The sequence below is a fragment of the Panthera pardus genome, unplaced genomic scaffold (genome assembly GCF_024362965.1).
Source record: "Panthera pardus isolate Hobbes unplaced genomic scaffold, ASM2436296v1 HiC_scaffold_11, whole genome shotgun sequence".
Classification (NCBI taxonomy): domain Eukaryota; kingdom Metazoa; phylum Chordata; class Mammalia; order Carnivora; family Felidae; genus Panthera; species Panthera pardus.
This window is the reverse complement of record NW_026526666.1, coordinates 92,056,182-92,126,198: the sequence shown is the minus strand read 5'-3', so window position 1 is coordinate 92,126,198 and position 70,017 is coordinate 92,056,182. Positions and strand designations below refer to the sequence as shown.

The following is a 70,017-nucleotide window of genomic DNA, read 5'->3' as shown; positions in this document are numbered from 1 at the left end:
ACCCAGTGTGGGGCTTGAACCCATAACCCTGAGATCAAGAGTCCCATGCTCCACCGACTGAGCCAGCCAGGCTCCCTGGCATATTGGTTATTTTAAATAAAAGTTACCTGTGCATGAAGGACAGTCGGACCCTCCTAGTTCCCCCACCCCCCTCAAAGCAGGAGATAAATCTCCCATGTGAAAGGTACCTTCAATGTCCTAGGAGGTAAAGAGACATCCTTACCACCAGAGGTGGGAAATTTAGAGCCCAGAGGGCTATATTAACAAACATTGTTACTTTTTACCCATTTACTACCATGGCCCAAATTCAGTTTAGAATTCTTTACTCATGGAAGCTCCCAAACTTAAGTTGTTTTTTTTTTTCTGCCAATTTCTCAGGTTTTTTGTCTTTTTGTCTAAAAAGTGTAAGAATTGCTTGCCCTTAGTCATTTCCTTAGGTCTCAATTTCATTACTGGGCTCCCATGACTGCATAATAAAACCTGTTTTTTTCCTCCTATTAACCTGTCTCATGTAAATTTAATTCTTAGTCCAGCTGGAAGACTGCGAAAAGGGTAGAGGAAGAATGCTCCCTTCCCAGTGAGAGCAAAAACTGAGACATTGTTGTTTCATCCCGGCCAGGCTTCTCGAACTTCCCGGAACTACCATCCAGGGGCCGGGCTGCCAGACGGGTCCAAGTGGACATTCCTGTCAAGCTTTCTAGCATCAGAAGCGGCAGAAACAACAGACTTTGGATCAAGACAGTGGTGGGTGAGAGTTCTCACTGTCCCTCACACACAGCTCTTGCACCAGTGTGTGTGTGTGTGTGTGTGTGTGTGTGTGTGCATGCACGATAGGGTAAATTTCCAGAAGCGGGGTTGCTGAGTCAAAGGGATAGAAGCACTTATAGTTGACCAGTTGCCGGTCAACTCTAGTTGATCAGTTACACCACAGTTACGCCTGTTACACCATAGTCCCCCCACCCCACCCCCCTGTCCCAGCACAATGTTATTGTTGGCTTGTACAAGACACCAGTTTTATGTTATTAATTTCATCCTCTTGCTCCCCGCTGATTTATTCTTCATATGTTCCTTTAGATATATGGTTCCTTGAAAAATATTTAGTCTCTGTGTGTGCTTTAGAATCATACACAAGGTATTAGGATATATATTTCCCTTTTTCTTCTGCCAAGATGGCAAATGGGCATGGGGGCTGGCTCCCTTAGCCAAAACCAGTCTGGCAAAGCCACAGATCTGAGAGAGAAGCTTGGATCTGAAGCACAAACAAAAGAACCTCTGTAGGGTCCTGCAGGGAAACGGGGAGCTGATCTCGACTGGACTGGCGGGGGTGGTTGTCAAAGACAGGGAGAAGGGGCTGGCCGTGCCCTGGAGTGGAAGACTGCCCCCTTTTGGCAATGACTGGATAGGTTGGCAGGAAGCTTCTTGAACTCTCTTCTTCCTCTCCCTTTGCTTCCTTCCCGGAAGCCAGAGCTGAGGGGCTTAAGTTCTGGTGGTAAATATTAGGACTGTCCAAAGGCCTGCTGGGGTGAGGAATTGTTGGAAACAATGCAGAATGCTCAGCTACCCTCAGGCCTTCATTCTTTCCTCTCCTTTTCCACCTAACTGGCAATCCCAGAGGTGGTCGATTTTAATCTCGGGATGTGCCTGCCAGCGCTGCTCCTCCCAGATGTTTAATGAGGAGATCCTGATCAGAATATCCTTTCAGGGGCGCCTGGGTGGCTCAGGCGGTTAAGCGTCCGACTTGGGCTCAGGTCAAGGTTCTGTAATGACAGCACAGAGCCTGGAGCCTGCTTTGGATTCTGTGTCTCCCTTGCTCTCTGCCCCTCTCGTGCTCTGTGTGTCTCTCTCTCTCAGAAATAAATAAATATTTAAAACAAAGAAGAAGAATATATCCTTTCAAATTGTTATTCAGTGTGAGGTTGTAGAAGCAACCTTCTCAGGAATGGAAGGCCTCCTAAAGTTTGCACACAAAGACTTACACTGAACATACTCTTGGAATACTCGGTTAAGGAATGCCAGGTCTTTACTGGAGGGAGAGGTGTAACAGAGCAAGTAGGTCCCTCCCTTCCTTTCCTCTAGAGGAAGGCACTGAGGAGAGAAAAGCCCTGGGAGAGCATTTAATTGTGGCTTTTTCCAAAGGGCAACTTTGGAGCTTCTCTTGAAACCGAAAAGCATTTATGGAGGAACGATGTGGTCCATCCTTCCTCCGGCAGGCAAAAATTTTACCTACGCGGTAGTCAGTCTCTTACCGTAAATCAAAGGACAGAAGCAGATTGCTAATTACGAAGTTGTAAAGGGCGTCTGTCTTTCCTCAATACAGGCTCAGCTAGCGGTTCCCAAAGTGGGGTCCAGCGACTAGTGTCGTTAGGTTCCCATCTGCCGTGAGGTACCTCGTACAGAGAGTGAGAGTAAGCGTTTAGAAATTTCAAAGCAATTTGACGGGGTGGTTTTGTGTCCACTGAATCAAATAATAAAACATTTGGCTTCGTATTTCATATGTCTTTTATTTTGCAAAAGTAGTGATCTGAGACGGATCAAAGACAAGAAGAACTGGTCCTTCACCAGGGATGGTTTGAGAAGCACTCCGTTAGACCAGAAAGGAGCGAACTTTTCCTGTAAGAGGCTAGACATTCTTTGTCACACTATTCAATTCTGCTATTGGAACATCGAAGCAGTCAGACACAAAACGTAACCCAAAAGTCAGGGTTGTGTTACAATAAAACTTTATTTATTGCCACTAAAATTTAAATTTTGGAGCATTAAAAAAATTGGGGGGAACATTTAAACATTTTTTTAAACATTTCTTCATTTTTGAGAGTGAGAGAGACAGAGCACGAGCTGGGGAGGGACAGAGAGAAAGGGAGACACAGAATCCGAAGCAGGCTTCAGGCTCTGAGGCATCAGCACAGAGCCCGATGCGGGGCTCAAACTCACAGACCATGAGATCATGACCTGAGCCGAAGTTGGACGCTCAACCGACTGAGCCACCCAGGCGCCCCTGGTGGGGGGGCATTTTAATGTGTCACAAGATATTGTTCTTCTTCTGACTTTTTCTCCAACCACTTAAAAATGTAAAAACCATTCTTAGCTTGCGGACAGCAGATAGATTTGGCTGGCAAGCTGCGGTTTGCCAATCCTTGGATTAGGCTATATCATCTCTGAGAATTAGCATCTGTTTTAGGGAGAGGAATGTTTGCATGTGTTTGGTGATGCTAATTTTCTTTTAAGTAGGAAATATATTCATGGGGCTAAACACTTTTTAATTAAAAAATGAGATATTGAGAAATCTCCCTTGCACCCCATCTGTCCCCATCCGTCTCCCTGCCAGCCCGGCTCCCTATATAGGTAATCATTTAAATTAGCTTCTTGTGTGTTAAGTGTTTCTGGCAATATTAGCAAATGTGCATTCACACTTGCACCCTTGCCTACGTAAGTGTAGCACACTGTTTACACTGCCTTCTACCTTATTCTTTTCACTTGCCACCCCATCCTGGGGGTTTTCCATACTGCAACAGAGGAAGCTTCTCTCATCGAGCAGATGTTGTCTATTGCAGGTTGAGGATGTATCATTGTTTATTTAACGAGTGCTCTCTACATGGACACGCGTGTTATTTGCAACCCAAGTCAAAACAATGTGGCAACGAAAAACTCGCTCATGAATCACCGGGCACGTGCTTGTGCGTGTGTGTGCACATTCATTGGGCAAATTTCCAGAAGCGGAGTCACTGAGCCAGAGGATAAATGCATTTATCGCTCTGATAGCTATTGCCAAGTGGCTCTCTGTGGGCATTTTGCTCTCCCACCGGCCACTGATGAGGGCTGGCTTCCCCGGGGAAGCCTTGCCAATGGAACAGGTGGTCACACTTCAGGATTTTTGTCCCTTCTGACAGATAAAAACGGTACCTCAGTGGAGCTCTAATTCGTAGTTCTCTTATTATGAGCGAGAGTGAACACAAGGGTTACTGCCTGCAAACGAAGTTTTTTTGTGCAGAATTAGACAAGGTCACCCCTTCTGGGCAGATGTGTTGCAGAAAGGCACCCCCTCTGGGTGAACGCAGTGCTGGCTGAGCTGTGTGTCGGTAAGGCTTCCACGGTGCCCCCTAAGTGGGGTGCCTTTGTGTAGGGGTCCACACCCAGCAGCCCTGAGGATTCAAGAAACAGGTGGGGCTGTAGCTGGTCCAGTTGGGAACAGCCCAGCAGAACCCCGAACCTTGGATGACTGGAAGGGAAGAAGCATCCAGGTGAGGGTAGGACCGGCTACCTAATTTGTGGGTCCCAGTGCAAAATAAAATGCGGGACCCCTTGTTATTAAGAATTTGGAGATGGCTGCGGCAGGGCATTAAACTAGGTGCGGTCCCCTTCCAGGCACTGGAGGTGGTGTGCCTATGCAGCTGACCCTGGGGGAGCGGGTAGTGCCCTGAGTGTCCACTGGTGGTCAGAATTACACCGACCCTCTTCACCAGGCTGGCCACACAGGAGAGGAATGTGCTACACAGAGGATGTGGGCTACAGCTCCCTGGAGCAGGACCGGTGCCCATTTCCTCCCGGCAGGCCACCAGGAGCTGCTCGCGCCAAGGGAAGGAGAGGCATTCTGCTGGGTCACGTGGGTGGTAACAATGACACCTGCTGACAAACCAGTCCCAGCGCTTTACGTCCGTTGTCTCTTCTAATGCTCCAGCAAGCCTGGGCGGTTGGTACCAACGTTGTCTCCGTTCGGATGAAGAAACTAAGGCTCAGGTTGGGGTACAGGGGGCATCTGACTCAGCCAGCGTGACTCCAGCCTGTGTTTCGAACCCCTTACTCTGTATCGCCTCGTACCGGTTTGTTCGCACGCTAACAGCACGCACACGCACACACACACCCCTACACCCACACAGTTGACCCATGAATCGCTCCATTCAGACGAGGCTTCCAGGAATGGGGCTGCTACTGCTAAGCAGGAAGTTGGGCTTGGAGACGGTAGAAATTGAGAAATCTACTGCCCAAGGAAGCCGGGGGAGAGGGGCCAAGGCACACATGGCCCAGGCTGTGGGCTTCTCACTCTGGACAGAAGACTTCTGTCTGAGGATAGAGGGCTCCTGGCTTGTCTCTAGAATGGAAGAAGGGTGTGTACCCTTCTTTGCCAGGGAGCTCAGTCAGGGTAGGGAGTGGGGCGCTAGAGAATGAAACTCAGTATTGGGTGGTGAGGCTTCCAGGGTGAGGGGGCTCTCAGCCCCCGGGGGGCCCTCCCTGGGCACCACAGAGTGTTACCACATTGGCGCTTTTGGGGGGAGGTGTTCTGGTTTGTGGCAAAACAGAGGCAGCTGTTTTATCACGGTGACCGCAGTTGACTCCTACAGTGGTCCTGTTAAGTTGAAAGGATAAGAAAGAAATACCAGATGGGGGTTTGTTTTAATATTCTACGATTTTGTTTTTGTGGGAACCCTGGGGGAGAAGAAGACACAGCCCCTGTCTTCCAGAAGCTTCTAATCTGAGACAAGTGCCTATGCTCCAGATGTTTCTGACTGATGGGGAGACAGAATTCCTGCCCTTGGGAAGCTAGCTCCGGTCTGATGGGGACGCACAGCAGCCAAGCATGGGGACGCTGTGCTGAAGGCCTTCCTAACAGCCGTTGCCTCTTTCTTCTTGCTAATAGATGTGTCCAGGTGCAAAGTCCCCCCGCCCCCCACCTCCTTTTTTTAGGCCACGATGCTTGGAGCTGTAGCATGAGTCCTGGCATCGTGAGTGTAGAGACGGCCACTATGGCCAGCTCTTGGACTGCCCTCTTTCCAAATTCTTGTCATGCGAGAGTCAGACTTGCCCGTTATCCAACCCTCTTTTTGCCGGGCACTTTGTCTTGCAACCAAAAGTCTGCTAAAGACACATACGTGACTCCATGAAGAGGTCACGATAGGGAGACAAAATTTCTGCTCTTAAGTAACTCAGGCTGTTGGGCAAGAGCCACGGTCCCTCAAAATCCCCCTCATGAGTCTGCTGTCTGGGGGGCACTGAGCAAAGCCCTCCAGCTACCACCCATCTCTCTCTGCCCCTTCAGAGCCCATGTTTTCTCTAGGAAGTAGTCTATACTTACTATCTTTGCCTCGCTCCCCACGTGCTTCCCTGCCTGCCCTACTCTGACCTTGTCCTCGCCACCTCGTGGAAATAGCCCCCTCGGAGGTCTTCAGTGGTCTTCCTGCCCCAAATCCAAGGAGGCTTATCAGCTCCTATCTTGGAGGACTCCTCTCGTGACATTGGCCTCTGTGGATCATCTCCTCCTTGCCAAGGCCCTGACCTTCTCTCCGGGTTCTCCTTGTCTCTTTCTATCTCCCCCTGTGTCTTCTTTCTGGCCCCTCAAACCTTAAATGGGTGACTGCTTCCAACTCTCAGGTCCACAATCCACTCCTGAATCCGTGCCCCCATTTGGCCTCTCCTGTGAGCCGTGAGCTCCTACATCCACATGCCTACTGCACATCTCCTTCTGTGGGGATTCTGGAAGCCTCTTCAGCTCCACGTGCCCTAAACAGAACATGTCCTCCCCTCTCCCATCAGGACCTCCTCCTGGGGTCTTTACCTCAGTGGCTCCATGCACACAGTCCTATACCTACTCAGCTCCCTCTCCCTTTACCCCGTCCATCACCAAGCTCAAGTGCATCTGAATGTCTCCATCCCGACCACTCTTGAGGTTTGTACATTTTAATAAGTTAACTATTGATATTAAATTAGAAGTGGCATACTATATGAGTTGCCTGCGTACAAGATAGTGATTGGATGTTTTTATACATTATTAAATGATCACCATGATAGGTTTAGTTACGGTCACCATACAAACTTCCTACAATATGATAGACTACAGTGGCCATGCTGTACTTTTCATTCTTGTGACTCATTTCTTTTATAACTGGAAGTCTGTATGGTACCTTTTTTTTTTTTTAAGTTTATTTATTCTTGTGAGAGAGAGAGAGAGAAAGAGACCACGTGAGCTAGTTGGGGGGGGCAGAGAGAGAGAGAGGGAAAGAGAGAATCCCAAGCAGGCTCCTGGCTGTCAGCGCAGAGCCCAACACGGGGCTCGAACTCACGAACGGTGAGATCATGACCTGAGCTGAAACCAAGAGTCAGACGCTTAACTGACTGAGTCCCCTAGGCGCCCCTGGAAGTTTATACCTCTTAATTCTTTCCCCTATTTCTCCCTTCCTCCCACCCCCCTCCCCTCTGGCCACCACTGGTTTGCTCTGTACCTATGAGTCTGTTTCTGTTTTGTTTTGTTTGTTTGTTTTAGATTTTTACATAAGAGTGAAATCATATGGTATTTGTCCTTCTCCGCCTGACTTATTTCGCCCAGCGTAACACCCTCTCGGTCCATCCACATGGTTGCAAATGGCAGGATCTCTCCGCCCCCCCCCCCCGCCTCTTTTTATGGCTTGTATATATTTATACTTCATTTTTTTCAAATCAAAAATAGATCTTCTCTTTATTCTTTCTTTATATTAAATATAATTTATTGTCCAACTGGTTTCCATACAACACCCAGTGCTCATCCCAAGAGGTGCCCTCCTCCATGCCCATCACCCACTTTCCCCTCTCCCCCACCCCCCATCCACCCTCAGTTTGTTCTCCATATTTAAGTGTCTCTTATGGTTTGCCTCCCTCCCTCTCTGTAAAGATATATTTATACTTCAAATGGGTGAGCGCTTCTGGCTCCCGGCTCTGTGGCCGATTCCTGAATCCATGGGCATCTATTCCACTGTGTATGTACACACCACATTTTTACCTATTCATCTACTGATGGGCCCCAAGGCGCCTTCCATATTTTGGCTATTGTAAATAATGCTGCAATAAATGTGGGGGTGCAGATACCTTTTCGAATTAGTGTTCTCCTTTTCTTCGGATAAATACCCGGAAGTGGAATTGCTGAATCCTACGGTATTTCTATTTTTGATTTTTTGAGGAACCTCCCCATTGTTTTCCAATTTTGTTCCCACCAACAGTGCACAAGGGCTCCCTTTTCCTCACATCTTTGCCAACACTTATTGCTTTTTGTCTTTTTTTTTTTAAGTTTATTTATTTATTTTGAGAGAGAGCACGAACAGGAAAGGGCAGAAAGAGAACTAGAGAGAGAATCCCAAGCAGATTCTGTGCTGTAGGCTCACAGCCCAATGCAGGGCTCAATCTCACGAATGGTGAGCTGAAATCAAGGGTCAGATGCTTAACTGACTGAGCCACCCAGGCACCAGCCATGCCAACGGGAGTGAGGTGGGCCTGACCACGACCTTTGCATGTCAAGCTCTTACTTTCTCTTGTCCTGCTCTGGCAGTGGCCTTCTCACTGGTCGCCCTCTACCTCTCCATCCACCCAGTAGCCAGAGTGAGTCCTCTGAAATACAAATTTGATGGGGTCACTCCTTTGCTTAAGGGACAAAGTCTAACTGCACTATGGCCTTGAAGGCTGGGCTTGCTCAGCAACTTCCTGTCTCCCCAGAATCCGCCTCTCCACCCACTCCTCCTCTGCACACACCCCCAGTGGCACACCAAGTCCCTCTGGTCCCTTTGACCCTGCTGTGGCCTCTTGTTGGAATGCCCCAACCCTCCTCTCCTCTGACTCCTTAAGACTCAGCTTGAGCTTCACCACTCTGGAACCTTCCTTGAACCTCAGGCTGTGTTCAGGGCCCCACCCTTTTCTTACTTCCTACTGGACTCTACCATGCCGTGTTTCCTTGCCTTTACTTCCCACTCAACTCTGGGTTCCTAGCAGCAGGCACACTGTCCTTTTGTATCTCTCTCTGGTGCCCAGCACTGTTTCAGGCACAGCAGACATGCAGAAAAGGAAACAAAGGAGAGTAGGTAGGACTCTTTATACCACACAGGATTTGTCTCCTGTCGTAGGCAAACTTGGAGCTCAGAAACTGGGTGCCACAGTCACGTTTCTGCAGATAGCAGGAGCAGTTGCTGACCCTGACCCTGACCCTGACCTGTGACAAGAACACCCTATGGGGACTGCCTCCAACTACTCCAGGGAGTCTGGTTCCCTGTGGTCTTATGATATGGAAAAGATAGGACTAAATAGGCAGAGAGGGAAAGATTAGGACCTGAGGTCCCTGGGTGGGGAAAAATGCATGCTTGGGAACAGTGACTGACCAGAGCAAAGCCCCTCAGGCGTAAGGTTCCTCCTATGTTTATTTTCGTGTATGGTGTAAGAAAGTGGTCTAGTTTCATTCTTCTGCATGTTGCTGTCCAGTCCTCCCAGCAACAGTCTCTTGTTAAAGAGACTGTCTTTTTTTCCACTGGATACTCTTTCCTGCTTTGTCAAAGATCAGTTGGCCATACATCCGTGGGTCCAACTCTGGGTGGATCTTGAGAAACTTAACAGAAGACCATGGGGGAGGGGAAGGGGGAGGAGAAAAAAGTTACAGAGAGGGAGGGAGGCAAACCATAAGAGACTCTTGGATACTGAGAACAAACTGAGGGGTGATGGGGGGGGGTGGGGGAGAGGGGAAAGTGGGGGATGGGCATGGAGGAGGGCACCTGTTGGGATGAGCGCTGGTGTTGTATGGAAACCAATTGGACAATAAATTATATTTAGAAAGAAAGAAAGAAAGAAAGAAAGAAAGAAAGAAAGAAAGACCACCCACTGCCCCTCACGTTCCTTCCCCTCAGGAATTGACAAAAAACCCAACTAAAAATAAGTAGCAGACCACAAAACCATAAAATGTATGACCCACGAGGAGTAGTGTGGCCATAGACCACCCCTCGCACAATGGAAACGAGTCAATCAGGAATGGACAACGAGCACCTAGAGTCATCCAGCCAATAGGGTAGGACCTGAGAAGGAACAGGGGGAAGGGAAGGCGAGAGGCGACCAGAACCTTATAAAACAAGGACACTTACCTATAGCTGCGGGCATCCACTTTCGAAAGCCCGCTCTCTGTAAAGAGAGCTTTCCTGCTATTATTGTTCCTTTCTGATCTGCTCTAATAAACTTTGGCCTGCTGCTCGTTCTGTGTCCACCTCTTAATTCTTCGAAGCGGCGAGACAACGAATCCCTGGTATTGAGGTAAAAAAATCTCACAACAGCCTCACCCCCTTGGCCTTGGACGGAGACCCAGTGGCTTTGGAATAGTCTAGAGCAGAGTTTCCAACATGCTGGCTGCTTTTCCAGCCAGCAGCTCCTGGGGTTCTGTGCTGATGGGGCACCCGCGTTACCCTTGCTGCTCCTCGCCCTGCTGGGGCCACAGGAAGGCAGAAGGAAGGGAGGGCTGGGCGGGTTCACCCTTTATCCGCACCCCTGGGGGATCCTTTGCTGGGGGTAGCAACCATAGAAAGCATAGCTGAGCACGGCTTCCTTTCTGTTGCCAATCCGATCGTTTCCCAGTCAGCCTGGAAGGAAATGGCCTGGTGATGGGGCCAGGCGCCCCGTGTCCCCCCTCTCTGCCTCTCTCTGCTACTCCCCTTCTCTCGCCTCTCTCTTTCTCCTGCAGAGAGAGGGCCTGCTGCCCTGGGACAGGAAACTGGGGGGTGAGGGCGCATCCCTCCCTGGGCCAGAGCTCACGTCAGCTCTCACCAAAGGCCGTGATCTCTGCCAACTGCAGGAGGGCGTTCGTGTTGGGAGTTCTGTGTGGGAGAAATGCAGATGCACAGGCCTAGACTCCTCTCCCAGGTGATGCACCTTCTGCCCCGGCACCGGCTCGCCCGCTCGCCCTCAGCAGGCCTGGAGAAGGGCGTCTTCAAGGGAGCACGCGGACAGGTTCCCCAGTCCCAGGTGGGGTCCAGGGTGACCACCCTCGTTACACACAGAGCACACGAGGAGCACGCACACGCCTGACCTCCGAGCCCTTCCCAGCTCTGTGGACCACCTCACACAAGTGCAGGCCTCAGACCCATCGAGACACCCCCATCCCTCAACCCCATGATGCACCAGTGAGACCTCCGTGCTCTTCATCTGACTGAAGTCTCCAGAAGTTTCCGACCAGGTCATCCCAACAGACTGGGGGTTCCCTGAGGTCGTTGGTGACATGTCCCCCACTAGACATATCGTACTTGTCCCCACGCTGGATTCCCTCCGCGGAGCTGGATCCCGGCTGTCTTTCTTCACAACTAAAGCAGCCCCCTTCCTGTGCAAGGCTCTCCGACCCCTCACACGTGTACCCACGCACAGACATGCACACGCACACACCCACATACATACACATGCATACACAGGCTCTGGAGCTCACCCACTAGTGCAGACATGCTTTCCTACAACATGCCCACATGCGCACACGACACACGTGTGCACACACGGCCTCTGGCACACACCAAGTCGTGTGCACGCCTGCTCGCGCTCACGTGTGCCTGCATACCCCCGTGCACACCCATGCACAACACGGCCCCTCTCAAAGGCAGCCAGTGAACAGGGACTCATACTCCTGGCAGAGCACTAATTTCTGGGCACTGACCCTCGGAGGATGCCAGAGTTGGTATCCCCGAGCGACTGTCTCGTTTATTCTGGACTGTCTCCCCTTAAATAGCTGCTTGGAGCTTGGGGGTTGGGGGAGGGGTAGAAGAATGGGGCCGGGGTGTGGCCAGTGGCTGCATGCCCTATATAATCCCCTTTTATTTATTTATCTTTTATTATTTTTTTTATAAATTCTTTTTTTTTTTTAACGTTTATTTTTGAGACAGAGAGACACAGAGCATGAACAGGGGAGGGTCAGAGAGAGAGGGAGACACAGAATCGGAAACAGGCTCCAGGCTCTGAGCTGTCAGCACGGAGCCCGATGCGGGGCTTGAACTCACGGACCGCGAGATCGTGACCCGAGCCGAAGTCGGACGCTTAACCGACTGAGCCACTCAGGTGCCCCTATAATCCCCTTTTATAATGCCCTAGACGGCTCCCACGTAATCCCCTTTCCTTCCCCCCATCAGCTGGCCGGGCAAAGATAAGACTGGAAGAATTTTGCGTGCCCTTAGCTGACACCAACATTGTAGATGATTTTAGAACAGTTCTATGGCCCTCACTCCTGACTGAGTGAATTCCCATGAGCGGCTTGGGGTGCGACTGACCGGCATCTCCCTGCCAGCCCTGCCGGGAGAGCACAGGGGCCGGCTGCCTTTACGGGGCCACCAGGGCCATCGACTGAGTGAGGATCACTCTTTTCTTCTGCCGAACGTGGCACTTGGCAACGGGAAACAGGGCATTTAGCGCTCTTCATTTCATCCAGCGTTCACGCACAGGAAGTACAGACTAAGCCTCTACAAAGCTCCTGTAGGCGGGAACCCGTGTGCAGACGAAGAGGATGCTTTCCGGATGGTTTGCTCTTTCTTCTTCAGCCTTCGGGGACACGGTGGCTCCTGCTCTCGTTTCTAAAGCAAGTATCTTTTTTCCCCACCCTGCAATGCTTGCTAAGAACTCAGTTTCCACGCCTTAAACAAACACTCCCTGATACCAGTCCCAAAACAGTCAGTGTGGCAGAGGCTATGGAGTTCACGGACACTCCGTCCGCTCCCCGCGTTCTCCAGGCCGCCCCGCCACAGGCCCAGAGACGGGTTCTGGCTGTCAGAGCCTGAGCCTCGGTGCTGACGGCCCCATCCAGGCTGAAACGTTGTAAAAACCGTGTGCAAGCAACGTCTCAGCCTTCTTCCGCCCCCGTGGCAGAAGCAGAAGAAGAAAGCAGCTTGGATCCCTGAGTCGCGGCCCGGAGGCACCTGTCCTGGAGAGTCCCCCAGACCCTCAGTGGTCTTGATGTGAGCGACATGGAGACCTTTGCTATCATTGAGGCTGGTAGTGGGTGCAGGTAGGTACCTGCTGTGTGCCCATCTCAGCCTCTGAATAAAAAATGTGGGCTGGACCAGCCCTTGTGGTTCTTATTGTGATTGCAGGATGTCCTTTAGCAGGGCGGGGTGCCTGGGTGGCTCAGTCGGCTGAGCGTCTGCCTCTGGATTTCGGCTCAGGTCGCGATCTCACGGTTCGTGAGTTCGAGTCCCGAGTCGGGCTCCGTGCTGGCAGTGAAGATCCTGTTTGGGGTTCTCTCCTTCTTCCTCTCTCTGCCCCTCCCCAGCTTGCTCTCTCTCTCTGTCTCAAAGTAAATAGATAAACGAAACAAAAGAGATGCCCTTCAGCAATAGCCATCAGGGAACTTTTTAAAAATAAAGGTTTATTACTTATAGGACCTGGGACTTACATAGCACACCTGGGGCCACACAGAGAGTGTGTATCAGCCTGGGGTTCTGCTTTTCTTGGAGTGGGAGCCCAGGGTTTTGCGGACTCACTCTTTATTGGTGAGCTTAAACCGTAAGAGGGGAAATTTAAAGAGCAGGAAGAGATCTGGGATCGTCACTCAAAAAGCCGTTTATTTTAGGCCCAAGTCAAGGTGCAAAGGTGATGGGCTGTCACTGGGCCTTCTGTTATGCATCTCAGCCTTTGGGACACCCTTGGTTGTACAGTTGGCCAAGTGTCTCCTCCCGGGGTATCCTGGTGGCCTCTGCCATCGCGTCCAGGCCCCGATACTCAAGGACTCTGGATACATCACATGTTGCCTCTCCTTTCCTTTATTTTTAGGATTTTTCCTAAGAATTCAGCGTCTGTGATTTGTCCTTCTGCCCTTCATCCAAAGACTACTTTAAGCATTTGGAGTACATCAGGGAAGAAAATAAACATCACTACCCACGTGGGGGTTCCACTGTAGGGGAGAGACAGACAATAAACACAAGATACCCTAAGTCGGTTATATAGCACGTTGGGTCGTGATAATGCAGTGTGGCAAGAAGCCATAGGGATGGTCAAGGGGTAGCAGGAACGCAAGGTGAAGGGTAGGTGGCAATTTTATGTAGGACGGATGTGCTCCAAGGGGACGCGCTTTGAGCACGGTCAGCACTCAGGAAAGTCTTCGTAAATTATTAAGAATTAAAAGAGTCAGCTTACTTGGACGTGGTTGTTTTCAGTATCAGCCTTATGGCTGAAATTTTTCTACTAACCTTTGCTGTTTCCTGATGTTTCCTTTATGAGGAAAGATTACTCATCGTTCTTTCTCAGTGGTAAGAAAGGCTTTGATTTTGAAATACATTCGCACTTCCAGAAAAGTTACAGAAGCACAGGTCCCGTATACTCCTCCCCCAGCTCCCCTGAACCTGAACCTCCTCCGTGGAGCCGTGGTTCAATAGGGAACCCAGGAAATGAACATTATTCATTAATCTATAGACCATTTTTGAATGCCACCCATTTTCCTGTTAATGTCTTGTTCGGGGTCCAAGGTCCGGTCCAGGTTCCATGCATGTGGTTTTCACGTTTACTTAGCATTCTCAAATCTGTGATAGCTGCATTTTTCTTTGCTTTTCTTGACCTTGAGGTTTTGAAGAATACCGCTCAGGTTTTGGTAGGATGTCCCTCAGTTTGGGTTTGGTCTGATGCTTTCTCACGACCACAATGAGATGATGCATTTTTGGCCTGAATATCACAGAAGGGGTATTGTGCCTTTCTCGGGGAATGTTATCAATGGCACATGACATTCGTCACCTCAATCGCCTGGTTAAGGTGGTGTCTACCAGGTTTCTCCACTGGAAAGTGACGATTTTTCTCTTAGTAACTAGCGGGTATCTTGTGGGGAGATACCTTGAGACTATGCAAATATCCTTTTCCTCATTATACATCCATTCACTAATGTTAGCATGAATCCATGGCTCTCGCCTGCAACAATTAATGCTGGTGTTTTTTACTCCTCTCATTCCTTCTACATTAGGAATTCAAATTCTGCCAGAGGCAAAGGGTTTTCCTTGTATTTCCGTATTTAATTATTTATACTATACGCACTCGTTATTTTCATCTCTGGGTTATAGTTTAATGCCGTCATTATTTATTCTTTCTCTTAAATTAGGCCATCTTGGCCACGGAGAGCACATTCAAGTCGACACCTATGTCTTTTTGACGTGCCTTCATTATTTTTTTTCTTAGCACCTCCCTGGTTTCTCACACCACAAGGTATCCTAAGCTTGTCCTGTATTGTATCTTTCCAAGCTCCGGAATCAGCCATTTCTTCTAAGAGTCCTGGTTCTTTTCCTCTCTCTATCTCTGGGAATAGTATTTAAAAATGGACATTTGGGGAGCGCCTGGGTGGCTCAGTCGGTTGAGCATCCAACTTCGGCTCAGGTCATAATCTCGCGGTTTGTGAGTTCGAGCCCCGCGTCGGGCTCTGTGCTGACGGCTCAGAGCCTGGAGCCTGCTTCGGATTCTGTGTCTCCCTCTCTCTCTGCCCCTCCCCTGCTCATGCTCTCTCTCTCTCTCTCTCTCAAAATAATAAATATATTTTAAAAAAATTTTTAAAAAAAGAAAAAGAGTTTGGTTTCCTCACAACAAGTAGGTGCTCTGGTCCGTGTTGGCTGCCTAATCATTGCCTTAGTTGGCTTTCGGAATCTGTTCAGTTTCTGCAGCAAAATCTTCTTTGGCTCCAGGACAGAGCTGGGAGCTTCTCCAGCCAGATGTCCCCAAGGCCATCTGCGGTCAGGGGAGCCTGTAGCCAGAGTCAGGGGAAAAAGGTGTCCTACCTGTGCCCAGTGTCCTGGGGTTTCCAGCCTGCCCAGGAGAGGCTGCCGTCCCGGAACAGGATTCTCCCTGAGCTTTGAGATGTGAAGTCAGGCAGCCAGATGGCTCTAGCTTCGTGTGACTGCTGCTCGATGGACCAAAGGAGAGATGGGCATGGGGGTGGGAGGGATACAGCCAGAAATTTGAAACCCTTGCTCTGGGAAAAGAAGAGGCAAAGCCCTGGTTTGGAATGAACACGCTCAGAATAAATGTAAAGAAGGCAGGGCTGGAAGGGCCCTTAATGAGGATGGGGCTCCATCATCTTTTGCAGATGGGGCTCAGTCCCCTCCCGGTGGTCGCGTTGTGCCACACCTCTCTGGGAACACGGACTTTGCACAGTACAACCACCTGCCTCTCGCGGGGTTTACCACCTGACTCAAGAGGCTCCTTCCAGTAAGTAGGGTGTGCTTACTAACCTCAAAGTAGCCATTGTCTGGGCAGCCCCAGTAGTGACGGTCAAAGCCTCTAGAATGCTATACGCACTTCCCTTGCACACACACACACATATCTGGTGGCCCTATGGGCTGCCATTAGAGTGTTATTGACCTTTTGTTGAGTTTCACTGAGACATATGAACTTCTGATCTCAGCTGCCTCATTTAGTCGAAACAAAAAGTTCCAATGCCTTTGGAAACAGAAAATAGATGTGATTCAGAAAGAAAAGGGCAAGGAAAATGGCCTTTCAAAGATGGCTTTGGGGGCACCTGGGTGGTTCAGGTGGTTGAGCATCTGCCTCTTGACTTGGGCTCAGGTCATGATCCCAGGGATGTGGATCGAGCCCCAAGTCAGTCTCTGTGCTGCTTTGCTCCATGGAGCAAAGTGGATTCTCTCTCTCTCTCTCTCTCTCTCTCTCTTTCTCTCCCTCTCCCTCTCCCTCTCCCTCTCCCTCTCCTTCTCTGCCCCTCTACTCCACTTGTGCACTCTCTCTCTCTCAAATTAAAAAAAAAGATAGATTTAGAAGTTATCTTGGTAAACACTGATTAGCATTTCCATGAAATTAGATTTTTCTTCCCCCTCATTTAGAAAACAGAATATGGAGGGTGGAGACTGGGTTTTCTGGTCCTGTTAGGTTGTCTGTTTACATGTCCTACTACTCTTTTTTTTTTTTTTTTATTTTTCGAATGTTGATTTATTTTTGAGACAGAGAGAGACAAAGCATGAGCGGGGGAGGGGCAGAGAGAGAGAGAGAGAGAGGGAGACACAGAATCCGAAGCAGGCTTCAGGCCCTGAGCTGTCAGCACAGAGCCTGACACAGGACTCGAATTCACAAACCGTGAGATCATAACCTGAGGCAAAGTCAGATGCTCAACTGATGGAGCCACCCAGGTGTCCCCAGAAAACTGTATTTGTTTTCTTTTTAATGTTTATTTATTTTTGAGAGAGAGAGGGAGCACACACGTGCATGCGAGTGCATGAGCGGGGGAGGGGCAGGGAGCGAGAGAGAGAGAGAGAGAGAGAGAGAGAGAGAGGGAGACACAGAATCGGAAGCAGGTTCCAGCCGTGTCCTGCTACTCTTGACCACATACCAGCAGCATCGGGCTCTCCCGGGAGCTTGTTAGAAATGTAAAATCTCAGGGCTCACCCCAGACCTGTGGAGCAAAGTCTGTATCTTTAACAAGGTCCCCGGGTCATTTGTACGCGCGGAAAGATTTGAGAAGCACTGCCTTAGAGCACGAAAGCCGGTGAAACACAAAACAGGCTCTGAACGAAGAACGAAAATAAAATCTTTACCCTGCACGTGTTGTCATCAGGAATATACGTCATCATGTAAACGCACTTACTGCAACAATGGTTCTTTCAAAGAACCAGTTTTGGATTTGGATAGAAGTTCCATATGCCTCCTCCCAAGGCGGCGCGCACAGAGCTTTGCCTGTTATTAACATCTCTTATCAGTGTTGTATGCTTGTTACAGTCAATGAATCAATACTGATACATTATTATCAGAGCCCATAGTTTATGTTAGGAGCGACTCCTTGTGTTGTATATTCTATGGGTTTTGACAAATGCATTATGTCATGTCTCTACCATCACCATGTCTTACAAAATAGTCTCATGGCCCTAAAACCACCCCGCACCCCATGTTTCACCATCCGTTCTCCCCATCGCCATCTCCTGGCAACCGCTGATCTTTTTACTGTGCCCATTGTTTTCGCTTGTTCCAGAACGTCAGATCGTTGATATCATATGGCATGGCGACTTTTCAGACTGGTTTTTTTCATTTAGTGATCTGCCTTTAAGATTCTGCCATATGTCTTTTCGTGGTTTGACGATTCATGTCTTTTGTCGCTGAGTAATATCCCACTGTATGGATGTACCACAGTCTGTTTACCCAATTACTACAGAAGGACATCTTGGTGGCTTCCAGTTGTTAGCAATTACGAATCAAGCTGCTGTCAACATTTATGTGCAGGTTTTTATGTGGGCGTAAGTTTTCAACTCAATTGAGTAAATATTGGGTGCAATTGTCGGATCATACAGTAAGACGATATTTAGCTTTGTAAGGAATTTTGGAAGCCAAACTATCTCCCAAAGTGGTTTTACCGTTTTGCATTTCCACCATCCTCACCAGCATTTGGTGCTGTCAGTGTTTTGGATTTTAGCATTTTAATAGGTGCGTCGCATTGTTGTTGTTTTACTCTGTGTTTCCCTGGTGACACATGGTGTGGGGCATCTTTTCACCTGCTTATTGGCCATCTGTATATCTTCTCTGGTGAGCTGTCTGCTCAGATCTTTTGCCCATTTTGTAACTGAGCTGTTTGTTTCCTTACCGTTGAGTTTCAGGGGTTCTTTGTATATTTTGGATACAAGCCCTTTACCAGATACATGTCTTCTAAGTATTGTCTTCCGGGCTGTGGCTTGCGTCTTTCACAGAGCAGAAGTTTTCCATTTTAATAAAGTCCAGCTTAACAACTCCTTCCCATTTCCACATCCGGTGCTGTCATGTCGGTAGCTTGAAATCAGTTGTAGTGGGAACACTTACACTTGGGAACTGGCAAACCCTACAAAGGAAGTTTTGCTTTGCTTTTTCCCTGCACACGAGAGTTGGTTGTAGAACGTTTGCCGACAGACCACAGCCTCCTGCCGTCTACCAGATCGTCCCAGCTGCTGTTACTTTCCTAATGATTTGTTTATATGTACAAGTGTTTTTATTTTGTGTACATAGGTAAAATATTGGTATTTTCTCTTTCTTTTTTTTTTTCTTTTTGTTTAACTGCTCTTAATTCTCATCTGTTCCCCACTAACACAGGAGCAATGGTTATAGTCATTTCTTACCTGGGGATATTTTCATGCTAAATAATACAAATTGATTTTTAGCCTCAATTTTTACTGTGCTATTTATTTATAGATGATTTTGATACATATATTTTTTATTTTAGAGTGAGAGAGCGAGTGGGGGAGAGGGACAGAGGGAGGGAGGGAGGGAGAGAGAGGTAGAGAGAGAGGGTGGGGGAGAATCTTAAGCAGGATCCACATTCAGCGCAGAGCCTGCTGTGGGACTCAATCCCATGACCCTGGGATCATCACCTGAGTCGAAATCAAGAGTTGGATGCTTAACTGACTAGGCCCCCCAGGTACCCCATAAATGACTCTGATATTAATCATTAGACCAAGTTCTGACTGCTCATGCAGTGTCATCACAAATAATTCTTTGAGAAACAAGTTTGGATCTGAAATGAATAATCCCAAATAATTTAGTGAAACTGATTCAATAAAGGAGACGAGGAGCTTTTATAACTTCAGATAACTGATTTTTTGAACATATCTAAAGTCATTCAAAGTGTAAGTAACGATCATACTTGCGAACTTTTCAGGATTTACAGAACTAAGAGCAGTTTGACATGACAAACCTATGTTGCTTTGCTGCAAGCTGGGCGAAGTGCCTGTCTCATAGTAGGCGTTCAACAGATATATGTGAAAATAACAATGAAAGTCAGGAGTAAGACACAGACACTCGCTCTCACACCTGGAATTCATTATTTTGCTAGACGTCTTAGTCAATGGAATAAGACAGTAAAAATAAATAAGTATAAAATTTAGGGAAAGAAGACAAAATTATCACTTACAGACACTTCAGATTTTCTTTGCAGAAAATCCAGAACAATTAGCATTATAAACCAAGAAAATTTGACAAAGTTACTAAATATAAGCACAACATACAAAAAAAAAAAAAAAAAACACAAAACAAAGTCATACTCACACACCACCAAAAATCAGTTAGAAATTGTAAGGAAAAAAATTCCATTCACAGTAAGAACAAAATATATAGGATTTGTAGGAAAAAAATTAAATATACGCAAAAGCCTTTTTGAAGGAAAATAATAAAACTTTATTGAAGGACATTTAAGAAGACCTAAATAGTAAGACCATATCACGTTCAGAGTTGGCAAGAGTAAATATCATTGAACTATCTACAAAATTCAACGTAATTCCAATAAAACCCCAATGGAAGTTGCCATGGAGCTTGAAAAAACTGCTCCTAAAATTCATGTGGAGGAGTAAGGGTTCAACCAAACCCTTTGGGAATAACCAAAACCTTTCTTCTTCTTCTTTTTTTAATTAAGTAGGCTTCATACCCAATGTGGGGCTCGAACCCATGACCCTGAGATCAAGAGTCACATGCTCCACAGACTGAGCCAGCCAAGTGCCCTGAAAACATTTCTGAAGAAGGAAGAGGAGAGATTTCCTTTAGTATGTGTGAAGACGTAAATGGTCCTACTCATCAGGCAGAGTGATACTAGGGCATGTGTGCACAGGTAGATGAACATCTAGACCAAAGCCTAGGTGGAAGCTTATGTCCTAGAGGAAATATTAAAATCGGGGAGCAACTGGGTGGCTCAGTTGGTTAAGCCTCCGACTTCGGCTCGGGTCATGATCTCGCATCTGTGGGTTCAAGCCCCACGTTGGGCTCTCTGCTGACAGCTCAGAGCCTGAAACCTGCTTTGGATTCTGTGTCTCCCTCTCTGTCTGCTCCTCCCCCACTCATGCTCTGTCTGTCTGTCTCTCTCAAAAATGAATAAACATTAAAAAAAAATCAGAGGGGAAAGGTTGGATCATTCAACCAAAGGTGTTGAAATAATTGACCTTTATGGAGATACGAAATTAAATTCCCGCCTCATGTCATACTCACAAGCAAACCCCCGACAGAAGAAAATGCAGAGAACGATTCTTTTGGCCTCAGAGTCATGAAGGACTTTGTGAATGAGATACCAAAGCAGACCAATAACTTATTCCATGAGAGTCAAACGTTATTCTACTACACAAGATGCCGTAAATAAAGTTGAAAGACAGTTGGCACGCTGAGAGCATGTATTTGCAACATATGTCGCAAAAGATTGATGGCTTGCCAGTCTTCTGCTTCCTGGAGGCAGCTGATACGTACCCCTCCCACCGCCCCACTGCCCCCAAATAAAGCTGAGCAGAGGAAGGACAGGGGTGGAGCTGGGGGCAGATGGGGTCAGAAGTGACACAGATACAGGCAGACCATTCATGAAAGAGGAAGTCCAAATGGCTGCCAAGGAGATGGAAACTGCTCTAACGGCTGGGGAGTCAAAACATGTTACAAGGACAATGATGTACCATTTCATATTCATCAGATGGGGAAAATTTGACAAAGGTGACATTATCAAGCGTTGGCCATGGCGCTGCTCTGGCTTGTAAACTGGTACAACCATTAAGGACAGTGTTTTGGGATAACTAGGAAAGTTGAAAATGCCCTCCGTCATCACTAAACATGTTTAACCTGATAACCATGAGGAAACAACCAGACCGATCAAACCAAAATCAAGTTTTGCTTTCAAATGGCCTAGATTAAAAAAGATCAATCATTAAAAGACTAAAAAAAATGATTGAGTATACAATGGAATCCTACTTGGCAATGAGAAAGAATGAAATCCTGCCATTTGCAGCAACGTGGCTGGAACTGGAGGGTATTATGCTAAGTGAAATAAGTCAGTCAGAGAAAGACAGATACCGTATGTTTTCACTCATATGTGGAACTTGAGGAACTTAACAGAAGACCATGGGGGAGGGGAAGGGGAAAAATAGTTTCAAACAAAGAGGGAGGCAAACCGTAAGAGATTCTTAAATACAGAGAACAAACTGAGGGTTGATGGAGGGGTGGGGGAGAGGGGAAAATGGGTGATGGGCATTGAGGAGGGCACTTGTTGGGATGAGCACTGGGTGTTGTATGGAAGCGATGAATCACGGGAATCTACCCCCAAAACCAAGAGCACACTGTCTACACTGTATTTTAGCCAACTTGACAATAAATCATGTTAAAAAAACAGATTGAGGAATTTGGGAGATTATTAAAAGAGATTTAAAAAAACACAGCAGATTACAACTAAATGCAATGCTTGATTCTTGTTTGGATTCTGGATGGAAAAAAGCAAAAAAAAAAAAAAGGATATAAAGGACATTATTTTGGCAATAGGGGAAAACGTAACATTAGACATTTATAATGTCCACTAGATAAAGTATTATTGTATCAATGCTGAATTTCTTGAGTGCCATAATTGTATTGGGTTATGTAAGAGAATGCCTTGTCCTTAGATGGTAGATGCTGAATTCTTCAGGGTAAAGTATCTGTAACTTATCCTCAAATGCCTTCGTGTGTGTGAAACAGAAGTAGAGCAATTGTAGCAAAATGTGAACAGTTGGCGAATCAAGGGGTTTATGGGGTGTTTACTGGATAGGTTTTTCAACTATCCTGTGGATTTCAAATTTTTCAAAGTAGAATTTTAGGAAAAAAGGTGAATACTCTATGACCCAACATTGCCATTTCAGTACATACCTGAGGAAAAATATCAGTTCTGGAAGGACCAATATGGATCCAGGGATCAAGCAAATTGTGGAATGTGAAGTATCATTCCATTTGTGGAGGGAAGGAAAGAAAGAAAGAAAGAAAGAAAGAAAGAAAGAGAAAGAAAGAAAGAAGCAAAAGAAAGGAAGGAGGGAAGGAAGGAAGGTAGGAAGGAAGAAAAGAAAGAAAGAAAAAGAAAGAAGGAAAAAAAGAAAGAAAGAAAGGGAAAGAAAGAAAAGAAGAAAAGGAAAGGAGGGAGGGAAGGAAGGAAGAAAAGGAAGAAAGAAAGAAAGAAAAACACATTGTTTTGGATACATGTATGCAGCAGGAGCATAAACTCTGGACTGGATACACATCAATTTCAGAATCTGGTTACCTGTCGGCAGAGAAGGAGCAGGGGAGGAAGGATGGAGACAGGACCAGAGAAGGGGCAATGAGGAATTTCCACTTAATCCATAAGGCTTTAATTCTTAAACAAACAAACAAATAACTAAACAAACTAAAAACAAACAAACAACAAAGACCTGAAACCACCAGAAAAGCCAATGTAGACAAAAACAAACAGAAAGAAAAAGAAACATTATTCTTACTAGTGATTAGCTTGGGTGAATATGGGGAAGTTTCACTTTTGACTTTACGCGTTTCTAGATTGTTTTTCTAATGATTTTTTCCCTCCTCTCTGAACGTGAGGGAACAAAGATTTAATGTCTGTGTTGTGTCAGGGACTAGAGCAGTCAAGCTGGGAGTTGCCAGTCTGAACGAACAGAGACCTTCTAGGCTCGCGGGAGCCTCTGGTTGGTTAGCTGTGACCTTGGCCACCTTCCTGGACCCCCTGTCTGAGTAGCACTTTTCCCCATGGAGTTGATGTCTGTATAAATGGGGGAAATCACGGGCTGCGCTCAGCACAGTGCCTGGCACACAGTAAGCACCCCGTAAGCGTTAACACCACCGCTGTGACTGCAGTGGCTGCTTTTACTGTCATTCCCCGGCCCCCACTGGCCAGGGCAGGGTGTCCCTGTCCACACCGCTGCTCTGGGCTTGTCCATCCCTACACTCCCGCCCTGCTTTTGGAGGCCTGCTCGTTCCTGCGCTGTCTCCAGCATTAAACTCCGAGCAAGGAGTCCCCTGCCCACGTTCGTCTCTGAACCTGGCGGCCGGCACAGAGTAGGAACTCGGGAGATTATTTTGAAGTGCCAACACCACCGTATTTCTGGCCACCGGTCCCCTCTCTGAGAGCTCACTTCCGGTACGTTTGCTTTCCCGGTGGCTCTAGCACCTTCCACTCTACCCTGCTCCCCCCACCCCCATCTGTGTTCCTGGGCATCCCATTCCCCCGGCTCTGTGTTCGTGCCCCTGTCTCAGCCAAGACCGAGGACCCCCGATGATCCGATAGCCACGTTAGTTAGCAGACTGTCAGATCCCTAAGAGAGTTCTGAGCTCAGGGCCGAGGTGGAGGCAGTTCCTCCAGGCTGGGGGTGGGGTGTGTGTGTGGGATTAGCAAAGGCCCTGTCAAGCCGGATAAGGCTGTGACCTGGATCATTCCGGACTCTAAGCCACCCCCGCTGGAATTCTCTGGGTGACCGCCCAGGCCCCTCTGGTAGGACCGCCAGCCTCAGGCTCCGGGTTTTTGCTGGACTTCCTGCATCTGTGGAGGCAGTTGGGGGTGAGCAGGGGAATGTCCCGCTGGGTGCAGGTGCGAGTTTCTCTCAACACCCCCAGGCCTGTCTTCACTTGCTCCCACTCATGCCTTCAAGATTCTGGAGAGGAAGAGTCCAAGAGAAGAGTTGAAGAGTCAGCCTGTGGGCCTCAATGTTGTGGCTGGGGGCAGGGAGCCAGCAGAGCCGGGAGCCCGATGAGAGCAGGCCCGGCCGCAGGAGCAGGAGCGGAGGCCGGGCCGGGAAGGTCAGTGACAGGCGTGAGGCTGCCTATCCTGGGAGGGGCAGGCCAGGTAGTGGGAGAGACGGGAGAAGGTGGGGTCTGGAGAGCCCGGGGCGGGGTGGCGGGGGAGGGGGGGGTCTCTGGGGAGTATGGGCCAGGCACGGGCCCTGCTGGAGGAGTCTCCCTGGGGCTCTGGAGTCCCTTTCCCTTAAGGTGGCAAACCTGGTGAGCCGTGTGGTTCTTAAGGAGGCAAGGCCGCCCCTGCAGGTGTTTCAGGAGGGGGCGGGGAGAGGCTGGCTCTTGTCTCACGGGGTCCGAGAGTGAATCTCGCAGACAACAGAGAATAAGCAAAGTGATAGAGTTTATTGAGACAAAGTATAAACCTCTCAAGAGGGAGAGGGGTCCTGACGGGGTAGCCGCCAAGGACTTTTGTCCCTGACTTTTTATTGGGATCTTATCAGAAAGTTTGTGAGACTCCCTTCATGGCACCTAGCCCAGGCAGGTCTGGAACATGTTTATCTTTTCCCCACCCCCCCCCCCAAACCCCTCCACTTCTTCAGCCTCCCCCTCACAGCTGTGTCCTGACTCCCCGAGGGTCCCTTATCTCTCCCTGCTTAATGTTAACCCTTTCCCCAATCAAAGGGGGCCGAAGGTGACCCTGAAAGTGGTCCCTGAAAATGGAGGCAAAGCCAGGCACGGGTATGAAGAGGACTCTGTGTTTATGTCCGTCTGAGGCTTTGCCTGAATTTCTTTTTTAACTTAGACCACAAGAAAATGTTCCTCTTTGGGAAAAAGAATCATCAACGGTTCCTTAACCTTTTCTGAGCATCCGCCGTATGTGGACACTTTGGTCCCCACGGGAGGAAAAACAGAGCTGGGAAGGTGCCATCCAGGCCCTTACAGGGAGACCTCTCTGGCCTCTTCCTCGGTCCCTCCGTAGCCCTCCTTGCCCCCCCACCCCCGCGCCCGGCCCCCTCTCTCTGGAAGGCAGCTGACCTGTGGGCTGGATTTCTGTAGCCTTGGGAGGTCAGACCTGTCAGGTTCAACTCAGGGCTTTCCTGCCTAGCAGCTGTGTGATTTTTCTTTCCCTTCGGGCCTCGGTGTCCTAATCCGCAAGTGGCCTATGATGGCAGTGCCCACCTCGTAGGATCGCTTTAAGGGTGAAGTGGGATAAGCCGCATGAAGAGCTTAGCGGGGTAACTGCACTTGGTAAGCCTTGGCCATTTGTATCAGTCATTCCGCAAACTTCCTTTTCGCAGACCCAGCCTGTGCCAGTGTGCTATACGTGCTGCAAGTGTAGATGTGAATAATGCATCCTCACGGACTCCCGGTCTACTTCGTTCATTCATCCAAGGGTTCACTTGAGTCAATAGATGTGTATTAAACCCTATGCTGGGCACCGGGCATGGCAAAATAAAAGACACAGTCCCTGTCCCCAAGCTGCTCGCAGTCTTGAGGGGGAGACACTGAGATAGAATCTGATTGTCCAGTGATGAGTGAGCACACAGAGGTTCTGGGGACAGAGGGGGGAACCTATCGGTCCGAGTGGGGTGGTGGGTTCACAAGAAGGCTTTTTGGCAAAGGAAGACTTAATTTCCTTATTGTTTCTCCAACTCACAGCCATGCTTCTACCCCAGGACCTTTGTATATGTTCTCCTCTCTGTCTGCGATGCTCCTCTCCAGGATGTCCCGTGGCCTACTCCCTCACCTCCTCCATCGCTTTGCTCCAATGTCACCTCTGCAGGGGGGGCCTTTCCTGGCCATGCTGTTTGTTTGTTTTATTATTATAATTTTTAATGTTTATTTATTTTTGAGACAGAGAGATAAAGCATGACTGGGGGAGGGGCAGAGAGAGAGAGAGAGAGAGAGAGAGAGAGAGAGGAAGAGAGAGGGAGGGAGACACAGAATCGGAAGCAGGCTCCAGGCTCCAAGCTGTCAGCACAGAGCCTGACATGGGACTCGAACTCACGGACTGTGAGATCATGACCTGAGTGGAAGTTGGGCGCTTAACCGACTGAGCCACCCAGGCGCCCCCCTGGCCACCCTCACCATCAAGCTCCCTCTCCCATACACACACACAGCACTCCCAGCCCCCTTCCCCGCTTTATTGTCCTCTGGAGTGTTTATCACCACCTGCCAAACTGTATATTCTGTGCGGTATATTCGGCGAACAAAAAGCGTTCTTTCCAGGAATGCACTGGGGAGCAGGGGGGATAGATAAGGCAAGGCTGGAAAGGGTGGTGGTGGGGCCAGATCATGAAGGGCCACAGGCCTGTGGGGGGAGACAGGCACCTGTGACTCTGGCAGCAGGTGATACGTGCTGACCTAGAGGTTAAGCAGATTGAACCAGGAGCAGAGGAGGAAGCCAGCAAGTCTGGCTGTGCAAGGAGGGCACGCTTCCTCTTAGGCCCGGGGAAGGAGTTCAAATGTTATCCGAGGGTTATGGGCATTCCAAAGGCCTGTTCTCATCTTCCCCCATCCTAACAGACAGGCGCTGGATTCTCAACTCTGGGGTGCAGAGGACGATGGGCTAAGCTTTGCACTTGTTTCCTGTAGTGCCCAGCTGGAGCTCTGCCCACAGGAATTTCTCCAGCAATAGCTGCTGGGTTGGACTGGGATTGGTGAGAAGTAGAAGCGCCTGGAATCGTGAGTGTCGGGACCATGAGCCTAGAGCCTTGGGCGCCATGTTGGATCTTCCCAATCAGAGCCTGCTCTAGGGTTTCTCCAAAAAAAAAAAAAAGAAGTGACCTTACACCGTGGAAAAACAAGCAGGTTTTCGCAATGCAAAAAAACAAAAAAGACAGTGAGAAACAGAGACAGAAGGGAAGGCTAGCTCAAAGTATGTTTCTTGAGAATGAACAGTTTGATTGGTTTTTCAAAGATAAAACAAAGCAGGCATTCGCTCCCAGGTGAGTGTTTGAATCTGCATTTCCAGCAAAGGTTTTTGGTGGAAGACAGATGAGTCTTACTGAAGAGTAGCTGTTACACGTGCAGGAACAGACTGAGCCCACGATAAGACGACCTGTGTGTCCCTTTATTTCATTTATTTTTATTTTTTTCAATTTTATGACTTTTTAGAAGTTATTTTTAAACACTTATTTGTTTAAATTCAAGTTAGTTAACATACCTTCATTTTAGTTTTACTTAAGTAATCTCACCATCCCACGTGGGGCTTGAACTCACGACCCCGAGATCAAGAGTCGCACGCTCTTGCGACTGAGCCAGCCGGGCACCCCCCGTGTATATCAGTAGAGCAGGCTGCTGACTTCTAGAATAGCTGAGATCTGGTGAGGCTGGCTACTCCCTTAAGTCTTGGCTCATTCACATCCTCCCCACCCCCAATTATTCTTTATTCCACAGATAAATATCAAACACCAAATATGTATTAGGCTATGTGTTAGCTGCTGAAAATATGGGGAACAAGACTGATGAGTTTCCTGGCCTGTAGTGGAAGGGGCAGGAGACAGAAGTCCTAAACAAGTCAAGAAATACATGAAAGAGAGTCCAAGATGATGGTGTCACCGAGGGGAAAAGCAATGATAGGAGCTTAAGTGGAGGAGGAGGAACTACCCTAGGGAGGTGGTCAGGGAAGGCTTCCCGGAAGAGGTGGCATTTGTGCTGAGACCTGGAGCTAATGCTAATGAGAAGTATTAGTATTCTAGGCCGGGGAAGCAGCAAGTCCCAAAGCCCTAGGTAGCAAAGCTTGGCATGCTTTTAATGTGAATGTGACAGCACGCACTGTCACAGAATGTCAGAGCGGCGGGTACCCTGGAGCCCATCCAGTCAACACCCCACTCAACTGATGTTGCTTTTTGCCACAGCCCTGAACACAACAGTGCAGTGAGTCAAGGTTGGGGGTGGGGAGACCCACGAGGCACAGGGCATGGAATATTTGACAGCTCTCCCCATGTCGTAGAATGCTGAAGGGCTCCTGGCTTTTCTCTGCGTGTTTTTTGTTGGGTTTTTTTTTTTTTTTTTTTTTTTTTTTTTTGCAATTTTGCTAAATTGTCATTTTTTTTTTTACCCTTTTACAGGCTAGAACTTCCACTCCAAAACTGACTTAAGCTCACTTCATGTGCTGTTGACAGGTCCCTCGTGTTCCTTTTCCAGAGAGGTTGAGGGGGGAGTGGGGCATGCCCTACCTCTTCAGTCCCCACCTTCTGCACTATATTTGTTCCTAAAATGCAGTAAATAAAAAGTGCGTCCGGGGACAGGAAGCTCGCCTCCCTCAAGACTGCTCATTCTATTCCTGGGACACTTGGGCTGCTAGAAAAGACATCCTGGGCTTGAACCCAAATCTGCCTCCGTGGGGCATCCTCGTCTGGTCCTGCCTCCACAATCGGGAGCCACACGGGACAAGTAGGGTGCTTTTCACCCTCGGCAGCCCTTCAGAAATTTGGAGACAGAGACTGGGTGCCCCCAGCCCCCTTCCAAACACCAGTCAGCCCCTGATCCCTCCATCAGACAGGCATCCTGTGACCCAGACACCCCCTAGTCTTCCAGAAAGGCTCTCAGAATGGGGGTCAGGACCAGACAGACCCCTCCCGATGAGTCTGGCCAGGAGCCCTTCTCGTGGGCATCACGCTCCTGCCATCACCGCCAAGACGGCCGCTGCCTCTGTGATCTGAGTGATAGCGGGCTTGGGGTCACAGGTCCTTGCGGGTTTCTGTTCGGGGGGATGTCGGGGTAGGACTTCTTCATGTCTTATTGGTGACCTACTCCGCTGTGTCTCTTCATCCAGCCCCTCCACCATTCCTCCGCGCCTGCTAAACACGTAGAGAGAGTTCCTTTTCTGAGAAATGACGCGGGAGGCCCGCCCCACTCTCCTGGGAAAAATCGCAAACATTTGCTGAGCCCCTACCATGTGGCAACTCAATTCCGAACGTCTGCCACAGATCAGCCTAGAACAGAGAGACGAGGCAGGTAACATGGTTGTCCCCATTACTGAGGTTGGTCAACCCAGGCACAGAGCAGCTGAGAAACTCACCTAAGGTCACACGGCTAACAAGCGGTGGGTCCAGAATGTGGGCACGTGCCGCAGTCAGTGACATGCTTTTTTCTGCACAGCAACTGGCAGATGTTAAAAATCAGGGCTTTTCTCCCCGCCCTCCCCCCCCCCCCCCGGAGAGCCGGTGATTACATATTTACTCGAATCCCGCTGCCTAATGCCCTCAGACACCTCATCTCTTTGTAGTTCCCCGAACGAGCCATCGTGACACATGCCTGTGAGCCCTACATAGGCTGTTCCTTCCCCTCGGGATGCCCTTCCCCGCATCCTAGCCTGGTGAACTCTGATCCATTCCTGTTTCTTCCCCGATTTTTTTATTGTGGTAAAATACACACAACCTAAAATTTACCACCTTAACCGCATTAAATGTATAGTTCATCGGTGTGAAATACATTTATAATGTTGTGGAACCACCACTATCATCCGTCTCCAGAACTCTTCTCATCTTGTAAAACTGAGAGTCTGTTCCCACTAAACGCTAACTCCCTATCCTCCCTCCTCTCCCCTGGCAACTCCCAATCCGACTGGCTGTTTCTATGACGATGACTACTCTAAGTGTGTCCTACAAGTGGGATCGCACGTGTTTGTGCTCTTGTGACTGGCTTATGTCACTTTACGTAACGTCCTCAAGGTTCAACCCTGTTGTAGCGTTTTGCAGAATTTCTTTCCTTTTTAAGGCCGAATAGTATTCCACTGAATGTATAGCCTGCATTTGCTTTATCCGTTCGTCTATTGGTAGATCCTTGAGTTGCTCCCATGTTCAGGCTATTGTGAATAATGCTGTTATCAACATGGGTGTGCAGGGACCTCTTTGGGGCCCTGTTTCAATTCTTTTGGGCACATACCCAAAGGTGGGATTGCTGGGTCATATGGTAATTCTACATTGAATTTTTTTAAAGTTTATGTATTTATTTTGAGAGAGAGAGAGAGAGGAGAGCAAGTGAGCGAGCATGGGAGGGGCAGAGAGAGAGAGGGAGAGAGAGAGTATGTGCACAGGAGGGGCAGAGAGAGGGAGAGAGAGAATCCCATTGTCAGAGCGCGGAGCCTGATGCAGGGCTTGAATTCAAGAACCATGACCTCATGATCTGAGCCGAAATCAAGAGTCGGTCGCTTAAGCGACTGAGCCACCCAGGCACCCCCACGACTTGGAATGTTTTAAGGAACTGCCATAGTGTCTTCCACAGCAACTGTACCATTTTACGTTCCCACTGACAGTGCACGAGGGTTCCGATTTCTCCAACCTACTTTAAAAGATTCAGTACAGGTGACTTTTCTCCTAGGAAGCCCTCAGTGATCTCCATGTCCTGGGATCGGTGCCCCCAGTACTGAGCAACAACCAGGTGCTTTGCTTTGAGCTCAGCACTCAAAACACAAGTTTATACTAGAGATGATCTCTGCTCTTAAGGCTGTCACTGTCCCATTACTGAGGGGCGGGCTGAGAGGGTAGGACTCAAGCCCAGTTCTATCACAGGCCACTAGAGAGCCCTCCAGGCAGGGAGTAGCAGTGTGACAGGTGGGGATGGGACAGTAAGGAATGACGGAGACCAGGGCAAAGCTAAACACGTGTCCAGTTGATGGGGTCTGGCCATTGTGGGTGTGTGGGGATCCAGAGCCAAGATTGCCAGGACTTTTTTTTTTTTTAATTTTTTTTTAACATTTATTTTTGAGAGACAGAGTGAGACAAAGTGAGAGTGGGGGAGAGGCAGAGAGAGAGGGAGACACAGCATCAGAAGCGGCTCCAGGCTCTGAGCTGTCAGCACCGAGCCCGATGTGGGGCTTGAACCCACAGACCGTGAGATCATGACCTGAGTCGAAGTCGGACGCTTAACTGACTGAGCCACCCAGGCGCCCCAGGATTGCCAGGACTTTTAAAGAGAAGCTGGAAATCTGGATTTCTGTCCGAGATCTCTTAACACTTACAAATTAGCAACTAATTCTAACGTTTTGAAAGGCCATGTAGCACTTCCTAGCACTGCCTGTAGCCCTGGGCTGGAAGTTTATAACCACAGACTGGGTTCCTCCCATCAAGCAATTATCAGGAATTATGAGCTCTATTACTCAAGCTTTTACTTCTCCACCTTGTTTATAAGGAAATCACGTGACACCGGTCAGATATCCTGTGAAAATCATGACCATTAAGTCTTTATTGGGGGGTCTACCCCTTTGTGTAGTGGCAAGCACGTGGACTGGGATGATAGACCAGGCTTTAGATTTTTGGGTCAGGCTTTTGTAAGCGACCTAACATCTGCCCCCCAGTTTCCTTCCTTACAGAATGGGGTCCTAATGCCCCATGAGATATTGTGGGGATTCAAGATCCCGAATGCTGAACCTGTCTTCTGCTCGTGGCACGGTGGATGTCCGCTGAGGATTGAGTTCCTCTCTCATTCTTTCCTTTCATTTCATTTCATTTCATTTTATTTTATCCTCTTCTCTTCTCTTCTATTTAGAGAGAGAGGGCACAAGTGAGCAAAGGGCAGAGAGAGAGAGAGAGTGGGGCTTGTGCTCACCAATGCAGGGCTCAAACTCATGAACTGTGAGATCATAAGCTGAGCCAAGGTGAGATGCTTCATGACCAAGCCACCCAGGCACCCCCTCCTCCCTTCCTGAGTGATCAGCCTCGAAACCCCCTCCTTCCGATTGGAAGTGGCGAAGTAGGCAACGTGTGCGATGAGTTCTGCAACACTCCAGAGACAGGCAGCCCTCCTACGGAAGGAGCAATCAGGTATGACTCCCTGGAGGAGGAGGAGGAGGACTCAGTGTGGACCGTCTGCCAGTGAGCTCCGGGCCATCCTGCTCTATATGCCAGCCTCCTGGGAGGCAGCAAGCCCTCTGATGAGGCCGAGGGCGTCTCGGCAGCTCTGGTCTCAGGATGAGACCGTGTCCAAGGGTCTCTGGCTGCCCTCAGTGGGGCTTCAGCCCTGGGACGAGTCCGCACAAGATCGACAGAGCAGGTGCCAGAGAACAGGCATGTTTATGAGATGTTTAATTTATCCCACAGGTATTTATTTTCTTTTTTCTTTTTTTTTTTTCTGTAATTTATTGTCAAGTTAGCTAACATACAGTGCATGCAGTGTGCTCTTGATTTCGGGAGTAGATTCCCGCGATTCATCCCTTACATACAACACCCAGTGCTCATCCCAGCAGGTGCCCTCCTCAATGTCCACCACCCATTTCCCCCTCCCCCTAGACCCCCATCTACCCTCAGTTTGTTCTCTGTATTTAACCGTCTCTTATGGTTTGCCTCCCTTCCTCTCTGTTTGTAACTATTTTTTTCCTTTCCCTTCCCCCGTGGTCTTCCGTTAAGTTTCTCAAGTTCCAGTCTCCGACTGACTTATTTTACTCAGCATAATACCCTCCAGTTCCATCCACGTTGCTGCAAATGGAAAGATTCCAGTCTTTTTCATTGCTGAGCAGTATTCCATTGTGTATATAAACCACATCTTCTTTATCCATTTATCAGTTGATGGACATTCGGGCCTCTTGCATACTTTGGCCATTGTTGATGGCACCGCTATAAACATCGGGGTGCATGTGCCCGTATCCCACAGATAATTCTTGAGGACCTACCAGGCGTCAGATGTTGCTCGAGGTGCTGGGGTCAGAAATGAATCAGAGAAGGATCCTGCCCTCAAGAGTCTTCCACTCGACAGGGAGTGGAAATGGTTGGGACGGAGACATCCGGATTTGAACCCAGTTCTGTCTGACTTGAAGCTCAGATCCTTCCAGCTGACGTTGTGCTTTCTCCTCATCCCCATACTTAATCGTTTGTTCAGGGAGTGTCACTGGGTCACAGCTAGAGCCAGACACTGCTCGGCTGGGCTAGCTCCTGGACATCTGCGGAGAAATAAGACCTAAATCCCTGAACATGGATAAGCTCACCGCAGGAGAGGTGCAGACAGAGCCGAGCAGACTCCGAGGGCAGATCCCTTGAAAACACCTGCATTTGGGGGGCTGAGCAGTGGAGGGCAGATGGCTGAGAGTGGCCCTCTTAAGGCCAGAGAGAGAGGGAGGGCTGGGGGGTGAAGCCCAAGCTTGGGCAACACCAGGCTTTGGGGGGATCCCTGGGAGCCGGCTCAGGGACACAGCAGAGGGTTCAGGCAGCAAAGCGTTCAGACAGAAGTGGGTGTTGAACCGGTGGAGGCTTCTCAGTCCAGAAATTTGGCTTTTTAAAAAAAATATTGATTTTTGAGACAGAGAGAGAGAAAGACAGAGCACGAGCAGGGGTGGGGCAGAGAGAGAGGGAGACACAGAATCCGAAGCAGGCTCCAGGCTCCGAGCTGTCAGCACAGAGCCCGACACGGGGCTCGAACCCGCGAACCAGAGAGCATAACCTGAGCCGAAGTCAGAGGCTCAACCTACTGAGCCACCAGGCGCCCCTGGAAGTCTGGCTTTTAGAATGGAAAACAAAACTGGAGAGACAGGTCTGCAGAGGCAAGGGATGTTTTCCTCTCTCTTGCTTCATTGTGTTTGGTTTGGGATGGTGAGGCCTGGGAGCGTCGGTAGGAGGAGGAGGGAACAGGGGAGCTGTCACCCCCTGACATACTGGCCCGTATTTATTTGATGCCTTTGCTATCTGTTCCCTCAAGCCGAAGGGAAGCTTGTGGGGGCTGGGCCTCGGTCTTGTTCACCGTGACCCCCCCACCCCCCCGCCCAGGGCCTTGCATGTGGCAGATGGTCAGTAAGCACTTTCTTGTATTGAACTGGATTCATAGGGTTCCGCGGGGTGCCCAGCGGTTAGGTCTCCGGAAGACAAGGGCCCTGAGGCCTGGAAGGAGGGGCTTCTCTCTGACGCAGCCGTGAGCGGAGGAAGAAGAGCAAAGAAGGCAAGAGCGACGAGACAAAGGAACTCACACTCACATCTTCTCAGAAAAGTGTGCGCACATGGGTCAGAGACCGGGCGGGGGCACGGATTAACAGAAGTGAACAGAGCATAGTAACAGCTACCCATGTTCGTCCAGAACACTCTAGAAGGCTACTCATCATTTGCTTACCAGCATTATTTGGCCACTGCTCTGTTATAAATGCATCCATTCACTTTGTCATCCTAACAAGGACACTGAGGCAGGCCAATTACAGTCGGCCCGAAGCAGCTGTGGCTCGTAGTGGGGAAGCCAGGATTTGAACCCAGGACTCAAAGTTGCTCTAGAGTCTGTGATGCCAACCCGTGAGCCGCACACCTCCCTACCCGGCCTTGTTTTATGTAGCTGTTTCGCCACGAGCCTCTGGGGCGGCAGGGCAGTATTATTCTCATAGTTCACAGCAACAAACAGAGAGGTGTGGTGACCTGGCTGGAGCCACACAGCTACTGAGCGGCCGAGCGGGGACGCCAGCTTGCCCGTCTCTAACTGCAAGCCTGGAGGGTTCTCCTTCCCAGGGAGAAGGAATGCAGGAATCCCGTGCCAGTCGGAGTCAGGTGCCAACAGGGAGGTGCCAGCTGGGCTCGAGGGACATTTTCCAGCATCTCCAGAGTGTGGCTTTCACAGGCTCCTGGGTCTCCTCGGCTCAGGAACAGGGCGAGGGTTGGCAAGTCAGCAACAACAAGAAGAGGATGAGGGCAGAGTCTGGGAGGGGTGCCTCCTGGCTGCCACGGCCGTCCCTGAGTTGAGGCCCAGCGAGACGGGATGAAATGTGAACAGGGGCCGTGGGCTGGAGGACTCCATACAGACGCAGCGTGGAGGGCGGAGGGGAGGCTGCCCCGGGAGGGGGATTCCAGCCTCCCCGCCCCCCGTGGAGAAGCCTGGACCGTGGGCGGCCCAAGCCAGACCCTCTCCAGCGTCTCTCCTGAAAGCCACCGAGGCACTGTGAACCCTTCAAGAAATAGCTGCTTCTGAACAGAGACGGACCAAGCCCCCGGGGGTCATGAGGGGAGAGGCAGGCCCTTCTAGGTGAGCCGTCAGGTCCAGGAGCCGCCCGGTCAGGAGCGTGGGAGGCTGGCAGAGAGGCCTTTAAAACCCGCAGGCCCAGCCCCTGCCCCTGCTGCAGGCCTGACACAGAGAGAAGGTCTCCCTGGTGAGGAATCTCATTCTGAGGGCTGCCTCGCTTGGGGTGGGGTGGGCAGGGCGTAGGGAGGGAGAGGGGCTGCGAGAGGAGGCCCCTGATCCCCCGGTGCCTCCCCCACAGACCCGGGGGAGGTCTCTCACGTGCCTGCTGTGCCATGGGGCTTGGTGCTGTCTGTCCTTTCTAGTTTGAGACCCGACTGGGGGGTCCGGGAGAATGGTGGCGGGGGTGGGGGCTGCTGCGTGTGGACTTGAGGGTCCGTCCCTCCGGTGACCCGGCCACTCCTCGGCCCCCACGTTTTCATGCCGCCGTTAGGCTGTCTGTTTCCACTTCCTCCACTTCTCATGACCTCAGCTACCACTTTCCTCCTAAATTATCTTGTGGCTGTGCTCATTTTCCTCTGTGGTCGCTGGATGGAAATAGCCGAGCCCACATCCTTCTCCTGGGGGGCGGCTCTGGGCTCCACCGATGGGCCACTTTCCCGGCCCCTGGGGCAGCTATTTCGAAGCTTCTGCTGCCTCTTTGTTGTATTCTTTCAGGCCCCTTTCCATGGGGTCTCGTGCTGTTCCGTGGCACCAACAGCCCTGGGCCCAGCTGCTCTAAAATGTGCCTGGGATTTTGATCTGATTCAGGTATATGGTGAGGCCGACAGATCAAGAGCTGGTTGCCATTTAAAAGCTAGTCTGGGGGCACCTGGGTGGCTCAGTCTGTTGAGTGACTTTGATTTTGGCTCAGGTCATGATCCCAGGGGTGTGGGATCGAGCCTCACGTAGGGCTCTGAGCTGAGCGTGGAGTCTGCTTAAGATTCTCTCTCTCCCCCTTCTGTCCCTCTCCCTTACTTGTGCTCTTTCTCCCTCTCTCTCTCTCTCAAAAAAAAAAAAAAAAAGGTCTGTTATTTACAGTTTCTGAGAGCAGGAGACACACCACACCATGCGGGGCCACGTGGGGAAGCATCAGGGTTGATCAGGAGGCAGAAGAAATGAGAGAAAGCTCAGCTCAGAGCCTTTCTTGTGTTTTCCACGGGAAAGGCAAAGGAGGGCAGGGTAAACGCTGTGATATTGGCCAGCCCGAATGGTTTCAGCAGACTCTGGGCTGCAGGGGTGCAGGGTTGGTCCCTAGCTATCTGCTTCTGGCCCTGGGGTGAAAAAGGGCAGAGGAAACGCTGGCTGGGAGCGGGAGAGTTAGACGGAGAGGTTGGGGTGTGAGTTTCAGACTGGCTGGTTTGCCTATGACAGCCATGCTCAAGAGGAGTTTTATGTTACCTCTAGGAATTAGCTGGTCCTGGGAGGGGCTGTCCGTTCCCAGCCCAGCAAGGTCCCCAGGACTTCAAAGCATCATCCAGTATGGAAAAGGAACACAGGGAAGGGTACAGAGTTGCTGCTTGGAGGCAGCGAAGCAGAGTAGATTCCTGGGCTGGAGTACTGGGCACATCCCCTTCCAGAGCCTCGGTTTCCCCACCTGTAAAACCAACAGCTGCTATCCCCTCGTCCAACAAATGACTGCTGATAGGACAGACATTGAGCCTGTAGGTTTCACAATAACCACCTGCTGGGGAGCTCACCAGGCTTTTAAAGAGCAGCGGACAGAACCTGGCACACTGTGGGTGCCTGTGCGCGGAGACTGGCATCTTTCTCCTGTTGTGGCTCTGGGAAGCAGCTGAGGAAGACTGGTGTGGAAATGTAGGGTCCAGGGCCATTTTCCTTGGCTGGTCAGAGCCCTCAGGGTGGAGGTCATGGGTGGACAGAACCCTCAGGAATGTTCTTGGAACTCAGAGGAGCTACCGGACAAAGGATAGCATGGAGAGGCCAGCCCAGTAGCCAGGAGCCCTGGGGAGCCACAGCTTGTGTGTACGGAACCAGGCCTTGACAGGTGTCAGGGGCTTGGGGCAGAGGACTGCACAAGGGACCACTGAGCTCAGGGGTCAGAGGCACCGAAGGGGAAGTCCTGATGGACCACAGCCCAGCTGAACAGCTGTGGATAAACAAGGACTTTGGGATCCGGAGTAGGAAGGGAAACAGCCAGCCGCCGGTAAAAAACCTTTGAGGCCAAGTTAGAATCAGGCACTGGCCCAAGACACATGGAATTTCCTCTGCCTTCTGGGTGTGACTTTTTGGGACTCAAGGCCAGTGATTCATGTGTTTGCCGGAGACAGGCGTGGGGAGGGAAGCTGGGGCCTCCAGCTCCATGGCTCAAAGTGGAGCTTGTCCCTCTAGGAAGGGAGGCTGTGCGATGCCGTGAGAGGTGCACAGGCGTGGGTTTGAGCCCTTCTTCCACTTCCTACCACCTGTGTGACTTCTGGCAAGTTCCATGAGCTCCCCGAGCCTCGATTTCTCCACTGGCAAAATGGAAACAGTGATACCTACCCTTCGGAGCTCTCACGGGTACCCAGGGTCCACTTATTCTTGAGGTAGGCACAGTGCCTGAGGTCCGTGGAAAGGTCTTCAGTTTAATTCTTTTAGAATCAGGAGGAAAAGAAACACTGGATATAATAATAACGAATATACAATCACGCATCCAGCCTGGATTGTATTTGCTTCCATACCAACGTAGTTGGAAAATATAACTTAAAAGAATTTTTTTTTTTTTTTTGGAGGAAGGGCCCCATGAAGGCAAAAGTGCGGGGGACTCACAAAGCCATCACGAGGCCCTGAAAGCTGGTCACACGGGACCAGCCCATGCTTCCTCCCTGAGCACTCACTCGGGGCCACACATTATTCTCAGTGTTGGGAAAGACGGCAAAGCCACCCCGCTTCTGCCCTCAGACACCAGCAGGGAAGACATCCTTGAACACCGGCAACCAAGCACCATGAGGGGACTTAACACCATCCACTCCCTTCCGTCTCCCACCCCTGCATCATCACTGCCCTTGTCCAGGTTTTGGTTTTTTTTTTTTTCTCCCTGCCCGGTCCTTGTGTCCTTCACCAAGGGCCATGTCCAGCCTGTGTCAATTCCTGCTCCTTCCTCGTGCCACCAAATCTCCATTTAAGAAATCTGCCGCCTATTTCTTCCGTTGCTTTTAGCCATTTTCTGCAGAGGGGGCAATTGCATTGGGGCATTTGTGGTGGGAAAACCCTCTCCTGCCTCCTTTGGGGCCACACCCCACAAATGCTCTTCTGCCCCCAGGAGCCTCTGGGATCAACTCCTTGAGGTCTTTGTCTCTTTTCCGGCTGAGGCGGCCCCGTGTGCTGCCCAACAGGAGAGGTGGGGCCTGGTGGGGACCGAGGGGGGAGGTCTGAATGCATCGTGGGGGCATCTCCTGAGACGTGTGCCATTGCATGTGTTTTCTTTTCCAGAACCCCAGAGATGAAAGGCCTTCTCACACTGGCTTGGTTCCTGGCTTGTAGTAAGTGCTGGCCCCATGACCTCTGAACCTGTGACCTTCCACCCTTAGGAATAATAGGGTAGTGGAGAGGAGGCCAGTCTTTGAGGTCATAGAGACTAGAGTTTGAACATCAGCTCTGCACTTACTGTATACTCGTCTGCAAGAGCCTTTTCCTCTCCAAGCCTCTGTTTCTTCCTCTGTGACATGGGATGATATTCAGCCGACTGGTGGGGGCTACTGTAGCATGATTCTAGGTGGTGATGCGTAAAGGTTGTGCTATGTGGACAATACGTGGCTTGCAAATGTGGGAGGCGTATTTTTTTTTTTAACGTTGGTCCAAAACAAAAGAAAATAAAGCCCAAATGAAAACAAGACCCTTATATAACAACTCCATCCCGTGGTTTCTGGGTCATTCTCTGCTGACGCCGGCCTGGGTTTTATGCACGCCCCACCTGCTGTCCCCTCCCAGCTGGAGGTGACCGCACAGCACAGGGGAGTCCCATAACCATGTCCACAGCCCCTGCCAGGCTGTCCTAATCTTTGACATCTTGCCAGATCCCTGGAGACCGAGGGAGGGCGGGAGGCCTAAAGCAGAGAGGGGAGGCCTCTGGTTCACTGTGAAACCCGAACCTTTCCCTCCAAACTACTGTTTCCCAATCCATAAGGCGAGGGAGCTGGCTTCAATGATCTCGGAGGATCCCACCCTGCTCTAAGGTTCTGTGCCTTACGTTCCAAATGGTGTTCTTTGTGGGGAGGGAGGTGTGCATCGGCAGGAGACACGGGAAGCACCTGTCTTCCCGCTTCGTACAGATACCATATTAATTACACCGGGTATCTCTTAGTCACTCACTGTGTGTCTGCCACTGTGCTCATAACTTACATCCTTTCTCTCATTTGAATCCTCAGGATGACTCCAAAAGGTAGGCGTTTGCTTTAGTGTCCCCCCTCCCCCCCGCAAATTTGCACACATGGAAGCTGAGGCTCGGAGAGATTAAGTGACACACTCAACATCACGCTGCGAGTGGCAGAGGCAGGATTGGAACTCACGTTTCCCATTCTCCAAGTCCAGACTTTTAGCTCTAGTACTTGACCTCCCCTTTCCTGTTCCTGTCTCACTAACAGGGAGAAGGAGAAGGAGATGCCTGGGTCCCCCCCAGTCCTAGGGCAGGACAAGGGGCGGGAGCCTGCAGGGCGAGCGGGCCTGGGGCAAGCGTGATGTGTTCACCTGGGGCTGGGGGCTGCCTTCCAGGTGTGCCTGCTGTGCCAGGGGGCTTGCTGGACCTCAAGTCCATGATTGAGAAGGTGACCGGAAAGAACGCCCTTACGAACTACGGCTTCTACGGCTGTTACTGTGGTTGGGGCGGTCGGGGGACCCCCAAGGATGGCACCGATTGGTGAGCTGGTTCTCATAATTCTCCTCTACACTTAAGCTCTACACCCCAAGTATCTCACTTAATTCCACGTCAGTTCTGGAAGATGAGTATTGAAGCACCCTTTTGTTTTTCTTTTTTAACTTTAATGATTACATTTTTTAAATGATCTATTTATTTTTTAATTTACATCCAGGTTAGTTAGCATACAGTGCAATGATGATTTCAGGAGTAGATTCCTAATGTCCCTTACCCACTTAGCCCATCCCCCCTCCCTCAACCCCTCCAGTAACCCTCTGTTTGTTCTATTTAAGAGTCTCTTATGTTTTGTCCCCTCCCTGTTTTTGTATTATTTTTGTTTCCCTTCCCTTATGTTCATCCGTTTTGTCTCTTAAAGTCCTCATATGAGTGAAGTCATATGATTTTTGTTTCTCTGACTAATTTCGCTTAGCATAATACCCTCCATTTTCATCCATGTAGTTGCAAATGGCAAGATTTCATTCTTTTTTGTTGCCGAATAATACTCCATTGTCTATATATCCCACATCTTCTTTATCCATTCATCCATCGATGGACGTTTGGGCTCCTTCCATACTTTGGCTATTGTTGATAGTGCTGCTATAAACATGGGGGTGCATGTGTCCCTTCGAAACAGCACACCTGCATCCTGTGGATAAATGCCTAGTAGTGCAATTGCTGGGTCGCTAGGTAGCTCTATTTTTAATTTTTTGAGGAACCTCCATACTGTCTTCCAGAGCAGCTGCACCAGTTTGCATTCCCACCAGCAGTTGAAACACCATTTTATAGGTGAGAAAGCTCCGTCTCAGAGAGGTTAACGGACTTGCTCGAGATACATCTAGTAATGTGTCACACATCTTGGAGACCTAGTCAGTTGGTCTATTGCTACATAACGTATCACCCTAAAATGTAGTGGTTTAAAGTGACCATGACCATTTATTTTGCTAAGAATCTGCCATTTTGGGCTGGGCTTGGCAGGATGGCTTGTCTCAGCTCCACCTGGCCTCAGCTTGGGCAGCTCAGATGAGGCAGGACGATCCAGTTTCTGGATGGCTCCCTCCCATGGCTGGCATGCTATGGCTGGCTGCTGGCTGGGAGCTCAGCTGAGGCTGTGGGCCGGGGTCCTCCGCTCCTCTCACTTAGGCCTCTCCAAGGCTGTTTGGACTTCCCCACACAGCACAGTGACTGTTGGGTTCCAAGAGTGAGTGTCCCAAGACTGCAAGACAATAGGGTCTAGCCTCAGAAATTCTGTGGTATCAGTTGGTGGAGGCAATCTCAAAGACTCTCAGAGGGAGGAGAACTGGATTCCACTTCTCGATTGGGAAGTGTCAAAGTTCTAGAACTTTGAACGTGAGATAGAGAGATTGTTCTTTGGAAAATTCCAAGACACTTGGACCTGGATCATGGAAGGAGGCCATGAGGCAAATGGATGGCAGATGGTTGGAGCCAAGTTTCCCACTGCTGGAGGGGGAGTTCCCTCCCTGTGGTGACAGATTAGAGGTGGAGATGTCAGGACAAACTCCTGTTTGGCTTAATACAGATGCAGGTGGTTCCGCACAGAAATATGTACTGATGTGTGTACAAACGTGGGTTAATGTAGACATGTATTTTTTGCTCTGTCAGCTGGGAGGACCCAAAAGAAACATCCCACTAGCAATAGGCAACTTTTTAAAAAAGTTTATTTATTTTGAGAGAGACAAAGAGTGCAGGAAATCAGAGAGAAAGGTAGAGAATCCCAAGCAGGCTCCATGCTGTCAGCACAGAGCCCGATGTGAGGCTTGAACTCACGAACCGTGAGATCATGACTGAGCCAAAACCAAGAGTTGGATGCTTAATTGACTGAGCCACCCAGGCGCCCCAATAAGCAAATTCCTATGCCCAGACTTGGTCTCTAATACCATTCTTAAAAAAAAAAAAAAAAAAAAAAAAAGAACTGGGGCGCCTGGGTGGTTCCATCGGTTAAGCGTCCAACTTCGGCTCAGGTCATGATCTCGAAGTTCGTGAGTTTGAGCCCCATGTCGGGCTCTGTGCTGACAGCTCAGGGCCTGGAGCCTGTTTCAGATTCTGTGTCTCTCTCTCTCTCTGTCCCTCCCCCTCTTGTGCTCTGTCTCTCAAAAATAAATGTAAAAAAAAAATTTAAAAAAAACAACAAGACTCCTTGGAGACATGGCTGATTGTAAGACAAGGGCAGGAAATATACAGGATGAGCCTGGAGTCTCGTGTAAGGGCGAAAGTTAAGGAAGTGTTTAAAGAGAGCTACCTCCCACAATGCTAGGGATATATGTCAGGGAGCACAGGAGCTGACTGAAAGGGCTCCCAACGGCCAAAGCTGGAATAATTAGACCATAGCCCCAGTCTTATCATAAGAACATCAGACAAATCCCATACAGGGGCATCCTACAAAACACCTGCCCAGTATGCCTCAAAACTGTCAAGGTCACCAAAAGCAAGGGAAGTGTGAGAAGCTGTCCCAGCCAAGAGGAGCCTAAGGACACGTGACAATGAAATGTAATGTGGGCATTAGGTAAATAGGCAGGAATGGAAATAGGACGTTAGGTAAATTAGGTAAAAAGTAAGGAAATCTAAATAAACGATGGAGTTTTTACAATTAATGAATCGATAAGGATGTATTATGATTTAGCGAATTAGCCTTTGAGTCAACGACGTCCATACTGGTTTGTTAACCATAACAAGTGTATTGTACTAATAATATAAGATGTTAATGATAGGGGACGTTGGATGTGGGGCAAAGGGGAACACTGTACGACCTTCTCTATTTTTCCGTAAGTCAATTTTAAAAAACCGCAATCCGCCACACCCAACACACCAGAAGTTTATTGTTTGCTCATGTAAGAGTTCCATGTGAATCACATGTTACTTCCGGGACCCCGGCTCCTTCCATCTTGTGGCTCTGCCTTCCCCTGTGGCCTCAGAGTCCTCTGCGGGGTCATCTCCATCCAGCTGAGAGATGGGAGAGAGAGAGAGAAAGAGGAGGACAGTGTGGGAGAGTTTCACGGGTAGGCCGGGAAGTGGTGTCCATGGCTTCTGCCCACGATCCCCTGGCCGGAATCTAACTGTGTGGCCACACCTACTTGCAGGGGAGGCTGGGAGATGTAGTCTCACCGTGAGCTTTGGAGGAAAAAGTGGGCCAGTGAACCGCTAGCCGGTGGCAGGCAGTCCCAGAGGAAGAGCAGAGAAGTACTCGGCCTCATCCCTAGATTCTTTCTTTGCCAGACCACACCCACCCAGCAGTGCTGTGCTCCGTCCGCTCAGGTTCTAGGTCCCTTGCATTGACAGGTGCTGCTGGGTGCATGATCACTGCTACGGGCGGCTGGAGGAGAAAGGCTGCCACATCCGGACACAGTCATACAAATACAGATTTGCACGGGGACTGGTCACCTGCGGTAAGGCTGGGGCTTCCCCTTCAGGCCACTGACAGAGCCCGGGTCTTTTCTGGCTCTGCGTTCAGCTGCCCCTAGAGGCCAGCCAGCCTGTAGCTTGGAGGGCGGAGCTGGGGACAAGAAGGGTAGGATTGCTGCAGTGAGGACCTCTGGGTAAGGGCTGAAACATCTCAGACTGAGCATTCACTAGGTGCCGAATGCTTTGCATGCTTCCTTTTTCTTGCGCCCCAAATGCCTTTTGGAGTGCGTTCAGTCTTCAGTCCCATTTTACACGTGAGGAAACTGAAACTCAAAAGGCTTGCCAGGGCACGCAGCTGGAGTTGGGATTCAAGCTCAGGTCCATCTGAGTTCAAAGCTAAGTCTGAGGGTGGTGTCTCCTCCAGAGCAGGGGCTGCCTCCACCGTCAGAATGGGAACTCTTAAGGGGAGAGGCCGTGTCTCTACCGTCAGACTGGGAGCTCCCAGAGGGCAGGGGCTGTGTCTCCCTGGGCTGAAACCTCACCCTAGGCATCAGCTATGCCTCTTCCATCAGATCACACGTTCCCCAGTGTAGACGCTGTGCCTCCCTCATCAGACTGAGAGCTTGCTGGGGCAGGAAGCAGACTGGGGGGGCAGCTCAGGCTGGAAGCAAGCCCAGGAGGCAGCGTAGGTAGGGCCCACGTCTTCCCTTCCTCATTCTGCGTTTGGCGTCCTGTTTGCAGAGCTCGGGCCCCTCTGCCAAGTGCAGCTCTGTGCCTGTGACCGGAAGCTCGTCTACTGCCTGAAGAGGAATCTGAGGAGCTATAATCCTCGTTACCGATACTTTCCCAACATCCTCTGCTTCTAGTGGCCCTCAGTGAGCTCCTTGCTCCCTTCTCCTCCCACACGGAGCTCACCGACTCCCCTGGGTTCCCGAGAGAGGCTCGCAGTCCTGGACCTCCTTCTCTTTCCATGGTCCACGGGGCTTGGCGGAGCCCCACGGCCACACTCCACACTCCAGAGAGTCCCAGGAGAATGACTCTGGTCCCAGGACCCCGCAAGGTCCACTTGTGAGGTGGGCTCGCCCCAAGCTCCAGGCCGGCTGTCTTCCCGCTTGCCCTGAAGACAGCGCCCCTTCTCCAGGAAGATACATTTACTTTGCAGTTTCTGTAGTCGGACTATGACTACCACCCTCTAGAGAATTTTTACTCAAGGTGGAAGCAAAATTGACCCCCTAATTCTGCCATAGAGATGTTTGAAAACATTATTCTTTACAAAGATTTTTTAATGTTTGTTTATTTGGGGGGTCGGGAGAGAGAGAGAGAGAATGAGCGGGAGAGGGGGAGAGAGAGAAAAAGAGGGAGACACAGAATCCAAAGCAGGCTCCAGGCTCCGAGCTCTCAGCACAAAGCCCAACGCGGGGCTCGAACTCACAAACCACGAGATCATGACCTAAGCCAAAGTCGGATGCTTAACCAACTGAGCCACGCAGGCACCCCTAAATAAAATTTATTCTTAAGACAAATTAAACCACATGGGCATTTTCCTCTGCCCTGGAAACTCTCTGCCGCTGGGACACTCAACTCAAAGTTCACCACAGACTTTCAGGAACAGAAGGTTTTCTGGGATAAGATCCAAGCCTTTTTTGGGGTTCATCTCGTTAAACCTTGGGGTTCCTCCCTGGCCAAGCACTGGGTGTCTGTTTTCCTTGAGGAGGTGGGGAAAAGATAACTGGCGATCATGCCAGGCCAGAGAGGGCCACATGCAAATCGCAGCATTGGCTTCTCCAGCTGTGTGGTCTCAGGCTTGTTACCGAACCTCTCTGATTTCTAGCTTCTCTTAAAAAAACAAAACAAAACAAAACAACAACAACAAAAACAACTATCACATTTCTTGTGACGTAAAGTGGGAATCCCAAGGCCACTATGAGCCTCAGCGGGAATGCTGAGGTTCTGGGATTTCACAGAGCAGGGCATTTAAAAAAATAGAGTTCAGCGGAAGGGCTTATTTTTACCAAGTGAGGATTCTAAAAAACCCACCTCATCTATCAGTTCATAAAAGGAAGGGCATCTGATACCGAGACTGCGGGAAGACAGGACACATTCCAAAGCAAAGGACAGTCCTTTCCAAGAAAGGACTTTTGGCTTCCTTATGCGGACAAACCCCAAAATAACTGCATGATATAATGGGATCTGTATTTTAAAAGCTCCAGTGCTGAACATTTTCAAGACAAAATTTAATTTTATGAGATGACTCTGAATGTCCCAGTGTCTTAGAGACGTTTGACACGGACCCGGGTCTGTAGTTGACAGCGTTATACAGAATGGGGCTCAAATGACCAATTTGCTCATCAGACTTTTTGATCGAAACCGTTTCCCAAATCCAATTTTAAATGGGTGTGTAGGATATTTGGAACTTCGCTTTAATGCCGTTTCTCTCCAACTGCGGTATCCTGGATGACGGAGAAGGGACCCCAGCCCCAGCTTCTCCCGTCTCCCATCAGGGTCAGGTGACAGGAAGGACTTGTCTTGCCACTAAGTTGTGCAAGACGGGCTGTGCACAGGCTGTTATCACTGGGCATCCTTGCTCAGAGTACCGGCTTCAGACAGGCGAGGCAGGCATTTGTGGACAAGGGCTGCTGTGAGGTTACGAAAGCAGCACCACGGGCTGAGATGGGCTTGAGCTGGAAGGGCCTCTCGGGGGGAGGGGGGGGACTTTTATTTATCTACCAGGAAATGGAGGTCCAGAGAGGTTAGGAGACTTTCCCAAAGTCACACAGCACATCAACAGCAGAACTTAGAGTTAGACCTCAGATCTTGGTTCTAAACCCTGGGCTCTGATCACTATCCTGCCATCTTCAGCTCCAGCCCAGAGAGAGAGAAAACGGAATCTGGGGCAATTCAAGGACTCATCCACATTGGGTTCTTGGGAGGATCTTCTGGATTCCACATTCTTTTTTTGTTTGTTTGTTTGTTTTTAAGTTTTTTTTAATGTTTGCTTATTTTTGAGAGAGAGAGAGATCGAGTAAGGGAGGGGCAGAGAGGGAGACACAGAATCCGAAGCAGGCTCCAGGCTCTGAGCTGTCGGCACAGAGCCCCATGCGGGGCTCAAACCCATGAGCTGTGAGATCATGACCTGAGCCGAAGTCGGACGCTCAACCGATGGAACGACCCAGGCGCCCCACGAGGGCCTTGAATAACAGAGGCCATCCCTGACTTGTTAGTCTGGTTGGGGCTCTGGCTTCATCCTCTGTAGAGGGGGACCCCATGAGGTCCTCCATCGTGGTGGCCCTGGACCCACTCTCACTACGTGGGCAGCTCTGGGGAAAAGATGAAATCCAGGGGTCGCTGAAACCTAGGAGGAGGCTTTGACTCTTATTTGACTATCTCTTGCATGACAAGCAAACCTTCAAGGAGGTCATCTCTCAAAGTTGCCATCGTCCCCTGAGGGGTGGACCGTCCTAGAACTGTACCGTGTCCCTTAGCTTTGCTGAATCTACGTTGCCCAGAAACGCTATCCTCACAGAATTCCGGGTTCGTGCGGGTCCCCGGGGACGTTCTGCGTGAGATGTGGAGGCAGCCGTGGCACAGAGGTGGTAGGGTTTTTATGAGCGGAGTCGGAATCGGAGCGTGAGACGCTGTCACGGCTGACACGTGTTGTCCCCTATCTGTTGGCTCACCGCGTCGGGGTCGGGAGACTCTGGGGTGGCAGCAACTCCTGGCCCTGCCGGGTCACCAGCTTCAGCTTCTGTCCTTGGAGGTGGCGAGATGGCGAAGGGTGTTCTGGGCTGTCCTCATGGGTTCATCCTTGCTGGTCCAGTTTGCCCTGTCACTTGGGCCGCAGAACTTCAGGCGGCGGCACCAGCAGAAAAAGAAACCGCCTTTTACAGACTGTTTTACTGGCTCTCACGATCATGGGAGTCAACCCCCTGTGAAAAGTCCTTTATTTTATCTGTTGGTGCCTCCTGGCAGTTCTGAGGCTCCAATCAAGCCCTGGTGGATACAGCAGGCTTCCTGGTACCTAACAACCTGCTTGGCACGTAGCAGATGCTTCGCAAGTGTCTGTTGAATGAATGAACCACTGCACGAACTGGGGAATGAACGAGACGCGGTCCCTGCCCTTAAGGTGTTCATGGACCAGGGTGGAGACAGAGAGAACTGAGGACCTGGGCAGGCGGTACAGTGGTGGGAGCATTTTGACCTCTCTGGTGGCACAGCCTGGACAGGTGTGGCTCACCTCCTGGTCACTCAGTCCCTGATGCCTCCCCGGTCGGGGCTTGTGCTGAGCGAGGGGACAGGCTGTTCCTCCACGCTGGGGCGGTGTCCTCAGGGGGCCATTGGAGAGAACTCAGTGCCCTAGCAGTGGGTGTGGACTTCCTGCAGTTGCTCCCGAAATGAGGTCCCAGCCTGTCCTGTGTGTCAAGAGCCTGCTCAGATGCAGGTCAACTCCTGACCCCACTTGCACACCTGCTTCTGGACTTGCTCCCAGGACCCGTGCCAGCTGGGGAAGGTAACTGGAGTGCTCGCCTCCGGTGCGTCCCACTCAGGTGGCAAAAGCCTTCCTTGGGAGCCTCAGAAATCCTGCCACCTCTTGGAGGTCTCTCAGGATGGTGACAGAATCCCCTTTCCCGCTGAATTCGGAAAGCCCACGACTACAGCATAAGTAAAGCCCCCGCGGAGGTTTGCTGCTATCAGTCAGGGCTCCCCAGTCATCTTTTCTTGCACCACTCCATTCCTCTAAGGCGTTCAGTGGCTCCCCATTGCCTCTTCAGCCTGACGTTTAAGGTCTTTCCACTGCTGGCTGCACGGCCCTTCCATTTGGATCTCCCAATCATTCTCTTCTTCCCCAACGCTCCACTCCTCCCATTTCACCCTGTGTGTTCCACGCTGCCTCCGTTCTCTCTGTTTCTTCCCTTCTGGGCTGTGGCCCCCTCTCCTTACCTGTGAGTTGCTTTTTTTCTCTTATTGGTAATAATAATCGTAAAAGCTACCCCTTGCCGATTGCCTGCCACGTGCCGGGGACTTTCATACGGGTTATGTCACTTCATCCTCCCAACAACCTGATGGGCAGATGTAATTATCCCGCTTAACGGGTGAGTAACCTGAGGCTGAGTGTATAACCTGGGCCACACAACCAGAGAGAGGCAGAGTGGGGATTGGAGCCTGGGACGTGCAGATCCGGGGCCTGACCTCACCGGGGGCAGGTCTGTGCCTCACTGCGGCCAGCACCCCATACCTTGCTTGGCACACGGGGTCTGGCACAGAGGGGGTGCTCAGTAGACGTCCACCGACCGGGTCAGACCCCCTGCACCCAGAGACACCCAGAAGGCAGGGCTCACATCTGCATCTCAGGAACCCCACCGAGAAGTTGGAGTTAGGAACGCAATACAGAAACCTGGTTTTGGGGGAGGCTGGCCACGGAGATTCCCACAGGCTCAGTGAGAGCCAACAACCACAGCCGTGACCTAGAGGCACTTTGTGCTTTGCATGTGTCCCAAACGCTCTGAGAAGCACAGGATTAGACCCTGTCTAGCTGGTGGGGTCTCAAACCGTCCAAATACCTCCTCCACACTCAGTGGGGTTAACGTTCTATCAATCTGAATTTAATTTGGGGTAACGAGAAGAATCGGGAACCAGACACTGGGTTCTAGTTCTGACTTTGGATGAGTCTTGGGTGGTCTCGGGCAGACCCCTTCCCCTTCTTGACCTCAGCTTTCCCATTTTATAAGAGCAGGTGGGTTTTTTTGTTTGTTTGTTTATGTTTATGTTTGAGAGCGAGAGAGAGAGCAAGTGAGCAGGGGAGGGGCAGATACAGAGGGAGACAGAGGATCTGAAGCAGGCTCTGTGCTGATAGACGGCAGACTGATGTGGGGCTCGAACTCACAATGGTGAGATCACCACCTAAGCCAAAGGCAGCTGCCCAACTGACTGAGCCACCCAGGCGCCCCTATAAGAGCAGGCCTGACAGATAATTTAAACCGTAGCCCTGGTCCATTAGTGGATGATGAAATCAGCCCGGAGGGTTGCATCTGGTGCGTGTGCGTGTGTGCGTGTGTGCGTGTGTGCTTGTGCGTGTGTGTGTGCGTGTGCGTGTGCGTGTGCTTCTTGATGCATGTGTGACTATATCACAAGTGGTAAAGTGCTGCTTCAGCCAATTGTCCTCTGTTGTGGTGTGTGTGTGCGTGGGGGGGGGGGGGTGTTGACTGGGTACAGGTGTAAATGTTATTACATTCTATGAGTTGCCATCAAAAGGATTCGAGAAACCCTTGTGCACATGACCTCTCAGGGCCTGCCTGGGACTGAAGCTGCCGGCATCTGTCTTAGCCTTAATTGCACAAACCCCTAAAGGCGCCCCTGGGGCCCGGTGCCCTGGACCACCTCATCCTTCTCCTCAGGCATTAGATCAGAACTGGGCTTCTTCTGGTCATGGACGTCCAAGCCTGTGATGGCATCAGTCCCTGAACATTCTGGAACCACCCAGCGGAGGAACTGGTCATAAACACAGGCGTTTGGCTCCTCACTGGGAAACAGAGAACCAAGCCATGAGTTTAAATAAATCTTGGGGAGCCAGTGTTTAAGGGCTTTGGCCCAGACGGTGGCTCAGGAGGTATCTCTGTGTATTTCCTCGCCATGTGACCTCAGGCCTGTGACTCCAATTCTCTAAGCCTCAGTTTCCTCAGCTGCCAAACAGGCTAATAACACCTTCCTGCATAGGCTGTTGGGAATATTTGATGACATGATGCACATAAATTAGCCGGTGTGGTGCCTGACAAACAGTAGGCACTCAATAATGGCACCTATTATGGGAGAGGACCCCCAAACCCAAGCCTGAGAGTTTGACTCCAACCAGTTGGCTCTAAGCACAAACCCTATGGGTTAAGGTTGGCGACCAGGGCAGAAGGTGGCCCCAGGCTGCCCCTTACCACATTGGACGTGGCTGTCGGTGACGCTGTGGTTGTAGTGACCCCGTGGGGAGCACCACTGGTCGAGCTCTCAGGCGGGAGTAGCTGCGGTTGTAGGTGAGGCAGCGCCTGTAGGGAGCTCCACGCTGGGCCTGGAGCAAGCAGGACCTGCAACCAGTCAGAGACCTCGAGTTTCTGCACTTCCAGCCTTTGCTGGATCATAACTTCCGGTCCGGGGACCAGAAAGCTGTATTTGCTTTATTTATTTATTTATTTATTTAAACGTTTTATTTATTTTTGAGAGAGAGAGAGAGAGAGAGAGAAAGACCGCGTGGGCGCGCGGGGGCACGCGCGCGCGCACACACACACACACACACACACAGACACACACGAGTGGGGGAGGGGCAGAGAAAGAGGGAGACACAGAATCTCAAGCAGGTTCCAGGCTCTGAACTGTCAGCACAGAGCCCGACACGAGGCTTGAACTCATGAACCGTAAGATCATGACCTGAGCCAAAGTCAGGCGCTTAACCGACTGAGCCATCCAGGCGCCCCCAGAAAACTAGATTTGTAAACAAGCTCTCTGGGTGAGGCAGAAAGCAGTAAGGTGTGGGGACACCAGGAGGCTGCATCGGTCACAAAAGATGAGCAGAGCTTACTTGATATACTCACATATACCCTTGGGTATAGCTTGTCAACATCCACAGACTCAGACGACCTGTGTTCCTGGCCCTAATTTTATACATCTCTAAATTTGGGACGGTGCCTCCGCGGTAAAGGTGTAGGGGGTGTGCCCTCCTAATAAACACGGATTTATATATTTCCATCCTCTTCACAAAACCTATGTACATTTTATAACTTTCCCTTTTAATGAAAACATTTGTTTGAAACATTTGTCATTTTTTACCATAGAACATTTGCTTACAATGTGTTACCTCTCCACCATTTAAACCCAGTACAACCCCTGTAACTTTGTTACCAATATAGGCTCTCCTTAACCAAACTTTACCCAGGCTCCTCTAAGCCTCGGTTTGACTGGGCCCTGTCCCTGACTCTTGTCCCCAAGAGCAAGAATCAGTTTAGGGAGGATCATTAGAACATGGCTAAGTCTTTAGTGTTCTACTTTCCAGATATCACAAGCTGCTTTTTCTTGTCTTGAAAGTTGTCTGTACTCATGACAATTTAGTAGACTATACTTTCGTAAACAGAAATGATATATTTATGTTTTCTCCTTACCCGCTCCCTTCAAAATTCAGAAACTCTTCTTGAGTATTCTTATTTCCATGGCAATATAATGATTTGCCTGAGTTTCATAAGCATCAGTCCTCCTTGTAACAGATCATCAGTGGAAATGTTGGCTATATAACCGGGACTCTGATGGGCATGTCATATTTGAGAATGATGTGCATAGAATCAGATATGACAAGACAGTTTTAAGAACCTAAGGTTGAATTTATGGAGCCAATGCTCATAAAGCTGTCTTGAAAAAAACTGGTTTGGTACCTGGATTTACTGGGCTCCTAGCCTTACAGGTAAGGAAGATCACTTCCTGTCAGCCCCAGGGATCTTAGGGTATCTTGGGGACCTTGAGAAGAGAGGGATTCGCCCAAAACTATGGATACCGAAGGCAAAGTCTGGTGGTGAGCTCCTGGCTTGGCTTCCTAGCTTCCAGAGGCTTCTATGTGTCTAAACTGATATTCCTCATGAAAGGTTCCAGGACAGCAAACTCAGAAAGTCCCATGTGGTCAATCACCATTTTTTGCTGCTCTTATGTAAATAACCATGCCAAATCTAATGAGGTCAGAATAATTTTGTAAACAAGAACAATCATGCTTTGATTATCTTTGGTCAAAATGGGGTGTAACCGTAGAAAGAAATTTCGTGTTTTAATGGAAAACTACAGCCCACCCTTGGGGGTTCTCCACTATGTGACTCTAATTCCCCAGATTCAAGTTTCCCATTGTTCTCCCACCTTCCTGCCCTGGCATCACGGAGAACTCAAACTGCCATTTTCCCTGATGTCCCGTCAACAGAAGCTGGGTGAATTGATATAAACTTCAGAGAAGTCACAATAGATGGTGTCTGGGCAAACTTCACGCCTGCTGTTGTGCCAGCTGCTCTGAGAGTTTACTGGAGCCCCCGAGGCCATCACCAACGACACTGGAAGTGAGAGCCGGGAAGTTTGTTGGGTTGACGTTGCTGTCCTCACTCCATCATGAACACACTTGCAGCCCAACATCTAGAAATCTTCCAGCTGGCTCCCTTCTGATCTCAGAAACTGGGTTCTCAACTACTAAGCTTTCTCTTCTTATAATTTTCATAGAAATTGCTCCCATTTAATACCAGACTGCTCACACCATCCAGCAAATAGCCTCTATGACCAAGTTCTAGCCGATGGGTTCACCGATCCTTCACGAACAAAAGGAGACCAAACAACAAAGTGACTCATGCAGTTCAGAGGAAAGAATCTCTTCTTGAACAGGAAGAGGGGCCAGATAACTTCACTCCTTGACCAAATTTAGTCAGGCTCCTCTGAGACCTTTTTTGCCTCGCTCTCATTCTCAGGAGCAAGAATCTTGTTAAGTAAGTTTAGCCAGAACCCTCACCCTCAATATCTGATCGCCTTGATATCTTATCAAATTTCTCACCCCCCCATCATCCTGCAGGTGATGTCTGATCACCCGGGCCTGCCCTCAGCAAGAATCCTATTGGGTCAGTTTAGCCAGAATCCCCCCTCGCCTCCTGATGGACCCTCTTAGCGATTCCACCCCCACCTGCTCCTTGACTGTACATCCCCACATGTCCGTACTGTATTCTGAACTGACCCCAGCCCAGATCTTGTCTCCCATTGGAACCGTTCCTGGTTAGAATCTGCCTTTACCCCTCTAAACACTGCCCAGCTCTGGCTTTCCTTTGACTTTACCCTTTTCTGGAAGATTCCTGGTTATTGTGTGAATTCCTCTGCACTGACTCTCCCACTCAACTTCAGTGCCCCATCCCTTTTCCAGCAAGGAGCTGGGGAGAATGGGAGACGGATCTTCTAGAAAGAAAAGTCACATCTCAAACTCATCCATCTGTCAATACCAAAATGATAGATTCTGGGAATTGGCAAAGAACTCATTTATCAAGTCGGAGAACCCCTGAGGTAGAGAATCAGGAAATTGTTTGGTTGCCATGCCCAAAATCTCTTTGAGTCATCGATTCTAAACAGCTGATTTAATAAATCTGGAATGTTGCACAATCGGTTTCCTATAAATCATAGTGAGCCAGCTGTCAGACGCTGAGATTACTCAGGTTTCAAATAAACTTGTTGGTTGTAAACCTTAAACCTCTTATTATCTTCTCCAAGGATCTCTTTATCTAGAGACAGTTGTGTTATCATACTGAGCTTCCAATCAACATTCAAAGTTTTAGCTTACAGACTTCCTTTCTTGTTTTGTAGTTTTATTTATTTATTTTGAGAGAGACGGGGGAGTGTGAGCAGGGGAGGGGCAGAGAGAGAGAGGGAGAGAGAATCCCAAGCAGGCTTTGTGCTGTCAGTGCAGAGCCCAACGTGGGGCTCGAACTCGCAAGCCGTGAGATCATGACCTGAGCTGAAATTGAGATTTGGACACTCAACCGACTGAGCCACCCAGGCACCGCCAGACTTCCTTTATATGTAGAATATTCTAGACTTTTTAATATTTAATGCTTTTCAAAGTGTTGCCAAATCCACGATCCAGAATAGGCTCAAAACATCCCATTTTACAGAGTGGGAAACAGAGACAGAGAGAAAGGTGTCCTGTTGGAGGCCCCACCCAAGTTAGTGGTGCCGCGACTTGAACCAGCTTCTCGGATCCTGAAGTTTGGGCGAGGCCCCCCCACCCCATGGCAACGGGGACCTCTTGAGGGCTGGGATTGGAACCTCTTTATGAGCCCCACTGCCTCGCCTAATGCCTGATGTGATAGAGCAGATCCCAGTGTGGACTGTGTCCTAAGCGTGCTTCACCTCTTCATTCAGGTTCCACTGAATCCTCGTAAATGCACAAAGGAAGTACTATGAACACCCCATCCTGTGCGTGGAGATACTGAGGCACAAAGAGGCCAAGGAGCTTGCCCAGGAACCCCAGCTGGTAAGCAGAGCACAAAGGGATGAACCCCACCCTCTTTGCCCAGGAAAAGTGTGCTGAATCAATATGGCTGGTCCCTGCTCAAGATGATGCCCAGGCAAGGTTTCAGTTCAGACCTTGGCCAGCCTGCCTGCTGTCCCAGGAGGGGAGAGTTGCCAGTCACTGGCACCCATAGGCTGCCGGGGCCCCGCAAGCCCCAACGACAGTCATTGGTGAGGTGGCTGAGGAGGGGTCGCTTCCCCACGGCCCGCTGGCTAATGCCCTATATAGAGCTCCAACCAGCAGGCCTAGCTGAGGACAAGCCCTGGGGAGAAGGAAAGAAATGTCCACAACCTACCAATGTTGCTAACATTCCTTCAACAATGAGCAGGAACAACAACTGCTATGTGTTCCATGGGCTGGTCTCTACCTGCCGGACAGGGTGCAAAGTGGCTTCCGGGGGTCTGTCATTTACCCCACAACACCTCATGTGGACAGTATGATAATTCCCATTTTATAGGTAAAGAAACAGGCTCCAAGAGGTTTGGTGACTTGTGCCTAAGATCCTACATCTCGGAGTGAAGAGACCCTAGAGCTGGCAGACCTTGTGTGTGGGACCCTGAGTCCATACTCTTGACTACTTAACTATGTTAGAGCATTTCTCCTGCTACCTTTTTCCATTTAACATGAGCTTTTTCACCCTGACCACTCTGGTGTCAATGGGGACTTGCCGGCCAATGTTGGTGAAGAAAACATTTCCCCTACCCTTTTAGGTTTTTCTCATGGGGGCCTGCAAATTAAACCAACAAAAGACCGGTTAACAGGAGAAAAGGTGCATGATATTTATTAATATTGACATGCATAGGAGTTCCCAGAAAAGAAAACTCAAAGAAGTTAGACTCAGAGGATTCCTTTTTAGCAAAGAAAAAAAGGTTTGGACTTCACGGGACGTAATAGTAAGTTGGGGGGAGATGACCAGACGCTATATGGAGGAACTAATGGAAGAAAGGCTATTTTAGAAAAGTCTGTTTATGCAAATCAATCTTGGTGGTGACTTTCCAGCTTTGATGATAAGAGCTGCTCTTTTCTCCAAGTAGGAGGGTTGGGGGCACCTTCCTCACAGGGAAATTTGTGTCCTGCTTTTAAGCAGATAAAGGACTGGCAGAGAACTCTTTCTGCATCTGTCAATTCTTAATTGCCTTCAGCTCAAAATAATTCTTATGCAAAGGGGCATATTCTGAACCCGTTTGAGGCCCTGGGACAAGAGAGCGATGGAAGCCGGCCTAGTGTGGGGGTCTCCCAGGCCAGTCCAGCCACACCATGACCGCCTGCCCCTGGGCTCTGCCTGTGCTCCCCCAGAGCAGTCCCTGTGTTCTGCCTCCCTGGTCTCCAGGACCTTCTACAGCATCGCCCAGCTGGTGTCTCCTGCCCCACCCCCACCCACCTGGCTTGGGACTCCCCAAAGAGGACAAACTGTGCTGCTCACAGACTGCCTGACTTGTTCTCTCTCCAGCTCCTGCCAGTTCTTCAGAATGCATCAAGGCGAAGGTGGTCTCTGTGTGGAGGCTGGGCGTCCTCAGCACCTCTCCAGTGCGTGCCTAGTTCACCCAACTATTGACTGTGCACTTTTTCTCTCCAATAAGAGTTTAAAATTGTTTTTTAATTAATTTATTTATTTTGAGAGAGAGAGAGAGAGCAAGAGAGGGGCAGAGAGAGAGGGAGACACAGGATCCCAAGCAGGCTCTGTGCCCTCACGGCAGAGCCCCATGCCAGGCTCGATCTCACGACCATGAGAACATGACCTGAACTGAAATCAAGAATCAGATGCTTACCCGACTAAGCCACCCAGGCACCCTTCCAATAAGAGTTTTATTTTCATTGCGTTTATTTTTATGGTCACCGTCTGTTGATGACAAGTAATACTGGCTTTCCTTATACCAGAGTGGAATTAATTTCCTTCTCAGATAAATTTACTTAGGTTAGGAAAGGTTAAAAAACAGAGTAAATTGAAATATTAAACCAAGTGTCTGGAAGGAGGTGTGTCAAAGGCTGGGTTTGGGAAGCATAAGCCTCGCCATTATCCTATCTGGCAGTTTGGAGTAGACTCAGCGGAAACAACGGTGCTTGCAAGGAGTCTGATCTAGCAGGTGGGACTTCAGGGGCGCCTGGGTGGCCTAGTCGGGTGAGCGTCCCACTCTTGATCTCGGCTCAGGTCATGATCTCACGACTGGTTTGTGAGTTCGAGCCCCACACCAGGCTCTGCACTGACAGCCCAAAGCCTGCTTGGGATTCTCTCTCTTTGCCTGTCTCTCTGCCCCACCCCTGCTCGCTCACCCTCTCTCAAAATAAATAAAAATAAAAACTTAAAAAAAAAAAATAGAAGGTGGGTCTCCAATCTTTCAGCCCAGTGAGTTGCGCTGGCCCAGGATCGTTGGTTTATCAGGCTGGTCAGCCCCACGGTGGGACATGGGGACAGATGGCCTGCATCCTTTTTGGAGTATGATCCTGAGCCAGAGACATCAGAATCTCCAGCAGCCCTGGTTAAAAATACAGGTTCCGTGGGGTGCCTGGGTGGCTCAGTTGGTTAAGCGTCCGACTTCGGCTCGGGTCATGATCTCACAGTCCGTGAGTTCGAGCCCCTCGTCGGGCTCTGTGCTGACAGCTCAGAGCCTGGAGCCAGTTTCAGATTCTGTGTCTCCCTCTCTCTGACCCTCCCCCGTTCATGCTCTGTCTCTCTCTGCCTCAAAAATAAATAAACGTTAAAAAAAAAATTAAAAAAAACACAGGTTCCTGGGCCCCATCCTAGACTTGCAGAATCAGACCTTCTGGGGGTGGGGCCCAAGAACCTGCATTCTGAACACTCTCTGCCAGGGGATTCTCGTCCTCTGTGAAGTTTCAGAACCACTGCCTTAGGGAGCACACCATCTGGGCTGGAGAGGGTGGCACCTGGCGATTCATGGGTGCCCGGCCTCTGCCGCCTCTCGCAGAGTGAGTTACTGTGGGCGAGATATTTTACTTCTCAGAGCCTGTTTTCCTCCCCTGGAAAAGAAGGCCAGAAGCCCCACCTGGCAGGGGCACCTGTAATGAGGTGTAAATGAGAGAATGTATTAGCAGGTTCTTAGGAACTCCAAGCCAGCCAGGGAAGGGGCTCCAGAAGAGGCAGCCCATCTCCAGAAGGATCTTTGACCGCAGGGTCTCCTGGGAGTGGGGGAGTGTTCTTGGCAGAGGGAGGGGGACTGATTTCTGATAATTCTGAGGGAGGGGTTTTCCAATCTAAGGTCGACAAATGGCTGGATGAGTAAGTGATTAAGAAAACCAGCAGAAAAGGGGAGCAGAGAATGAAAACAAGGCAGGGAGACTATCAGGGTGGGAGGTGGTTGCTTTAGGTTGGGAGGGCAGGGACCTTTCTCTGAGGGAGTGACTGCCAGCTGAGCTCTGGATGACAGAAGGAGCCAGTCTTGCTAAGAGCTGGGGAAGAAGGCAGTCCTTCCAGGAGAGACCCCCAAAGTGAATGAGGCTTGGCCAGGAACCTAAAGCAGAGACAGAGAAAGGAATCTTTCTCTGACATGCTTCGCGTTTTCACAAACTATTTTAAAATCTCTTCTCTTTTTTTTTCCTCTAAGTTTATTTATTTTGAGAGAGTACAAGTGGGGGAGGGAAAGGGAGAGAGAATCCCAAGCAGGTTCTGCACTGTCAGCACAGAGCCCGACGCGGGGCTCGAACCCACAAACTGTGAGATCATGACCTGAACCGAAGTGGGATGTTTAACTGACTGAGCCACCCAGGGACCCCTAAAATCTCTTCTTTATTTCACCTGGGAAAAAAATAGAGGAGCCCCCCGCCCCCCAAGCTCTAGAGCCAGCCAGGCCCTCACTCCCATGTGTCTGGGCTGCCTGGGTGAGGTAGGCTCTAGACCTGACTTCAGTAGTGAGCAAGGATGCTGTGCACCCCAAGCCAACAACCCCCAACCCCCCTCCAGGGGGCACTGGCACAGGAAGCAGGGTGCAGAGGGGAGACAGGAGCCCCGGCCCCACCTGCACATCCCAGAGACAGGGAGGAGCTTGGGTATTTGGATAGAGGCTCCTGCTGGAAAAACAGGCAGAGTCGTGGAGAAAACAGCTGCCCATCGTGCCCCTGGGCTGGGCCCCCACCCACTGGAGGTGGCACCCTGGGTCTGGGTGGCCTGGGGGTCGGATCAGTGGGTGGTGGGATTAAGCACTCCCAATGGGAGGGCAGTATCTGAGTGTCACTGTTACTGTTGGTACAATTATCACTCACCAGCCCTCTCCCCAGGCTTCCTGCCTTGCCACCATCACCCTCACCTCCTCATCCCAGGGTGTGGCTCCTCCCCACCTAGGGCACCCAGGGCTGAGTCACCAAGTGTCCCAGTAAAGAGTGTGGGAGGTAGGGTGAGACGCGGCCCTGGAGCCAGAGAGGACTGGGTTCGGGTCCCGGCCCTGCCACTTATCAGCCAGTGACTCACCCTTCAGTTTCAGTTTCTGCACCTGGAAAATGCAGGTGACAATGCCCATGCCCCAGGGAGTTGAGGGAAGTGGGTGAGTGGGCACCACATGTGTTCAATGTCAGGTCTTGATGTTGGCTCCCCCTCCGCCCCCCTCCGGGTTGTCCCTCTGTGATTCTGACCCTGGAGGGAACAGGAAGCACAGTGACTGTGTCCTCCTGTCTGCCTCCTACACCCAGGGCTGCTGGACAAATGCAGGTGGAGAACAGAAGCTGCTTGTGAGTCTCTCCTTCCTTTGTGCCTCTTACCCAATTCCGGGGATTGGAAATTGGCCCAGAATGAGAACCCACAGGGTGGGGGGTGGGGAGTCTTGCCTTACTCTGGGGACTCAGTCCTGCTGCCCTGAGACCCCATCTGTCCATCCCACCTCTTGGTTCAAGGTCCCAGGTCTTTACCAACCTGGGATTCATTCATTCATTCATTCATTCACTCATTCATTCATAACAAATGACTGTTGATCACCTGCTCTGGGACCACCAGGCCCTGTGCTAGGTGCTGAGCTCACACAGGGACAGCCCCATTCCTGACCCAGCCCTAGACTTGCCCACCCAACACTATGCTATTGACAACCCTAACAGCTCCCATTCTAGTGGCTACGTGACACTCGGGGGACGTTAACCCTGTCTCCTCTCGAGGGTACATAAATCCTGAGGAATCTAAACCGACCAGACTAATCCCATCACCTTGAGCCACTATGGCTTAGGGTGGCCAGTCCTGCTGGGAAAGTCTGCCGGGTGGTGGCGGTAAGGTTCATTGACAACAGACACGAAAGGGACAGCATATTCTCTGCTGGATGTCCTTGTGTCCAGGCATGAGGTCTGGACCACCGCTGCTGTTCTGAGCCACCCAGGGGGCAAAGCAGCACAGTGAGAGTGGCCAGAGCAAGAAAGAAACCAGGTACTGAAGACATTACCAAGCCACTAAAGAGCCACCTTGCCCCTGGACTTCTTGTCATGTGAGGTCGTAAATGCCCTCATTGTTGAAGTTCATCGAGGCATAGGAAGCTTCCTGACCAGTACAAATGGGATGGGGAACCAGGGAGCGGGGTGGGGGAGTCTGGGCTGGAACCCGGCTGTGGGGCCTCAGAGGTTGCTGTCTGTATTCTGAACCTCAGGTTGTAAAATGGGGATAATAATGGAAAATAACGCCCATCCTTTGCCAACACTGACGCTGTCACTATCACAGGGGCTCGGATCGACAAGGGGGTCGCCAGCTCTTGAACAAAAGAACATTGTGAGTCAGGATCTAATGAAAAGGGCTGCACAGTCGTGTAGACGGTGGAGAGGGGAGCTGGGTGGAAAGAAGGGGGACGTCGGTTAACATTTAAAGAGGCGTTACCGTGTGCCAGGGACCGTGCTCACCATTCATATGCATTAATCTAGTTTAATATGCTGACCTCTGACCTCATCTTATTTCCTCCTTAATTTAGCTCTACTTTGCATGTGAGGAAACCGGGATTCCGGAGGCGAGTCAGTGGTTATAACTGGAATTTGAACCCAGTGCCCATGGTTCCTAATTCCTATTACCCAGCCTCACATGAGACACTGAGCTTCATGTCGAAGGAAAAGTGTTCGGTCAAGCTGTTTCACTTATGTGTGTCACGGCTGGAGAATGTGGGTGGCTCCAGCCCTGTTGCTGGAGACACAGCTAATCACATACAAATGACAGATCGTGGATCCTTATATGAAGAAGGCCATCCATCCATCCATCCATCCATCCATCCATCCGTCTGTCCCAAGTCAGTTTCCCCAGAAAGCCGAGCCTGAGACAGGATTCTTGTGCAAGTGAGTGATTTACTGAGGGCATGTTCTCAAGAGAAACCTGTAAGGCAACAAGGGGAACAGGCCAGGCCAGGGTACAAAGCTAAGCAAAGAGGTGTTCCAGACATCTGGCCTCAGCCGGATCCCACGAGGAGCTCTGGGGCATGCAGGTGGTCCTGCACAGAGGCGGGGTCGGGCAATGACACCCATCTGGCATCACGCTCTCTAGTCACTGGTTAGAGGTGGGAAGGGCGGGAGGGGTGGTAGCTCCCAGCAGACAGGTAGGAGAAGGAGACAGATGTGAGCACAGAGCAGCCAAACATCTGGCTTAGCTGGGGGTTGGGAGCCTGGGCCGGGAGGGCATGTGGGTGAGGCACCAATAACACCTGCCATGACCTCCATCCATCCGTGATGGGCTCATTGGTCCATAAGCATTAATTGAGCACCTATTATGTCGGGGAGCAGAGGAAACAAAGATGACAGACATAGCCTCCGTCCTCCAGGAGCTCCAGTCTGGTTGGAGGGGTTCAGAAAAACCCAGATATTATATATCACTCAAGGTAAAGCTTGGTAAATTGCAGCCCCGTAAAGTGCTATGCGGGTTTGGAGGAGGGAGCGAGCCCTTGGAGCCGGGGAGGAGTCAGCCAGGGGACACTTCCGTCCCCAGTAGCCCTTGGACCCCGAGGAGCCTAGATGGGCATCAGCCACCTGGGAACATCAGGTGGAGCATTCCGCAGAGGTCCCAGCCTGCGCAAGCACCTGGAAACAGGAAAGGACATGTGCGTGCAGACCTAGGCCTGGAACAAGAGGACCGGGTGGCTTCAGCTGGCCCTTTGCTCGAGAGGGATCTGGGGAGCCCCTTCTTGGTCCCGGGCACTGCTTTGGGCACAGGGATGCAACTGAATCCAAGATAGTCATGCGTCCTGCCCACAAGGACCTCCCAGCCTAGTTGGGGAGGGTGACGTATGCCAGAGAGCACAGGTCCCAAACTCCTCGACAGGCCCTCTCCCGGGGTGGTGGAGGGCTCTGGCGTTTTAAGACGTAGAGCCATGTGGACAGAAGGATCAACACTACCCTTTAGGCCACCCGGCTGCAGCTCGGACAGTGTGTCAGAGCGGGTGGGACTCAGGCAGGAGGCCCGGTGGGTGGCAATGGCAGAGGGAACCTGCCACACCACGGTCCCCAAACCCCCACCCCTGACACCCGCCGCTTCGGCCCCAACACCATCCCCCAGGCGCCTCCTGGACGCGGCTTTTCCTCCGATCTCAATCCATCCTCGGAAGAGACAGCTGCCAACTTGGTCGGGAAGGTTTCGAGGGTCCAGGAGCAAGGTGGTGGGTGGGGCTAGGTTGAGACCCTCCCAGCCTGGTGCAGGGCGTTAGATACTGAGGGATGTCAGCAGTCCCACGGGACTTGCAGCGCTCAAGATGCTGAGGAACGGGGCAGGGGGCGAGGGACGGCCGGGCGGGCTCCTCCTAGCACGTAGGGGTCTGGCCTCTGCAGTGGGGCCGCCAGTAGTGACGCAGGTGTCTCTTGTAAGTCTCCAGGTTCCGCTTCAGGCAGAAGGCAACCTCCTTGTCGCAGGCACACAGCTGCTGCTCACACCAGCTGCCCTTGTCGGCTGTGGGGTGGAGGAGACGGGAGCTCAGTGTCCGTCCCTTCCCGAGGCAGAGGCGGGCGTGGGTCTAGGGTCCCTGCGGGGAGTTTCTGGAGGCCGCGCAGGGGTCGCTCAGCCTTAGAGTCCCATTCCCAGCCGCTTCCTAGGCGCGTGACCTTGGGCACAAACCGTGACCTCCCTGAGCTCCGTCACTCCATTAGTTATTCATTCATCCCTTTCATAAGCGATTGAGCGCCCAGCCGGTGGCAGGGCCCTGGAGGGACAGGACTGACCAGAATGGACACAAGGGGTTCACATTCCTGGGGGAGGGGGCAGCAGCAGGTATTAGAGGACCACAGAAAGGAATAATACATACTGTTCCTCTCGGCAGTAAGAAATGCTGCAGGGGCTCCAAGATGGCAAAGTAGGGGGATCGGACTCAGTGTCAGGAGCCATTTGAACTGAGATCGGAAGGGTCTGATCCCTGTGGAAAGCCAGGGTGGAAGGTGGCGGAGAGTGGGGGGGTGGGGCGTGTCCCAGGCCGATGGAACTGTACTCGCCGAGACAGAGGCCAAAGGGACCTTGGCGAACCAGTGTCATTATCTGTGCGTGGGGGTGAGGGTAGGAGCTGCCTTGGGGCTGCTGGGAGTATTAGAGAAGGCAGAGCACTCAGGACACAGTAGGTGCTCAATAAATGTTGGCTATGATTGTTGTTGTTATTATTAAGACTTTAATGAGCGGGGACTCTGGTGTGATGAGCCCACGTGATTCCCAGCTCAGAGCGGCCGCCTCCCTCCAGGCGTGGACCCAGGGGTGGGGGTGGGGGGACCTGAGGTCTAGCCCAGGCTCTGTCACCTGCAGCAGGGTGACCCTGGGCCAGCACCTCTTCGCTCTGGTCTCACTTTCCTTGTGTGTAAAATGGAGATCATCAGGGTGGCGCAGCTCCTGGCCGGGTTGATCTGTCAACTCGCGATAACGACGTCAGTTGTAACAATGACATCAGTAGTCCGCGTGATTTATCGCGCACGCGCTGGGCAGCAGGCATGTGCGAGGCTCATTCTGTCTGCTGTCATTTTAGTTCTTGAGTTAAGTTTAGGGGGTAAGCACACTGTTATCCGGAGTTTACAGAGGCGAATACTGACGTTCAGAGAGGTCACGCAATGTGTTCAAGGTCACACAGCTGGTTGATAGCGGCTCTGGGATCCCAGCTGAGACCTGCCAGCCTTCCAAATCCTAAAGGGGTCAAAGCCCTCATTGGACCTCTCCATACTCCCACCCCCGTTCCCCCACAGCCCAGCTACTATCACTGGACACATGAGAAAAACAGAGAGGGCGAGCAGCTTGTGCCTTGTCACACAGCACACGAAGGCAGTTAAGTGCCAGAACTCCCTTCCTCAGCCTCTGCCTCCAGCCCCGAGGCCCCGGGCACTCACAGCACTGGATGTCCCCCTGGGAAAAGGTGTAGTCATAGTTGTCTGTGTGGATACGGCATCGGTGCTGCCTCAGGTGAGCGTAGCAACAGTCATGGTTCTGACAGCACCTGGAGGGAGAGGACAGGGAACAGGACAGGCAGGGAACACAGCTGCCCCAAGAGTAGAAACTGAGTGCCCACCCAGGAAGAGTCAAGGCCTGCAGGGCTCCAGTCTTTATGACCACACAAGCTGACACTTAGTGGGTGCTTTCTAGGCACCAGGCATTTGTTTTATCCATGAATATTCTCTTAATCTCCGCCACCACCCTACGACAGAGGCACTGGTACAATGCCCATTTCACAGATGAGGAATCAGACTCAGGGAGGTCAAGCCACATGCCCAAGGTCACACAGCCTGTAAGTGGTGGGTCAGGGAAGTGACGCCCGGCCTGGATGGCTCTGGTCTCTCCTAGTTGATTCCTGGGGTTGTAGTGAAGCTTGAAGGAGATAATGGCAAAAAGAGGTAGGCATTTAAAAAAAAAAAAAAAAAACCAAACCAGCAGGGAGTGTGCGTGGGTGTTATCACTAGATCAGGGCTTGGAAGTACAAGGGGGGCCTTCAGAGACTCTGCAGAACCAGCTAGACGGCAAGGTCCAGGAAGGCTGGAGCCGTACCCGGCCTCAGCAGGGCTCCCAGAGCATGGCATAAAACGAAGTTGCGGAATGAATGCGTGAGGGAGCAGGAAAGGGGAGAGTCCCGGGGTGGGGGCAGGACAGGATTGCCACCCGCAGTCCTGTCTGGGAAGGGATTACCAGTCCGAGGCATCTTTGGGTTGGCCTTTGCCACCAGGTCCGCAGTGGCAGCCATAGGGCCAATAGGAGAAGATGGGTGTTTTTCTGGTCACTTGTTTGATCATCTTGTTCAGGTTCAAGATCCCGCCCTGGGTTGGAATCACACCTGCCAAAGAGCCCGGTAACAAGGAGAGGATATGAACGTCAGAGGAAGCCGGTGGGACACACGCCTGGCCCTTCTGCCCTGCTGGACCGAACCAGTGACATTGGATGAGAAAATGACAGGGGCGCCTGGGCGGCTCAGTCGGTTAAGCGGCCGACTTCAACTCAGGTCATGATCTCGTGGTCCGTGAGTTCGAGCCCCGCGTCGGGCTCTGTGCTGACCGCTCAGAGCCTGGAGCCTGTTTCAGATTCTGTGTCTCCCTCTCTCTGACCCTCCCCTGTTCGTGCTCTGTCTCTCCCTGTCTCAAAAATAAATGAAACTTAAAAAAAAATAAAGAAAATAAGAAAAAGAAAAAAGAAAATGACAACAACCACTAGGTTTATTAAAAATATGGTGATGGTGGGGTGCCTGGGTGGCTCAGTCGGTTTAGCGTCCGAATCTCGGTTTCGGCTTAGGTCATGATCTCGCAGTTTGTGGATTTGAGCCCCGAGTTGGGCTCTGTGCTGACAGGGCAAAGCCTGCTTGGGATTCTCTCTCCCCCTCTCTCTGCCCCTCCCCTGCTTGTGCTCTCTCTCTCTCAAAATAAACAAATAAACTTGAAAAATATATATATATATACATATATATAAAATATAGTGATAACGAGGGCTTATTATGGGTCTTTTCATGTAGTAATTTATTGACTCTGTTCAACCCATGAGATAAATACTGTTTTTTTTCAGTAAATAATTTTGGTATATTCTAGATGCACAGAAAAGTTGCAAAGAGCTACAGAGCGTTCTTATACACGCCTCACCCAGCACCCAGTTTCCTCTGATGTTATTATCAGCTTACATAATAATGGTGGATTTACAGGAACTGAGAAAGTGGCGTTGGTACAATGAGAACTACCTTTAATGCCCATTTTACAGATGAGCAGATTGAGGCTTAGTACCTTGCCCAGGTCACAGTGGCCGGTACATGGAGGAGCCAGCACTGAAACCCAGGGCAGTTTGGTTCCAGTCACTGAGTTCCCCATTCTGTAACAGGAAGACACCCTCCTCTCCGCACCCGCCCCTGCCCCGCACGTCCCTTCCAGAAAGCCGCACACTAACGCCCTCTCAAGGCTCACCTGGGAAGGCAAGATGATTTAGAGATCAATGATTTTCACGGATATTTTTCATTTTAGTTCTAATTGCTGCTGGTTAGAATTGACCGCAAGGGGATTTTATTTTACTGGGGGAGACAAATGCATTATGTTGAGACAGGAGGAATAAAATACATTAAGTCGAAGGATTCAGAGGAGAGCCTGGGGAGGGGGGGGAACAGACGAGCTAAGGAGACTGAGGTATACATGTGTGCAACCTCGAGAGACGATTCAAGAAGACAGATGGGGCCGGGTCTCAGGGGGACCGGGCCCAGTGCACCCCTTCGAATGACCTCATTATGGACCTCCCCTCCATTCCCTGCTAAATGGTGCTATAATGAAAGCTGTGCGTGCAAATGAAGTAAATAATAAAGTGGGGGGGCAAACCCTAAGTTGGGGGAGGTAGAGGTGGGAAGAGGGGGTTTGGGAGGGGCTGGCGCAGTGGGCCAAGGGCGAGATCCCAAACCAGCTGCCTTGGGTTGCAGCCAAAGTGACTGGTGGGTATCTGGTCTATGCAGGCCTGCTGTGTCCCCAGCGTGTCCCTCAATGCGCAGGAATCCATGTTGCCACTCCTGTCTGACATGGTGGCTCTGGCTGTACAAATGTTTAAGAGAAACCGTGTTAAGCTTTGGCGGAGCCAATGACTGATCTCGGGCCCGCTGGAATCCCGGATGCCGTGCTAAGGAACCTGGAGGCAAACCGTTGCAAGGTGAGTGGCCACCCACCTTGTGGGCCAGCAGGGACCTGGCTTCAGAATCTTGCCTTTCTGGTGTCCCTCATCCCTCTTTCTGCCCTAAGCCTGGCCCTTTCCACATCAGCTTAGGAATACACAAATAAACTCACGCCGGAATGGTGCATTTCTCCCATGCCAGGCCAGCAGTACATTTAGCTTTGATTCAGAAAGCTTTTGGATGGTAGTCTCATTGCTTCTGTAAGTGAGGCGGGCCCAGCCCGGAGACATGGCGGGACCCAATTTGCGGTTACGAGATCTTTGGCGAACTGGCTTAGCTTGTCAGGAATTCCTGTCCTGGTAGCTCTTTCTATCCTTAGCTGCCACCAAGAGGGCTGGCCCCTTTTCCCCCAGGAGTGAGCATGGCTAACGCCTCATCATGCACGCTCTGCGTGTTAAGCTGTTGCTTGCTTGCTGTTACTTACACCTGCTAAACATTTTGGATACATTTTCTCATTAGAGACCCAACAACCTTACAAAGAGGGTGCCATTATGTCCATTTTGCAGGTGAGGACATAGAGAGGTAAGGCGACGTGGCCAAGGTCAGACCGCCAGGAGACAGTGGGCCAACAGTTGAATGCGGGTTCATCTGTACATTTTGCCTCTACAGTGCATTGTTTCTTTATGTCGGAGAGATGAGTTTCTGTAGCTTGATTGCAATTTTCCTAACGGTTTTCGCTGTAACCCTGGAGATGTGTTCCTCTAAAAACTTTGGGAGTCCCAGGATAACAGAAATCCACATTTTAAAGCACAAATCCTCTCCAACGCTACATACGTTGAGATGGTTCGAGAAACAAATACACCCAATTTGCTGGCAGCCACATTTTTACATTTGCTCTGCTGAAGATCGAATGGAAACCTCCCCCCATCTGCCACCACAGTCAACAGAGCCCTCTTCCCAGGTTCAAGGGAGACGATGAACGTGAAAGACAGGCACAGAGTGCTGTGCGTAAGCGAAACATTGCTATTATCTGGTCAAAGAGACAGAGGGAAGCAGGGTGGCCTGGGGAGATCCCTTTCTATAATTTGTGTCCAAAGGGCCCCAGGTGTCCGCTCACCTGGCCCCAGTGTCTGAGTCCCCAGCTGCTTGTCCTCACAGCAGACCAGAGTCACGCTGCACAGCGTGATAGCCCAGAGCTCCCTGGCCGAAGCCAGCATTCTAGGGGACCAGCCGCTGCTGCTGGCTCCTGGCAGGGATGGAAGGGTTGGGGACTGTGGGGGGGACCAGGGCAGTGGGGATCAGAGCAGAGGACCAGTCTAGGAAAGAGATATCACCTAGTCATACCCCACCTTCCCTTCCCAGCTGTGGGTCCTGCCCTACTCACCAGCAAACACCAGCAGCGTGCACAGCAGGGCAAGATTCATGGTCCCCGCACAGAGCAGTGGAAGCAGCTACTGGAAGTCCCCTTCCATGCAGGCAGCCTCTTAAATCAGGGTACCTGCCTCCGCCCCCCAGCCGAGCCCACCCGCGGCCCTCCCAGCTCTGGCTCTGGTGTATGCTCTTTCTGTTTCCTCTTTCTGACCATGGGGAATATTATTTTTATTTTTAAGATCTGTTGTTTTTTTTTTTAAACATTTGGATTGCAAAAGGAACACATTCAGTGTAGGAGGTTTGAAAATCAAAGACAATAAAAAATTTTTAAATCATTTATGAATCCATTAAGCACCATTCACTTTTTTTGATTGAAATACATTTGACGTAAATCATTGTGTAAATTGAAGGTGTGCAACATGTTGAGTTGATACACTTATATATTATACCATGACTGCCAGTGTGGCCACAATTAGTACCTCTATCGAGCACATCACACAATTGTGATTTCTTTTTAGTGGCTGGAATGAAGGTCTAATGTCTTAGCAAGTTTGATACTTACAATGCAATATTGTTGTCTGTATTCGCTAGGCTGTGCATTAAATCCCCAGGACCTGTAAACAATATCTGTCCTATTTCCACTCTTCTCTGTCCCCTGGTGACTACCATTTTACTGTTTTTATGAGTTTGGCTTTTTTAAACTCCCCATATAAGTGAGATTATACAGTATTTGTCTTTGACTTCTCTCACTTAGCATAATGTCCATCTGTGTTGTCACAAATAGAGGCATGTCCTGTTCATGGCTAAATAATATTCCATTTTAACATATACACCACATCTTCCTTATCTGTTCATCCACAGAGAGGGACTTGGGTTGTTTCCACCCTTAACATTCTGGCGTATCCTCTTCTGGTTCTATTGCTGTATGCACTTCTCCACACTTTTCACTGACCAAATTAGAAAAATGTTACAAGTAATGCTTTGTAGTGTCTTTTCACTTATCCCTATACCTTGAACATATTTCTATGTCATTAAGTATTTTTCTGCAGTAACAGTTTGCAAGGCGACTTCACATTCTTTTATACATCTATGCTGCTTACTTAACGAATCCCCTTTTGATGGGCATATAGGTTGCTTCCAATAAATTTTTTATTATTCTAGTCCATACAGTAGTGGTACAGTGAAAGAAATCCTTGACGCTAAATCTCAGTTTGTGTTCAGAATTCTTTCTGTACGATCTATTCCTTAAGTGAACTCTAGAGCCAAAGCACATGCACGATTTGAAGGCAACTGATGTGTGTTGACAACTCACTGTGCACGTCTGCCCCAGTTGGCATATGAGTATCCTACTGAGGCAGATGGTGTGGACCCAGCCTAAGTAGGGTGGAGGTTTTGGTGACAGGACACACAGGCATTATAGAGACGATCTCCCACAAACACTCCACTGGTAACCTTTCAAGATTTAAGGGAGGGTCCAATGGCGGCAAAAATTGGTCTTCTCCCATGCCCGTTGGGTGGCTGTCTGAGGACACAGAGCACAGATGGACTTCTTTGCTACCAGTTCACCCAAAAAAGTGTGCCAGCAAGAGTCACTGCTGAGAGTTCTTTCTCTTAACTCTACTTTTTCCTTTGTTCCTTGACTCAGTCACCAACTGACCACCTCGTCTGGGAGAAAACAATCTGTACGCAAAATAATTAGCCAGCAAGCAAGCTATGTACGTCTCTGGCATATTCGTTGACATGCCTCCCTCGTGCATGTTGCAATGGTCATTCCCTTACGCTCTTCCCAATGTGGGATCTCACTGTACAGGCTTCCAGATCTGGGCTCCTGATGGGGCATGTGGGTACCTCCCTGAGCCCCAGCTTCCCCTGATCTGGTTATCATTTGGGCAGGAGCAAAAGTAGCCAGGACCACAGGCCCTTTGTTGATTCCAGAAGGTTTTTTCCCTAACAGGAGAGAAGAGACACTATTGATGCCATGAAAAGGCCTCAGAACCGGCTGTCCCAGATGCCTCCTGAGGCCCCAGGGCACACCTGAAAGGCTACGTGTGGGGCCAGAGGACCTGCTTCAAACTCTGGCCCCTTCTCTTACTAGCTGTGGGACCCTGGGCCAATCACTCCCCCTCCATGGGCCTTGCTTTCCTCATTTTCAGATAAGGACAATATGGGGATGAGAGTCCCTCCCCCCTCTGACTGTTGTGGGGTTTAGAGGCCGCATGCATTCAGCACACTGTACCAAGTCCCACCCACGGAAAGAAAGCCACCACAGCGACCCCAGTGAGGGCCGTGTTGCATTCCGTGGAGGAGGAGAGGGTGGGAGGTGGTGTCCATACCCAGACCTC

The 70,017-nt window shown here is 50.4% G+C and overlaps 2 protein-coding genes across 4 annotated transcripts; one reads left to right on the top strand and one right to left on the bottom strand.

The window, feature by feature from the left end:
• Window positions 1-23,854: 23,854 nt before the first annotated feature.
• On the top strand, window positions 23,855-44,554 carry LOC109274235 (phospholipase A2 group V). 3 transcript variants are annotated; one of them, XM_019461602.2, is made up of 6 exons: window positions 23,855-23,986; window positions 24,078-24,225; window positions 38,500-38,549; window positions 39,778-39,922; window positions 43,214-43,320; window positions 44,018-44,554. In XM_019461602.2, exons 2-6 carry the CDS (start codon window positions 24,176-24,178, stop codon window positions 44,140-44,142), a joined length of 477 nt encoding a protein of 158 aa, XP_019317147.1. In that variant the 5' UTR covers window positions 23,855-23,986; window positions 24,078-24,175; the 3' UTR covers window positions 44,143-44,554. The 3 variants fall into 3 exon arrangements, with proteins under 3 accessions (XP_019317147.1, XP_019317146.1, XP_019317148.1); XM_019461601.2 differs by having other exon boundaries at window positions 23,856-24,225; XM_019461603.2 differs by lacking the exons at window positions 23,855-23,986; window positions 24,078-24,225 and adding an exon at window positions 33,878-35,218.
• Window positions 44,555-60,558: 16,004 nt separating this feature from the next.
• Window positions 60,559-67,818, bottom strand: LOC109274236 (group IID secretory phospholipase A2). The gene is made up of 4 exons (XM_019461608.2): window positions 67,689-67,818; window positions 64,366-64,510; window positions 63,576-63,682; window positions 60,559-62,166 (listed from the first exon to the last, which is right to left on the bottom strand). The coding sequence occupies exons 1-4, from the start codon at window positions 67,726-67,728 to the stop codon at window positions 62,021-62,023; spliced, it is 438 nt and encodes a 145-aa protein (XP_019317153.1). The 5' UTR covers window positions 67,729-67,818; the 3' UTR covers window positions 60,559-62,020.
• Window positions 67,819-70,017: the final 2,199 nt, after the last annotated feature.

What these genes read in the sequence shown, in the direction of transcription:
- LOC109274235 (XM_019461601.2), top strand. Translation starts at nt 23,999, where the DNA reads ATGTCCCGCTGGGTGCAGGTGCGAGTTTCTCTCAACACCCCCAGGCCT. An exon ending in GCGGAGGCCGGGCCGGGAAG is followed by an intron (nt 24,226 to 38,499) that starts GTCAGTGACAGG and finishes TTTCTTTTCCAG; the next exon opens with AACCCCAGAGATGAAAGGCC. An exon ending in ACGGGGACTGGTCACCTGCG is followed by an intron (nt 43,321 to 44,017) that starts GTAAGGCTGGGG and finishes TCCTGTTTGCAG; the next exon opens with AGCTCGGGCCCCTCTGCCAA.
- LOC109274236 (XM_019461608.2), bottom strand. Translation starts at nt 67,728, where the DNA reads ATGAATCTTGCCCTGCTGTGCACGCTGCTGGTGTTTGCTG. An exon ending in CACGCTGCTGGTGTTTGCTG is followed by an intron (nt 64,511 to 67,688) that starts GTGAGTAGGGCA and finishes GCTCTTTGGCAG; the next exon opens with GTGTGATTCCAACCCAGGGC. An exon ending in CCCAAAGATGCCTCGGACTG is followed by an intron (nt 63,683 to 64,365) that starts GTAATCCCTTCC and finishes CTCTCCCTCCAG; the next exon opens with GTGCTGTCAGAACCATGACT.